The 72,089-nt window shown below is 35.6% G+C and overlaps 3 protein-coding genes across 3 annotated transcripts in view; 2 read left to right on the top strand and 1 right to left on the bottom strand.

Moving 5' to 3' along the window:
- Nucleotides 1-44,969: 44,969 nt before the first annotated feature.
- On the top strand, nucleotides 44,970-46,537 carry LOC149180645 (bidirectional sugar transporter SWEET1b-like). The gene is made up of 3 exons (XM_089418208.1): nucleotides 44,970-45,223; nucleotides 45,382-45,501; nucleotides 45,986-46,537. The coding sequence occupies exons 1-3, from the start codon at nucleotides 45,197-45,199 to the stop codon at nucleotides 46,202-46,204; spliced, it is 366 nt and encodes a 121-aa protein (XP_089274334.1). The 5' UTR covers nucleotides 44,970-45,196; the 3' UTR covers nucleotides 46,205-46,537.
- A 19,680-nt stretch (nucleotides 46,538-66,217) lies between these two features.
- LOC149180644 (bidirectional sugar transporter SWEET1b-like) lies at nucleotides 66,218-68,046 on the bottom strand. Its single transcript, XM_089418207.1, has 3 exons — nucleotides 67,532-68,046; nucleotides 67,254-67,373; nucleotides 66,218-66,769 (listed from the first exon to the last, which is right to left on the bottom strand). The coding sequence occupies exons 1-3, from the start codon at nucleotides 67,556-67,558 to the stop codon at nucleotides 66,551-66,553; spliced, it is 366 nt and encodes a 121-aa protein (XP_089274333.1). The 5' UTR covers nucleotides 67,559-68,046; the 3' UTR covers nucleotides 66,218-66,550.
- Nucleotides 68,047-71,352: 3,306 nt separating this feature from the next.
- LOC149180643 (expansin-B11-like) overlaps nucleotides 71,353-72,089 on the top strand; it is a 2,791-nt gene continuing 2,054 nt past the window's right edge. The window contains exon 1 of the mRNA XM_089413941.1: nucleotides 71,353-71,458. Within this exon, the coding sequence (XP_089270067.1) occupies nucleotides 71,353-71,458 (106 nt within the window). The remainder of the gene's footprint in view (nucleotides 71,459-72,089) is intronic.

Here is a 72,089-nt window from a genome sequence, read left to right as displayed (position 1 = left end):
TATTTGATGTTATTAACATTACTTATTGAATTGTAGAGGTTCAAACAAAGGTGATATTTCCATGTCCAAGATGTGTGAAATAATTCAAAAGGTGTTATTATAAATATCTACATAAAATTATTTATGCAAACACAACATTTTTCTACCACTAGATCGTAAGTTTAGAAATCACGAGAAGAATCAATTTGATGAAAAAGTTTAAAATAGAGGCCCTCCCCTGATTATGGGTCCAGATGATTGGCTTAAGAAGTATGAAGATGTTGAATTGAAAACTTGGGAGGATTTGTTTGATTGGGGTGATTCAATTAAAGAACCACAAGAAGTTCCAATTAATATGACAGAAGGAATGAAAAGGAAATCCATATTTTATGAGCTCCCTTACTAGAAGGATCTATTAATAGCCCAACCATTAGATCCTATGCACTTCTTCAAAAATGTCTCAGATTCTATGTTTTGGCATATATTAGGAAAAAATAAGGACACCTTGTATTCAAGGAGAAATGTTTCTCTTTTGCATACCAAATTTGATAGAACACATTTGTGGCCAAACAGGGAAAATGAAACATATGCAAAAGCTCCATGGATTTTGGAAAAAAAAAAGAGCTAGACCAACTAAAAAAATTCATTCATTCATTGAGGACACCTACTAGATATGGGTCATCATTGGAAAAATATTTTACAGTTGATGGACATTTGACAGGATTTAAAACACATCATTTTCATAATTTCATGAAGGTATTAACATCATTTAACTTTTACTAGTAACATTGATTAAGTACAAAATATGTTTTGATATTATGTTGTGTGAGAGAAATTACTAATGATCTTTGAAATATTCGATTGTCAGCATTTGCAAGGTATGTGACATGAAATTCTTGTGTATGAGAGACATAGAGATATTATATTTCTTTTTAATTTTTTACGAAAGGTTCATACTAATTTTCTATTCTTATATTAGGTGGGTGATCTCCAAGGAGATCCACGAATGTGAAGCTACAAAATCGAAGAAGGAAATGGTATAAATTGTATGTGTATTTGAGAAGGAGTTCCCTGCAAGTTTCATGGACCCACAAGTCCATTTAATTATACACCTACTCTATGAAATTAAATAAGTGGGTGTCATACCAACAAGGTGGAATTTTTTGTTTAAGAGGTATATGAAAACTCTAAGATGATATGTCCGACAAAAGGCACATCCAAAGGGTTGCATGGATGAAGGGTTTGTATTAAATGAAGCATTTTTCTTCCTATGTGAATTCCTTGGTAAGGATTTTGAATATGGGCCACACTTCTGGGATGAAGAATGAGCATAATATATTATTGATGGAGAAAAACCACAATCTAATGGTGTTGAAGTAGAAATTAGTAAGTAAATTCATGATCATTGTGGTTTTTTTCCTTGCAATCATTAATTTACTCTGTAATTTATTTGTCAAATATACAACATGACATTTGGAGTTTGAAATAAACATGTTGACATGTAATAGGTGCAAACGAAAGTGCTATATTCGACAAGTTCATTTTGTACCACATGGACTTTATGAACATACATATTGATTTATATGATAAAAAGAGAGAAGAAGTTTTATAGGCAAGGATATAATTTAAGAGATCAAACACAAGGAATACTCCACTTCCCACTTATCTGCTTGGGGAATGGGACAAATATTGCACACTACAATGGGTTACTGGACCATTTCACAATCAAATAGAATATGTTGATATAGATTCAAAAAAGAAGATGAAATCAATATGTGTAGAGGATTTGAAATAAAGGTACAATTAGAATTTTAAAAAATGTTATTTCTTTACAATTTTGACATTATTAAATATTTTAATATTCATCATTTTATTTGTTTTCACTATAACAAATGGTCTTTCACATGCAAGGAAATATCCTACAATGTGGGCATATGGTCGACATTATTGTGTAAAAAGTGTAGATGTAAAGAGATAATCCTTTGATTGTGGCATCATGGTTGATTTCAAGAAATCCAGTTGAGAAAGCTCAAAAGATAAGTGTTGAGCCTTGTATATGCCTATTTTTCCATCACAATAGTACCACTATTTCATAACCTAAATTCTAACGTTTTTAAATCATTTAATACCGTAATTCCATAACTTGCCATGAATACATATCCTACGCCTCATGGTTGATTATCATTATTTTTCTTAGATTTTCTATGATTAGGGATGATTTAGTCATGATTTACTAATGAATTTTTGCTAAGTTCATTTTCCATAGGGTTCCATTGCCAAAATTCTTCACAAGCCAATTAAACTAGTTGCTACAAGTTGAGTACGGAATAAATTCTTGTAGGTGAAAATATCAAATTTTTGAGAAAATGGAGAAGAATATTAAGATTCTGACACATGGGTTTTGTTCAAAGTACCATCATTCATGTAGCCCAAAAATGGTTTGGAAAAATTCATTACCATGAAGGAGTTACGGTCAAGGGAATATTCCAGCACAATCTTAAGTATAGAATCGGGGCCGAATTCGTGGTTTATCTATTTTTGGCCATAACCATTATTTGGATAAGCCTCTTGTGCAAAAAAGGAAACAGTTCCTCCATCCACGCCATGATCAGGATGCACTCAACCAAGATCCATTTGAAGATTATTCCAAGAGATTTTTGTGCAACTTAATTTTAGCCTTGATGTCTTTATTACTTTTTTCGGTTAATTTGTTATGCATAGCTTCCATTGACCATACTGTATAAAATCCCGATGATATCCATGTATAAAGGAGGGGTAGAGAAACTATTATTGTGTAATTTTTGTTGTAAGAGCTTCACATTCAGGAGACATTAAAGACTTCGATGTGTTTGTTGTATGAACTCATGTTTTGCTTATTCTAATACATAATCCTGATTCAGCATTTAATCTCTGTAAGTGTTGATGTATTTTGATTTTTAAAGCAGATTGAATTAACTTGAACTTGTTCTAACAATGGAAAGGGCCCACCACCGCCTGGAAATGAGTTATATAACTTACTTAGATCATGGGATTTACATTCAAAGTGTGAATTTCATCGAGAGATTTGTTGTGTGAAATATAGCATCATTCTGTACTTAGAACTTTGTGTTGTAGATTTTAAATTAAAAATTCCATAATCCATTCTTCAACCATTCAGGATTGTTATTTGAAACATGAATGATTTCCTTCAAAAATGTAGACTGTTAAATTTATTTGTAACTTGGGAATGATATCTAAACAATAGATCAATACTTCGTCCCTCTTATCTAGAATTCATAACAATTACATTGTTGTAGGGAATGTTCTAAAATGAAAAACTGAATGTATTTATATTTAATTGGGTAGCTTGTTTAAGCGTGAGACTAAGATATAGGTTTCGTGAAGGTTTAAGTATTTAGATTTTGGATTAAGTATATACTTTTGACGTGCAAAAAGGATTAGAGCATAGTTTCTTTCACAAGTTTTCGATGTGATCTTAGTTACAGGGAAACTAGAGGGTAGAGATGAAGGTAAGACATGAGTGAAGAGCCACGCACCTGATTTGGTTTGGGGTTACTCCAAAGCCTGGTTGTCCAAGTAAGCAAGAAGTTCAAGTTTGGTAAGTTTTATTGCAATTAGCAACTCATTTAGATTAAAAATTCAAGCTCAAGATAAAACATTGTAAGAATCGTGCTAATCCATGTTGCGAGCCAGGGATCATCAAACAATAGGGGAAATTCAAAGAATGATTGAGATCTTGAATAATGTCCCTCGAAGTAATTCTCAAATCCTAGCAATAGCTGAGATATCTACCTCTCAGGAAGAGTTCATCCTGAGCACATTCAGGATATTATCTACAACCAAGGAAGACTTTCATATCTACCAAGGAGATTAAGAACTCATGTACCAAATCCAATGGGGAGCAGCCAACTAAACTTGAGATCGAGAAACATTCACCATGCCTAGCAATAAGCCTTGTATGCATTCCGAAAACCAATTATCTAAGTTTTCCTGGCATGACCGAGGAAGACTTTTAGAGTGGTCCAAATGAAGAAATCGGCCAACACCAACAGGATTACATCGAGCATTAGTTCCAAATCGCAATCTAGTCAAAGTACCACTCTCATATTCAAATACTCTTTGTATCACATCTTTCAAAATTGCTGATTTTTCATGCTCATCTACCTTCTAATGTTTATATGTTAAATTTGGGCATGAATATATCTTTGTACCTGCTCCACACATGGCTTCACTGGAACTTATCTTTCACTCGAAGGAGGATATATTTTCTCCAGTATAGCGGGAAAGTTATTAAATAAATAAATGAAAATAGTAAAGAGAAAAATAAGTCCTTTTTTGAAAACCATTTTGTCTGACGCAACTAGACAGGGACTTTACTTGAAAACCATGTAACTAGCAGGCAAGGTTCCAAATAAAGTTTGTAAATTTGTATGATTTATTCAAATCATGTATCTTTCAAGCCATTGTTTTTACTCGAGTTGGTTGATATGGGATCTCTTAATGCCCACCTACCAACAAGCCTTCTCCCATCAACATCAACACATTATATGGGACCAGGGTTAGGGTTAGATAAGGTACCCGGGACCCGCATGCCTTAATGGCAAGTATCCTTGCCATCTACTATGGAAGTACATTAGTGTTTCTTGGTGGATGAATTTTGCAGTCCATTCGAATTCGAAAAATCCATTCATGGCTGGTAGAATGTACCTAATGCCTTGACTCCCATTGACATCAAAGGTGTGATATATCATATTGGTTAATGACATTCTCAATGGTCGGTAATCCAATGATTCTTTCTTAGAAATTGACACCATTTATTCACAATGCAAGATTTCACATGAGTTTGTAGCAGTTAAAGACTATATGGTTTTGAGATCTCAACACAGGTTTGGAGCAGTTTGGATTTTTGTATCAGCATTCCAATTGTCATTTGTAGTAGCAGTCACCTTTCCTCAATTGTTTGGGGACATACAACTCCTCAGGCATGGGGAAGAAGGGGACCTTTATTTCATCCTTCAACCTTCTTCAGCATATCAAATCAGCTCCATCCAGTTCATCCTCCACTTCATTTTACATCACTGAGCACATCAACGACAAAGGTAAAACTTGAGGTAAATTTGGCTTAAGATTATCTAATTCATTATAAGGTTCACGAAACTTAATGATTCACCACTTCTTATTCCATGCATTTCATCTTTCATAAACATTCTATTTTCCTTCCGTTCATTATGCATATACTCTAATTACAAGACCATGTTAAAAGAAAATCTGTATGGTGTATTCACAAAATCAGTCTTTATAGTGTCTTCTCCTTCCATGATAACAAGCATTATATTTGGAGGATGAAGTAATTACTTCCATGAAATGATAACGGATATCACCTATAAGCATTAACCTTGCGATGACAGAGTATGCGAGCACCTATTCACCATCTCCATCACCACCTCATTTTCATACATCATCTATCCCTTATCCATCTCATTCTTGTCCTCAATTTTTATTGCTATGAAATCAGTATGATATGTTAATATGAAGCAGTGCTACTCCAAAAGAGCCAACACTTCCAAATATTCAAGCAATGTTACTCCACAAGAACCAGCATCACAAAACAAGGTCAAGAATCTATAAATGAGCAAGGGATTTGTTTGCACAAGGACATGAAAATTCTCGGGCATGGGGGGGTGTTGAGCCTTGTATATGTGTATTTTTTCATCACATAGTACCACTATTTCATAACCTAAATCTCAACATTTTTAACTCATTTCATACCATAATTCCAGAACTTGCTGCCAATACATATCCTACGCTTTGTGGCTGATTATCATTAGTTTTCTTAGATTTTGTACGATTACAGATGATTTATTCATGATTTAATAATGACGTTTTTTTCTAAGTTCATTTGTCGTAGGGTTCCATTGCCAAAATTATTCACAAGCCAATTAGACTAGTTGTTACAGGTTGAGTACGGAATAAATTCATGTAGGTGAAAATATCAAATTTGTGAGAAAATGGAGAAGAATATTAATATTCTGACACGTGGGTTTTGTTCAGAGTACCCTCATTCATGTAACCCAAAAACGGTTTGGCAAAATTCATTACCATGAAGGAGTTACAGTTAGGGGAATATTCCAGCACAATCTTAAGTACAAAATCAAGGCCGAATTCGTGGTTTGTCTATTTTCGGCCACAACCACAATTTGGATAAACCTCTTGTGCTAAAAAGGAAACATTTCCTCCATCCATGCCATGATTAGGATGCAATCAACCAAGATCCATCTGAATATTATTCCAAGATATTTGTGTGCAACTTAATTTTAGACTTGATGTCTTTATTTACTTTTTTTCGGCTAATTTGTTATGCATAGCTTTCATTGACCAGACTGTATAAAATCCCGATGATCTCCATGTATAAAGGGGGGCATAGAAACAATTATTGTGTAACTTTTGTTGTAAGAGATTCACACTCAGGAGACATTGAAGACTTCGATATGTTTGTTGTATGAACTCATGTTTTGTTGATTCTAATTCATAATCCGATTCGACATTTAATCTCTATAAGTGTTGATGTATTTTGATTTTTAAAGCAGATTGAATTAACGTGAACTTGTTCCAGGAGTGGCAAGGGCCCACCACCACCTGGAAACAAGTTCTATAACTTATTTAGATCATAGGATTTACATTCAAAGTGTGAATTTCATCGAGAGATTTGTTGTGTGAAATTTAGCATCATTCTGTACTTAGAACTCTATGTTGCATATTTGAAATTAAAAATTTGAGAATCCATTCTTCAACCATTCAAGATTTTTATTTGAAACATGAATGACTTCCTTCAAAAATGCAGATTGTTAAATTTGTTTGTAACCTGGGAATGATATTGAAACAATAGATCAATACTTTGTTCCTCTTATTCAAAATTCATAACAATTACATTGTTGTAGGGAATGTTCTGAAATGAAAAACTGAATGTATTTATATTTAATTGGGTATCTTGTTTAAGCATGATACTAAGATAGAGGTTTCATGAAGGTTTAAGTATTTAGATTTTGGATTAAGTATATACTTTTGATGTTGTTTAAAGTGTGAATGGTTTCAAGTATTTATGAATTGATTGTAAAACGAAGCATTTATAACCTAGTGCTGAGCTTGGATCGCATTAGGAGAATTTTGAGGTCTAAAATGGGCCTCCTAAGAAAAATGTACAAGCAAAGTAAATTTTATAAGAATCAATAGGATTCAAGATGATGATGTCAACCATGGGGGATGATTCACCATTTTTGGAGTAAAAAGGTAAAAAGATTAAAAAATGATAAAATTATGAAACTACTTTTTCAACTCATATTTTAAACTTATCTCCCTATTTTTTTACTCAAAGTTTGAGTGGGAGTACTCGTTGGATGAAAAATTTAATTCCTTTTCCAAGGAATACCCATGTTGCATACTTTCAATGGACCCTGCTACATGAAAAATGAGAAAAAAACATGAAAAAACATGATTTCAATCATGTTTTTCATGTATTTCTCATTTTTTGTGTAACATGGTCCATCAAAAGTATGCAACATGGGTACTCCTTGGATGAGGAATCAAATTTGAGTAAACCTATAGGGAGATAAGTTGAAAATACGAGTTGAAAAATACTTTTTTCTTTTTTTCCTCTAAAATTTGATGATGTAATCAAATCTTATTTTATTATTTCCACTATTATTTTACAGTTTCCTTAGGAGCCCATTTTAGACCTCAAAACTCTCTAATGATTTTATAATCGTCATTCTGTACTTATACAGAGTCATTCCGTACTTAAACAGGTCCTGTAATATCATGTTTATATGAATGACCAGCGATAATATGACGACATGTTGATGGTTGTAGCTTAGTTCTGAGATCCATTAGAGTTGAAGTATGGTTGGATTGAGAGATAGGTTAATGTTTTTCATGGAATAGACTTTCTAAGTTTATTTTTTGCAGTTTTAAATTAGAATAAACTTTCATCCTTTAAATTTGAGTGTGTCGACATAGCTAGTGAAGGAACATCAATTTGGAGGCTTGTTACTTAGTTTCTTTTGAGTGTCCGAAGATTTGAATGCTTTTTTATTTGTTTCATCACCCAAGATTTAGCTTAGTAATTAGGTCTCTTTTCAATTATAAGCTTTCTTGTTTTCATAGCATAATCATTTCTTGTAAGAGCAAGTCCGAGTGTGAATTTGATTGCACAAGTAGAGATATCAGTGTAATGCAGATTGATTTGGCTTTCATTTACTTTTGAGATTTGATTATGAGTTTCCTAATTACAAAGAGTGATATTTCTTTCAAATGATTTATTTCATTTAGATTAGGAGTCTCGAATTGAAGGATTTTCATATATTAAGTTGCAATGAGTCTCTTTTAATAGGATCTTTCAAGTTAGAATGCTATCATAGGTGTTATTTTCGAGCAAGTGTATGGTGTGTTCTTTTAAGAATTTCTTTTACGACAAGTGAGTGGTGTTCGGTTGTAAGTAGTGATCAAAATTCTTTTATTGCAGCAAAATAGTAAATTGATTACGTATTCTAATTTAAGTTAGATGCTTTGATCCTACATTACCTGCGCTTGTGCCTCAAAACTTACGAGTTCAGGATTGATAATTTAATGTTGGAACTATAACACATAATTTCCCCAACAATAAGAATATTATTGAAGGGAATCTACAATATTTTGAGAAAATCCAACTAATTATTAAGTTGGATTATTACTCTTTTAAATGTTTTATTTTTAAGTGTAGATGGTATGAAGAATTTCAGAGGACACCGAGACATGCTACATATATTGGATTGTTTTGTAAGATTCCTCAAGGTTCCTACTAGAGGATAAGGAGCCTTATGTTCTGCCAATTCCTTGTGAACATGTATTCCTTTAACTCAAGTAAGAAGCAATAGGTCTAATATATGTATGTTTTTCATGTGTAGGAATTTTTCTATGAAGATATTTTGGACCTGAAATGGATATTTTCCATAAATTATGATCCAAGATTAAGACATGTATTTAACGATGCATTAGTGGATACTGAGCAAAAAAATGATTGCCAATAAATGAGATAGAGGAATTAAAGAACATTGAAGAAATTAACATCCATGTTGATGCTGAAGATGGTTATGTTCAGGCACAAGAAGACAGCAATCCAGAGTTAGATGATGTTATAAAAGACAACAATATTGATGGTATAGAAAATGATTATCCAAATAGATCTAGTAAAAATATAGATGGTTTGCAGTCAAATTTAAATGACGATGAAGATGATGCAGGCCAAGATGGGGATGATCATAATATTAAATACTTGAAAGAACATATGAACATTGAAATTGATACAATGGATGACATTGTTGTAGGCAATAATGTTAATGAGCAAGAATTCTAAATTTTCAGAATTATTTGTAATCCATGTTTAAAAAATGATGATTTTTGTGGGTCAAACTTTGAAATGCTTAAGTATTATTAGTGCCGATACAAATTACCTATTGCAATATCCTTATAGTGTTCAATCTTTGGTATGAATTGTTGGAAAAAAAAATAGAATTGCTTGGATAAGAGTTAGCATGGTTAGTGGTCACTTATTGGTTGATAATGGTTTAGAGGTGTTGTCAACTTATTGGTTAGACTCGCATTGAACTAGGATGAAGAGCCTATTGAATAAAAATACATTAAATATGCAATTGTTAAAAAATATAATTACATATATCGTATATGTAAAACAATGTAAATCCAAACCATTAGGCTACAATTATGCAAAGTTTGTTCATTAATTTATATTAGAAAGCAAATTGAAATATTTCACTATGTTTAAGCAAAATGATTTTCTATGGGAAACTTTAGAAATATTTAATTGTATTAATGTTCTTTATGAGTAAAAAATTTCTCGAAGTCAAATCATTCAATTTGACATTGTAATTAAGGTTGGGCGTGCATTTTTTCAAGCAAGCTGAAATTGCCTTGCTTCACTAAAATGCATGCACATGCTTCATTTCTTGCCCATTATGGTTGATTCAAATTGCACATTGCTTATTTACTAAGTAAGTAAAGACATTATGTATTTTTATTGATACTTGGAATGTTGGAGCTGGAGTTGATAATTTGTTGAGACTCGAAGCCCTTATTTTTATACTATTTTTCAGCATTAGAAGGATATTTTGTCTCGTGAGATAAGGATATGTGGATTATATTCTTGGTGATATTGATATATACAATCTTATTATGCAACTCTTTTGTTTTGATGCTACTAAATTTCTATCTCATGTAATCTTTATGCAATTTTATTATTAATAGAAAAAACCATGCACGAGAAGAACAGAGATACCTTTCCAAGAAGCTCACATCTCTACCTAATTAATTGAGGCAGTTTCAACCCCCTAAGCATAAAACAATATTTTTTTACAATTTTGGTTAAAAATTGCACCTGGAGCTCAAGCAACCCTCAGATTTCCTTTTGAGGCACACTAATGGTAACTTTTTCCACATGATGCACTAAGCATATTGTAAATCATGGAAAATTTTAGGGGCTAATGTTCGCCCAATGGGCTAATTTTCCATGATTTTTCCACAAAAAAGATCACCAATTTCCAATTTTATAAAAGATGATTCACCCAAATTTTAGAATATAAAAATATTTTGCCTTAAAAACCGCCAACACTATATAGAGACTATATATCAAACCATTGTAAATTTGAATAATTTTACAAATATACCAATAAACATTTTATAGTTTTCATATTAGGGATTAGTGAGATTCCACAATGTTTTTAAACTTCAAGAAAATTTTCCTTGTTGTAAATTTGTTCTACTATAGAAAGAAGACATTTTGTATTTCAAATAGAACTTTAGTACATTCCATAGCATCGATTTAACGATTCAGTAAGCTATCAGCTTATAAAATTCCATTACATTGTCCAAAAATAACAAAGTAACTAGATCTCATTGTGAACAAAAGCAAGTAAAAACTCCATGAAGGAGACATAAAAGTAAGTACTTAAAAAATACCAGCAATTTATTCAAAAATGCACGTTACCATAAAATATAATGACATATAATGCACATTAACCGAAAATAATGATATATATATATATGATAATACATGTTGAAATGTGTCTACATAGATACAACACCTAAAAGTTGTTATTCTGAAACTCGAGGATGCTTGGGAGGATTCCGTAATCCTTCTTCAGAAGAAGAAGAGTGTCTCTTTCCTTATATGGACAACTGTGATTCTTCAGGCACTATAAAAGACACATCCTTTGATCTTTCCTGACACTGTCAAATTTTCCTTTCATATTATTCTCTTATATTGGTTTTTTCTTGTCTTAGCATTTTCAATAAATCCATATTCTTCTTATATTTATGTTGGTTCTCTGTTACATTCGTTTCAAGATTTTCCTTTGTAGATTTCAATTGATATCTACATTTGGCCAATTCACTAGTGAGTTGTTGTACTTTATACTTAAGCTCTTTTTTCTCGATTGCTATTGATTGTTGCTGATTTGTTGATTTGTTGATTGTTGTTGTTTTTCCCTCTCTAATTTCTATTTTCCCTCTCTAATTGTTGTTGCAAATCAGAAACCTGGGATTTCAAATTTTGCATCTCCATGTCACATCCCAAATTTCGTGTTTTTCAGCGCTCATGAGATCGTTGTGTAGCTCTGTAATTATTTTATCTCTCTCAGCTACCGTATTATTTATTGATTGAACAAATGGTGGTGAGACATACAAATCACCATCATTTTTTATGGTTGAGACATCGGTGTCTAAAAAATTCACTTGTGCTTTTAGCTTGGATTTCTCCAAGTCCTTTGAACGCATTTGTTTTACTCTTGTATCCTGATTTGTACCTTTACCCTTAACCTTACCTTTATCCCCACTCTCAGTACCGCCTTCTAAAAAATTCAAATATTTTTCCATTTCAAGTTCTTTAATCTCCTACTCTTTCTAGGCAATATCAAGATATCTTTCTTTTAACTTATTAGCTTGCATATGACATGTTTTCTCCAAGTTAGTCACCATTTTCTTGTATTCTTAAACTTGTGATTTTTGCTTATGTTGGTCCTAATGTTTAGATTTATTTGCAATTTCAACCTTTAAATATTCAATACTTTTATCTTTTTTATTCAATAACTTGACTAATTTAGCCTCAAAATTATTTGAAATTTCCAATGGAGTTATATTGAGAATCTATGGTCTTCTTATCAACTCCTCTTCAAGTTCACTATGTTTTTCATCATATGTAGCCTCAACTTGTTTGAACTTTGCATGCAGTTCATATATCTACCTCATACCTTTGGCACTCATACTTCATACCTAACTACACAACTAATCAATAATTTTATCCTTGGCATTTAGGGATTTCATTGGTTTTTCTATTTGTTGCATAATTGTTGATTCCAACATTGTAATCTTCTTCATGCATTCAACAATATCCTTCTCCTTTAGTTCATACTTTTCCTTCCATCTATATATAGACGACGAATCCTCCATTGCAACTTGTTTGTAATGGATCATTCTATCATATAGTAAGAAAAAAAATCTATTCTCGAAACAATATGTTGGACTATGCACATTTTAACTTGGATATATAGATGTTGAATCACCCATAAAAGGGAAATTATACTGAGGTGCCAATTTTTTAGAAGGAATTTTGTTTATTATAGAAAATCACCATTTCATGTTTCCTTATAATGGTCCATACCTTCCTTCTCCTCATCTTCATCCACATGCACATGTAAGTCTATTATAATGCTAGAAGCTATATCCTCAGCATGGAAAATTGCATTAGCAAAATATTCCACACCTTCAACATGGGTCTATTTAGGTTCTTCCTCAATGGTTTTCTTTGGCTTTTATTTCCCAATGTAAGTTTCAAGAGGTGTTTTTTCAACACCGAGTCGATACAAATCAATAATTTTCTACAGTGTTCCTGGGAAATTGAACTTAACCTTTCTAATTTTACTTTCTTGCAGGGCATAATGTAAATTTTTAGCCAACATATGAGGGAAATATATGGTCATGCCTTCAACACAATGAATAACTAACCTCATGTAGTTATCGAAAATATCAAGCTTGTCATGATTCATAATTGTCTTAAGGAAAACTTGAATTAAGGATTTGTATATTCTTTGGGGAACTTCTTTCATTTTTAATCCATTCCTCAAAACAAATACTTTTTCCCACATATTTTATTGGTTATTTCAATCTTTTCTAACATAGGGGTTTTCTTGGAGTTAAATATTGCTCCCCATCTACATGGAATTTGTATTTCTCTTGAAACTAGATCAAGGTCCAGGTTAATCCTCTGCCCAAATATTTTTAATTCCATGGCTTTATCATCATAATTTTCTATGGCCTCATCTATCTCATTATTTTGGAAATCAAACTATCTAAATATAAATTTATAAAGCTCTACTTTTCTCAATATATCTAACATACTTGGTGGACAATTGTTTGTATCTCTCCATGTATCTGCACACTCTTTGAATTTTTTGATTGTGAACTTCTCTTGGGAACCCCGTGTGTCAATTCTTTGCAGGGAAGAGGAAGTCGTTGTCTCAATTGAGGCCATCGTTGTCTGGGGTCAAGGTACACTATATGAATGTAAAAATGCAAGCTACATAGACCATGAGGAATGCATGTTGAATGCAAGAATGCATGTTGAATAAACTGTGACAAATGCACAATGAATGAAAAAATATGCGTTGAATAAACCATGAGGAATGCATGAGAAAATGAGGTTTTTTTTTTTTAACTTATTACTTTATTTTTATACAAATCACTTTTATAAAGAAAAAAAACTATTAAGTGAATGAAATTGTTTATAAGGCGCTTTAAATTTTTTACTTTACTACTATATTTTCTCAAACACAAAATTAAAAGCTCAAATTTAATATTTAGATAGAAGATACAGTTTATTAAAAATAAAACCTTTAAAAATAAGGCTGCAAGATTTTGATGGCATGTAATATGGCCATCACTTCTTTCTCATGGGTAGAAGTGACCAAATTTCTGTCATACAACTGGTTATTCATAAATGATAGTAAAATTCATTTTTGCATTAAAATGGCACCCAAACATTTTTATAGTAAATGTATTAACTAGGTCACTTGACCTAATCTTAAACTTAAATCCCGAAACAACATGTACAATATAGAAAAACCCTAAAATAGGTCATATAAACCCTAGGTGCTAGATCTCTTTATCTGTCCCTTGGCAACATTTAAACTTAATTACTACTTAAATTATAAGGTCATCCAACCTTATAGTGTTTTAACCAAGAAACTACAAGTTTCAACTATTAAAATTCAAGTTTGATTTTTCTTAGTCCATCACCTCGTTCACAAACATTCCTAGTGTGCATTTATTTGCGGCACTGAAACCTTGCCTTTTACCATTTTAAATTCATTCAATTTGGAGCATTTTTTAACAACACAAACTTAGATGTGAAAATTTAAAAATATTTGATTGTATTAATGTTACCTATGAGTAAAAAATTACTCTCCAAGTTGAATCATTCAATTTGGCATTGAAATGAATGTTGGGTGTGCATTTTTTTGAAGCAAGCCAAAATTTCCTTGCTTCACTAAGATGCAAGCCCGTGTTTCATTTATTGGCCAATATGATTGATTCAAATTTTAGATTGTTTATATAATGATTTTACACACTTCTACATTGTTATATGTTTACTTACACTTCATTTCCAAACAAGAAATAAGAACTAGTCTTATTTTTCTCCATTCTCCTAGCTTATTTATCTTCAAACCCTAACCAGGTCACTTGATCTGACCTTAAAATTAAAACCCTAAAAAGTATGTAAAATATAGAAAAGCCATAAAATACACCCTGCAAACCCTAGGTGCTATCTCTTTATCCTATCCCTTGGCAACATTTAAACCTAATTACTACTAAAATAAGGTCATCCAGCCTTACTTATAGCATTTTAACCAAGAAACTACAAGTTTCAACTATTAAAATACAAGTTTGTTTTTCCTTAATCCATCACCTTGTTCCCAAACAATCCTAGTGTAAATTTATTTGAGGCACATAAGCCTTGCCTTTTAGCCTTTTAAATCCATGTCAACTGGATTATTGTTGAACAACATAAATATTTAATTCCATTGATGTTAATTATGAGAAAACAAATACTCTCCAAGTCAAATCATTCAATTTGGCCATGAAATGAAGGTTGGGCATGCATTTTTGTTAAGCGGGATAAAATTGCCTTGCTTCACTAAAATGAATGCCCAAGCTTCATTTATTGGTCAACCTAATTGATTCAAATTGTATATTGTTTATTTAATGATTTTAAACACTTTTGAATTGTTACAACATTCTAAGTTTTGCTTCGACTTGCCTTATGTGAAAGTTGTGTATAAGTGGGAAACATAGTTATGTAGGATATTTGTCAGACATGATGCAAGGTATATCTTAAGGTTAGGAATTTTCCAATTATGTCCCATTTCAAATTTCATTTCCAAGAGTGTAATTGGTTTGGCCTGAGAGTGCATATTTGTTCCAACTGTGATTATTGACAGATATGATCAATTGGTATTCCACTAGACTTAGATTTCAGTGTATAACATTTCCTTTATGAAAATTACTATGCCATGTTCACTAAAATGGTTTTATTTTTAGGTTGGAATGATCATTATTGCACAATCAATTAAATATAGGTCCTTGCGTGCATCTATTGGAGGCACACAAACCTTGACTTTAACCCTACAAAATTAATCCAATTTGGCACATTCTTGCACAACATAAATTTCTATGTCAAAAAGTAATGTTAATTTTGAGTAAAAAAGTACTCTCAAAGTTAATCATTCAATTTGGCCTTGAAATGAAGGTTGGGCATGCGTTTTTGTGAAATCAGCAAAAATTGCCTTACTTCACTAAAATGCATTCCCAAACTTCATTTATCAGCTAATCTGATTGATTCAAATTGTAGAGTGTTTATTTAATTATTTTACACACTTGTGAATTATTATATGTTTATTTTGACCCTTAAATAATTCTTCTTCATATTTCATACAACATTCCACTTTTTGCTTCAACTTGCATTATGTGAAATTCATGTATATGTTTTACTTCAGCTTGCTCTTGGGCAGAAAAATTGTCCTTTTAATTCAGAGCAATAGTTCCAACTCTTCACATTAATTGTCAATCCAAGTAGGTTTTGTTATTGCAAGGCTATTACGCAAAATATGTGAAAGGGAAAATCATGACTAGTGCTAACGAATCTTGAACTCAATCATTGTAATCACACTCTCAGCAACTCAACACTTTGGTTGTTACACTCTCAAAGCTTGTTCACATTCTCAAGAAATAAACACACAATGAAAAATAAAACCACTATGTTACACTGTCACTCTTATTCAGAAAAGAAGTGCACTCCTGGAAACCATTCTCTCAACAAATGATGAAACATACATTTCAAATGAAATAACGCACCATCAAACTGTAACAAAAATTAAATAAATTTCACACTATCAAAGGGATCGGTCCAGGACCTATGTTGTTATAAAACACAGTGGTTAGAATTATGCAATCATTAAAGCATGGACAAGACTAATAGTAACACTGCACAACACACAAGCTAGTCAACAGAAAGGTATGGTGCCACCAATGATTAAGATTTCATTAATGAAACATACATAATTACAATGTTGGTTCTCTCCCCCTCTATAATTGTTTATCTATTTCTATATGTCTATCTTGCACGAGTAGAGAGTACATCTCTTTATAATTTCATATTGTAATGATAAGATCATCATGAGAATCTCTTAATTCTCATGTGATCTAATTTGAGAATACATAGTAACCATTTTATAGCAATTTCCAAGGTTAGGACAAAGTTGTAACAACCTTTCCAAATTAAAGTAATTATCAATAAAAAATCCCAACTATTTCAACTACGTTGTCTAGAAACTTCTCCTTTAACAATTGAACTATCTTTTGACCAGATGCTTTCCAAATTGGTGTTCATAAGTATTTGAATGAGGTCAGAGCATCCAAAATATATCTTCATGTGTAACAATAGTTCTCAATGAGTCCTTTTCTTATCCTTAGCAAGGAAAATCTAGAAAGTGTAATACTACAATAGCATCTCAATAGACTACAAGCCCTGCAACAACCCAATTGTCATTTTTACGAGAAAAATACCCAAAAATAGTAGTTATCATACCAAATTACAAGTAGAATTGGATCATAAGGATGACATATAAAAAGAGACATACTGATCTTGATAATGGTTGTTAAAATGGCAAAGTATGTGGTGAGCTCCAGTATTGTAGCAATAATGCTACAACTCCTAGGGCTTCCTGTCTCTTAATTTTATCAACCCGGTAGTTCGTACAAACTTGGAAGCGACGGTGCTGTATGCACAAGTACTAGCTCTTGTCGCAGCTGTCACTTGGTCAGCTGGCACAAGTCCGCTAGGGCTCAAGCCAACTTCTATAGGCTCTCAGAAGAAGCTTGTTAAATGATGGACGAAAGCTAGCTCAAAGAAGACTAATCTACTTGGCAAAAATGAACTTGAAAGCAAATCAAAACATGGAAACCCTAGGAAACCCTAATTTAACTAGTCTAACCTCTATGATGCAAAGAATGTGAAGGAAACTTCTACCAATGATGCCATTACTTCTAATAAGTGAAAATGCATGAATCTAATCTACTTGCATCTTAAAAGACATGTTTTTGTATTTTTTCTTTAAGTGGATGGAGTGATTGTGATTTTGTACTTATTAGGGTTTGGTTGTGCAGATGGGATGGAGCAGGAAGGAAAGCGTGGGAAAGGTTGGGGAGGCTAAGATAGGTCCCCAGGGATCCTTAGCATCCGTCCACAGAGGTTCCTCACGTTCAGAAGCTCAGCAACCGAGTGAGTGGCCTCCTACAGGATGTCTGCAGGGGATCCTACAGGAAACTCAGAGGTTTCTACAGGAAGTCTACAAATTGCTACAGGATGACCTACCGTGGGGGTTTGAAGTGATGGAGGAGTGATGGAATGGTAGGGGGAGATATGTAAGGTAGGAATAAGGCTGGTGATGGCTCAGAAGTGGAGGAATAGGATGGGGAATGAGTGTAGGAAGTAGGTTGGAAGATAGAGGGCTATGTCAAAGAAAGGGCTAGAGAATGAAGTTACGTGAGGAGTGGAGGACTTTGGGAGTTAACAGAATGGAGCAGAGGTCAAGGATGTGGTTGCATGCGTGATCAAGACGAAGGAGGAGGTAATGGAACGAGGGAGAGCAGTGTAAAGGAAACAAATGGCTTATGACTGTCACCAAGACAAAGATTCATTAACCTAGGCTATCTGTGCTATGAATTCGATGAACAGCAATCCAAAGCGTGAAGAGAAATGTGCATGAAGCTGTGATGAAGGTGTGTAGTGCAGGTGTGAAGTACATGAAAGAATCTAACATAACCGTGACTGTGTTGCAGCAAGCACAAAGTAAAGAAATGCGTATTTTTGTGGTTGGTATAGGCTGCACTCCAATCTCCAAACAGAGATGGCAGTGGAGGCTTTCTCAACCGTTTTCCTTGGAGCTCCTGTGTGTTATCAACCTGCTAATCTAACTGATGCAACTAAAAACATTTCAACCATAAGCTAAACTCACTCAAATTCATAAAGCTAACTCAGCAAACCTGTAATTTCAAATTGCATCGTAAAGCAATGAACTAAAGCGCTGAAACAAAAAGAAATTAACACTACAAAACAGAGGAGGTCTATTGCTCTCTTAAAAACTCAGAATTGGATCAAAATCTGCCTGTCTTTATTGAATAATCATGAATCTAATGACATGCCAAAACTGGCTTACAAGGAGCAAAAACCGAGCTACAACATGACTAACCAAATTGACTAACTAGCTATCCCCAAATTGACTAACTAGCTACACAAAATGACTACCCACTAGCTAACCAAATTGACTAACTGAAATGAGGTCTTAAGCCCTCTTATTTATACAATCTGAGGACCCAACAGTCCTCCTAAAAGTTAGGGACTTGGCTGCCCAAGACTTGTAGTTAACAGCAGTCCTACTTGACTTGCTTGGCTGCCCTTGAGCTGATTGATTCGGTGTCCCTTGAACTCCGAGCTGATGGTGGAGAATTCGAGGTAAGGGCCCATAAATGAGGGGGACACCTTCCTACAAATCCTCTAGCTTGTTCTCCCACGAGTTTGGCTGCCAAGTGCTCATTAAGACCTTCATTTTTGTCTCCAAGTTGACCAAAAAGGCTACACAAAGCACCCATTAGACTTGTTGGCATAATGACTAACCAAATTCACTCTATTAACATAAAAATAATCAAAAACATGCAATAAACAAATGAGAATGGTGGACTAAGCCAAATTAGGAGGTTGAATGAGCCCAAACAATTGTACATTTTTGGGGCTCATCAGTATGGTCTTGAGAATAAAAAAGGTAAAGAAAAGGTAGGAAAATGAGTGCAAAAAGATGTCAATTTCACATCCCAATATCTCCCCCAAACTTAAGTATATGCATGTCCATATCTGCATGATTTCACATCCCAATATCTCCATCCCACTCTACTTCAACTGCTTGTTCTTGTGTAACAACAATATCTTCAACAAGTTCTTGTGGAACAACAGTTTGGAATTCTTCATCTTGCTCTCCAACTTGAATTCCAACCAAAATAGTTGTTGGCATTTCATAACTTTCTTCCTCCAACACTTCTTTACACCCATCACATAATCTAACTGACATTACTTTTGCCACTTCTGCTAGGGTGTCTAATCCACTATTTTTTCTAGACTGAAGTTTCCCTTCAACCATGGTAAGTTGTTTCCTTAATTCTCCTCCTTCAGTTTATTAATTTTCTAAATGAGGAGGTCAGTTTTAGACTTACCTAGTAAATAGACATATTATTGTCCCTTTTTTATCTCCTCCTCTTTCTACTGTTCCTCAGGTTCCTTTGATTCAAGTGTAAGAGCATGAACTTTAGGTGTTGGGGTATGTTCTTTTGCAAATTATCTTTCTTTCTCTTCATTCAAATATCCCTTAGACTCCTTTGGTTTTGTTGGATTAGTACTTTCCTCATATATTGGAGTAGTTTATGATGTAATAATTACTGCACTCTCTTCTTGGGACTCTTTCCACCCAATCGCTTCTTCAATTTCCTCTTTTTCACCACAGTATGTACATTAGTATATTGTTTAGAAGCTTTCTTAGATTCCCTAAGAATTTCTATTTCAGGGACGCCTACTTTAGATACAACCATTCTAGGTGCCCCTGTTTCAATAGTCTCTACCTCAAGCCCTTCCTCATCAATAGGGCATCCATGGTAGCTATCCTCAGTTTGTCCACTGGATATATCCACAAGTTCTTTAGTGCAAGTTATTTTTTCTTTAGCAAATGTACCAACATACATTCTTATGGAACTACAACTCTTGCTGTTTCTGCAAACGGGTATAGGAGGTGTAACAACTCTTCTATTCTTAGGAAGTGTAGCTTCTCTACTTTGTCTCAAAGGTGTAACTACCCTATCTTCTAGTGTTTTTTTATCACTTACCTCTTCTTCTTCACTTTTTGGCTTCTTCAATTTCCTTTTTTTCACCAAAGTTTGTATAGGAGTATATTTTTAAGATATTTCCTTAGATTCCCCAGGAATTTCTATTTCAAGAACCCCTACTTTAGCTAATGTTGTTCTAGGTGCCCCTGTTTCAATAGTCTCTGCCTCAGGCCCTTCTTTCTCAATAGGGCATACATGATAACTATCCTTGGATTATCCACTTGATATATCCACATGTTCTTTAGTTCATGCTCTTTTTCCTTCAACAGATGTACTAGCAAGCATTCTTATGGAACTCCATCACTTACTATTTCTGTGACGGGGTCTAGGAGGTGTAACCACTCTTCTTTGTCTAGGAAGTGTAGATGCTCTACTTTGTTTAGGAGGTGTAATTTCTCTATCTTCTGGTGTTGTTTTAGCACTTACCTCTTGTTCTTCACTTTCACTTTCCTCTGTTTTAGTGGTTGATGCATGTGACTTTACCAATAAACCAATCCATGTGCTTCCATGTTGTTGCAGTGAATGAATTATGATTAACTTTATGAGTGCATGGTTGGTTAAGAAACTATTTGGATGTTTTTCTATACACATTGCCTCTGCCATATGTTGTAAATGTTTTAGCAAATAATAGGGTAAATTTATCATTTTTCCATTACGAACATGTGCCAATAAATAAAAATGATAATTGAATATTACGCAAAACGTCTCTCACGAGTAATGATTTTTTGAATAAAGAAAGCCACATAATCCTAAGGGTGAGGAAGGGATGTTCTATAAATACCTATCCCCTTTATCCTTACTTCCTCTCCTCGTTGTAAAATATTTCCCTCACTATTGGAACCGTTATTTTCCTACAAAACCAACGAGTGCCTGTCTAAGGTAAATCTATCACTCTGGAAATTATGTCCTCTATAATAATAATTATGAATTACCTAACCTCTTAATGTTTCTCTTGTAGATGCTATGTGAACTCCATAAAATGTTTTCACTAAATCCCTGCATCTTCTCAAAGTATACTAACCACCCTACATTCCTAAATATTTGTAGTTGCAATACATCAATGGAGTCTGGTTCATGACAGATTATCGCTCCTCCCATGGTTTTTTCAGACATTACTACTGCTCATAACTGCTCAGAGAATGTTACAGGGCTTGGTCAATACAAACACATGGGTAGAGAATATCAGTCAAATGAAATTTGGTAATGAGTAGGGAATAGTTAAGGTTACCATTTTAATGAATTCAAGATTTCAATAATAAATGACAACTACCAGGAATGATTTCCAAGTAGTCACATTGATTTTCACAAATGAAAAAAGGAGTAACCGTGGAAATGGGTAATTACTGATTTAGGATATGTGTATTGTGCATCCACCAAAGGGTAATTATTGAATTTGGCTTGCCGTAAAAGCCTCCCCCAACTTAATTACAAAATCCATCCTCGACATGTGTAATAAAGGAATCTAAAAAGGGATATAAAAAGGATGATAAAAACAATGCCATAACCAAGAGAAAAATAAGATATTACAAAGGAAGTTATACATGACTAGATCAGGAGCCAAAGGAGAGGCTAAATTAGGCGCTAAAGTTGGTGCTAAATTTGGCAATAAATATACACTAACTGTGTGTGTTCGGTGTAAAAAATGCGAAAATGAGCACCATCCCTATAAATAGCGTCGATTCTTTCAAAAAGGTGGAGGAAAATACACTAAAACAATTAGTGGAAGCAAAAAAGGGAGCTAAATAGGAAGCTAGTCACTGAGATTTGTTGTAGTGATTCTAAAGCATGTGTGTAATCCTATTAGATGAAAATAAAGAAATTCATGAAGCCCCACCTTAAACTCTTAGAAAAACCCTTTCTTGTATGTAGTTATCCAACATCTTCTACAAAAAACTATTATTCGATACAATTTTTATGTTTTTTGTGTGAATGGAAGGTAAATATTTATCTATTTTTTGTTGTCAACACAATGAACATACATAATCAATAAATAAATACTTTGATGAAATTTCATACCATTAAAAATGTCAATGATGGGAAAGAAAAACTAAGTTTACATATGTAAAAGACAAAACTTTTAGTAGACGTGAATCCAAAGTCTAGCATAATAGATGTCACTATTGTTTCTCCTACATCAACACAAGTAAAGAATAACAATTTAGTACAGGTCAACCAATTCCAACATCTACTAAATTTCTAATGACTACTTAAAAATTAAGGGAATTTTGAGGTCTAAAATAGACCTTCTAAGGAAAATAATAAAATAATAGCTAAAATGATAAAATAAGAGTTATGAATTTTTAAAGGAAAAGAAAAAAAGCTACTCTTTGTTATTATAACTTTTTCTTAACTCCTTATAGGTTTACTCAAATTTCACATGCAAGCACTCTTTTAGATGCACAATTAAATATCGCATGCAACGAGTACCCACATTGAAAAAATGAAAATATATGAAAAACAAGTTTCCATATAAAACTAGTCCTTTATGAGATAAAACCAATTGTTTCTATTTCTTTAGCTAATGAATAAAGAATAACACAAATTGAAAACCTTGTCTGCAAAGTATAGCCTGATTAGACCACGAAGGTATTATCCATAGCTAGCATCAACAAAAGTACATTATCATGACTTGCTAGGTCTTCTTTCCTTGTATTTGCGAACACTGTGGGAATGACCAAGAAATACTGGTCCCATCTCCACTACACTTAAGGCCCAATCTATTTCTTCACCCTTCCCAACTATGCTAGATTGGTTACTCTTCTATCCATCTCAATGAAGGCTAAAATCAACTGATTGAGGCAATCCAAGTTAGTTCAAGAAACTCATTTTTTCATGTGTTTTCAATTGTTTAGATGTGGTTCTACTAAAACATATTCTGAGGTAATTTTTTGATGAAAACATTAATTCAATATCTAACGGGTTCTTACAATTAACATTTGAGTAAACCTATTAGAAGATAAGCCGAAAATACAATTAAAAAATGTATCTTTCTTCCTTTTCCTCCAAAGATATTTACCTCTAGGGATGATATCATCATCTTGAATCTTATTGCTTCTTTTAAGGTTGATTTTGTTAGTGCATTTATGTTTTGAGGGCCTTTTTATCATCAAAATTACCCTAATTATTAAGACAAGTTGTTGTGGATGAGAAGATGATGATGGATTTGCATGGAGATAATTATACTATGGATGAAATTAGAGGGACACCTAACCTAGTCCATAATCTTTTGCTGACAAATTTCCTATGGTGCAACTCTATGTTTAGTAGTTATACATTCTTAAAACTTCCCATGAACATGTCCACTCTCCTCTCAAACTTGACCTACAAGTTATTGAGGAGGTATAACTCCTACCTTTCTAACTCCATAATACATAAGTCAAATGTGCTAGAATATAGGTCCATTGTCCTTACCTAGACTAATAGTGTGCACCAAAGAACTTCTAAATGCATTCAACCATATGAAAGTGGTATAGGTCTAGCATCTCTTGAAGGTAAGTTATCAAGTTGAACTATTTGTTATCAATAATACAAAATTATTAAAAAATATTTTGAATAAAAATTTTAGTTTTTGTTAAAGTCTAAGAGTTTGATTATTGTTAGGAGAATTTTATGTATTAAAATAGTTAAAAGTTCATCAACATGTAATTATATTGTTAGAATCCTTTTTGATGCTTTTTATACAATTGGTAATAAAGCCCATTATCCATACCGTAATATAGTTTATGTTTATTGTTACAATCATATGTTAGCAAGATCACAAGAAAATATTGTTTTCTCAAACAAACATCTCATCAATTTACATGTAATTTTTCAAAAACCTTTCAAAAGTATTTTTCTAGACTGCCTAGATCCATCTTAACTTCAGATATACCAAGCACCGAGAGGGATAAAATCTCTTTTCACTTTAAAATATGTTTGTATCTCAAGAGATTTGATCAAAGATTGGTAGATCTCAAGTTAAAATGGATCTAGATTGGTTTAACTATTAATTATAAATATAATTATTATATTATATTTTTATTTTTATGTAATTTGACCGAGTCAAAATGTTAAACAAGACATTACATTACAACATCTCTACCATATTGGGTTAGAGAGTGGCTCTCACAATTTAAAGATGATGTAAGTACACTTCTTCATTCTATAAAAAACACTTACTGTGTTTTTTTTACTTTCAATTACATTTTATACACATGCATATAATTGATATTGTAATATAAATTTTCTTAAATATTTTGTATATAATTAATATATTTTAAATGATATGGATCAATTCCATCTTATTACACATCTCCCTACTGAAATGTAAAATCCAGACCATAATATAGTTGATGTTTATTGTTACAATCATATGTTAGCAAGATCACAAGAAAATATTGTTTGCTCAAACAAACATCTCATCAATTTACATGTAATTTTTCAAAAACCTTTCAAAAGTATTTTTTTAGACTGCCTAGATCCATCTTAACTTCGGATATACCAAGCACCGAGAGGGATAAAATCTCTTTTCACTTTAAAATATGTTTGTATCTCAAGAGATTTGATCAAAGATTGGTAGATCTCAAGTTAAAATGGATCTAGATTGGTTTAACTATTAATTATAAATATAATTATTATATTATATTTTTATTTCTATGTAATTTGACCGAGTCAAAATGTTAAACAAGACATTACATTACAACATCTCTACCATATTGGGTTAGAGAGTGGCTCTCACAATTTAAAGATGATGTAAGCACACTTCTTCATTCTATAAAAAACACTTACTGTGTGTTTTTTACTTTCAATTACATTTTATACACATGCATATAATTGATATTGTAATATAAATTTTCTTAAATATTTTGTATATAATTAATATATTTTAAATGATATGGATCAATTCCATCTTATTACACATCTCCCTACTGAAATGTAAAAAGTACATATCTTAAAAAAGGAAATTACTCTCAACTATTCTTTAATATTTTATTTATCTCAAATATTCAAATAATATCTTGTTATTAATATATTTTTCAAATTCCACCTATCAACTCTTTCTAAACCATGAAAAGAATTACAAATCTCTTTCATACAAGTACAACCATATAAATTAAATGGCTAGTAAACACAACCATATAAATTAAATTAGTGGTAAAAGTCCATAAACATCACTCCATGAAAGTATGGTTGATATTTATTTTAATTAAATTAAAAAGCAAAAAACAAATATTTATATTTTGATATAAATTTCAAACCTCAATTCTAACTACTACTAAAATTGAATCATACCAACTTTCTAACAATTATGAATAAATAAATTAAATTTCTAATTTTATTTTTAATAAACACATTTAACAAAAAAACTTCATACTTACACAATACTTGGATTCATATTCAAAACACTTCACAAATCATTTTATTAGGAATAAATGGCACAATATCAACATTTTTTAGCTATTGAAATCAATTGTTCTAACCCATCCCGATCTAAATACCTCTGGTTTGAGGCAGTGTTCTTTTCTTGCAGGCTTAGAAAACAAGTGTGTTTTTGTTGCATGCTTAGCAGGACTTCCGTCAAATGACTAGATTACTTAAATGTCTTGATTGTCCTTAAATTATTCATACGATATTCAACATTCGTCTTCCTTCATGCGTGAAGTGGGTTGGTCTAGTTCAATCATATATAATATCTTTGTAATATCTACGTGCATGACCAACCCGAAAACTCCAAATCCATATTATAAAAAAATAAAATGGATGTTGTAGCTGTCAAAAAGAAATCTAATTGATCTTCCTTGGAGTTAAAGGAAGTGTAAAGCATGAGTTGTTTGTGTTTAACACTTGAAAGAAATCTAATTGATCTTAAACAATCCTTCTTGTTAAAGGACACGTAAAGCATGAGTTGCTTGTATTTAACAATTGAATTTACTCTGGAATGAGGAGTGGTTTGATAAGTAAAATTGGTTGGGGAATTGTTGGATAAGTAGAACTATGGGAGAATTTTTTGTTTATTATATGTATGTTTAGTTAGGGCTATACTAGCACAACCACATGGGTTATGATTTGATAAGTAAAATTGGCTGGGGAATCGTTGGACAAGTAGAACTATGGGTGAATTTTTTGTTTATTATATGCATGTTTAGTTAGGGCTATACTGGCACAACCACATGGGCTATATTTTTGTCTAGGCAGATTTGAGGTATCTCATGTCAAATCCACATTTTAGCACCATGCAAAGATAGGAAGGTCTTTTGGGATCAAATGGAAGCCTGAGGGATTATGAAGATTGGTTCCTTAATTATGGTAGGTAATTTTAATGCCTTGGATTCGATGGAAGAACGTTGTGGTGCTTGGAGTTGCAAAGATCTTCTGGCTATGCACCTTCATTACCTCTTTGCGGAGAGTCATCTTGTGGACATACGCTCTTTTCCTTTGACTCCTACCTGGAGTAATGGCAGCGCGCGGGATGATCATATTGATAAACAGATTGATCGTTTTTTGGCACATGAGAATCTAGTGGAAATCTTGGGCAAACAGAGATCCTCGGTTGAAAGGACATACATATCAAATCATCTCCCAGTCGTACTTCAGTGAAGGAGAGAGGATTTTCAAAAGGGGATTCCTTTGAAATTTAATAGAACTTGGTTGGAGGATGAAGACTTTAACATAATGGTAAATACTTCATTGAAAATCGTGGCCATCACACCTAGGGCCTTGGCTATGCAACAGATTACACATAAACTCTAGCAATGTCAACCAAATTTTGAGAGTGTAACAAGGTTTGAGACTTAGTGAAGAGATATGCAAACTCGGACCATCTATGGACCTTGTGTCTCCCTCACAATTGGGCCTATTGATGTTGAAGGAATTGGAGGAAAAAAAGACAACTATTGTATCCATAAAAGAGACCTCCTGGCATCTAAAAAGTAGGGAAATATGGATCAAAGAAGGCACCCATAATACACACTTTTTTCACCAGTTTGTTAATAGCAAAAGGAACATAAATTCTATATGGGATATCGATTCAGCCTCAAGGGTCAAAGTATATACCACTTCAGAGATACAAAGGGAGGCAATCACATATTTTGGGGGTACGCTCTCGACCCGTGTAGGTGTTAATATTGAAGACCAATCACTGGGATTGAGAATTATCCCATTAAGTTTTTGAATACTTCTAATGCTTCCCTTTTTCACCCTGTCACTATGGAGGAAATACTTTTGGTTCTTAAGTCATATATGAAGGAAAAAAGTCTCGGTCCATATGGCTAAACAATGGAGTTGTTTATACATTTATTTGAGTTGAGGGGACAAGATCTCCTAGATATGGTTGACAAATCTCATACTATTGATCACATTATAGGGGTTATAAACTCCACCTTTTTAGCCCTCATTCCCAAGACCTCACATCCTCACACCTTCTCAGACTAGATGTTGATATCCACTTGTAATATTACCTATAAGTTGATATCCAAGATTATTGCTAGTCATATCAAGGACACTCATTCTAAGCATATTTCTAGAAAACAATTTGGTTTCCTCTCAAACCGGTTGATACATGATGCTATAACCACTGCCTAGGAGTGCATTCATTCAATTTATTCTAAGAAATTAAAGGTCATGGTTATGAAACTAGACCTGTAGAAGGCTTATGACTATGTTGATTGGGTATTCCTTCGTCTTGTTATTACCAAAGTTAGACTATCCGTGCAAAATGTGGAATGGATCATGGCTTGTGTTACCTCAGTAAGTTTTGTTGTTTTAATTAATGGTTTTCCATCAAATTTATTCAAGGCTAGCAGGGGATTGCATCAAGGTTTCTTCTTATCACCTCTTCTCTTCATTCTTGTTATGGATGGTTTAAGTTTGAATATTGGAGAGGCAAAAACTATGGATACTTTCAGAGGACTTAGTTTGGCACACACAATTTCTATTTCACATATGTTTTTCATTGATGATGCCCTCACCTTTGGACTAGTCTCGCGGACACGATGGGTTGTACTACACTCTATACTTATGAGATATGGGGTGGCATCTGACTTGGTTGCAAATGTTAGTAAGTAGACCCTTCTTTACTCTAATGGTGATAGGGAGGAGATTGAATTTATATCTGGGAATTTTGGTGTTGAGATCAAAAAACTGGAGGATGGGTTCACCTACTTGGGTTTTAGATTGAAGCCGAATAATAACAGAGTTGGTAACTAGTCTTGGCTTCTAGAAAAATTCCATAACGGACTAAATAGATGGAGTCATAGGTGGCTATCATTGGGAGGTAGATATACTCTTATACAATCAATCCTTCAACAATTATTTGTATATTGGACACATTGTTTTGCACTTCTAATGTTATTATAAAGAGGATTAAGTCTATTGTGGTGTTCTTCCTTTGGTCAAGTACTGGTGATGCACAAAAATTCCACTTGGTGAGTTGGGAAGCAATTAAAATTTTTTAAGGAGAATGGAGGTTGGTGTTTAATGGACCTATAGGTTTTTGGTTGGGAACTACTCATAAAATACCTCTAGTGGGCACTCTATGGAAAGGGACTATGGCAAGATATTATTAAGGAGAAATATTTGAAGTGACAAAATGTTATTGAATGGTACAACAGGGGAGGTATTGTTGTTAGAATGGGCTCTAACATTTGGCTAAGCTTCCACAAGGTTAAAAGATGGTTTTTACATATGCTCAAGTGGTCCTTTGGAAAAGGGAAGTAAATTTTGATTGACATATACCCTATGATAGGTTCTTTCTCCTCTAGCTGTCTCCCAGACAGATTAATTAATTTTCTTCATGCCAAAGGTCTCATATTTCTAGACCAGGTTATTAGACAGTGGAGAGTTCATTATCCAATATGGAAGGAGGTGATGGAAATTGGTTTGAGTGGATAATACAAAACCGCGGGGAAACAATATATTTAGAGTCTCTGACTAGTTCGTCTATATAAGATGAGAATGGGGATTCACTTACTTGGTTTAGGAAATTACAACATGGCTCTGTGGTGGTCTCAAACGTCTATAGGTATATACTATTCACATACTACTCTTTGTCTAACACTGGTTGGTTTCATAAAGTTCCCTTAAATATCATCTTAATTGTCTAGTTAGCCTAGCATAATAAGATCCTTACTTGGGACAATTTGTGCAAAAGGAGTTATCAAGGACTGGGATGGTGCCCATTTTGTAGACAATCTTTGGAAATAGCCCTACATCTTGTTTTGTAGTGCTATTTGACTTTGCAGGTATGGACACATGTTTTTCTAGTGTTAAAACTTCCTCCTCTTCGACAGATCATTTCATTGGAACTATGTCTCAAATGGTGGGTATCTGACCATGGGAGGTATAAGTCTATCCCCTTATAGGCCTTTTTGGGAAGTCTGACATGCAATAAACTTATGTATTTTTTAGGGGACTCTCGCAAATATACCGAGGATATGTTCCTACATCTTGGGATGGATGAATACACAGGTGGGACTTCATCGTATTGCCAAAGGGCTTGGTGGAAGAACGAGTCACTCACAGATACATTTTCAAGAAGGTTTGTTGGATGGAGCCACTCAGGGAGGCATTTGTGGTTATGGTGTGTGGCTCAGGATTTGCTCTTGATCTCATTATAAACTTTGTTGGAGTGGGGGGCCTGGTTCCAATGCCAAAGAAGAATATTGGCACTTTGGGGCCTATTATGGTTTTTTAGGAGGCTACAGTTGGATCACACCTTCATTTCTGGAGACTCAAATGCTCTTATAGATGGGATTTTGGGCCAGATTAATTTTGCACCCCCTAATCTAATTCGCTGGTTGGATCACATAAAACAATTACAATAGTCTTTCGAGTCTATTTCATTCCAGCATTATATCAGGAATAAAACACTGTGGCCAATGGTTTATCAAAAGAAGGTATTCATGCATCATTGGCCATCGTTCACTACAGCTATATTGTGAATGGTAATACTAAGGAGGGAGGTGTGTTGCCTCTCATCTAACATGTTTTATTTATTGTTGCATTATCATTTTAGGTTGTTTTGATTTTAGTTGAAATCCTATTATAGGAAGTTCATTATGGGTTGTTTTGATGTAATGGGACCATAAAGACAAATCTGGATTTTTTTTTAAGGGGATGGGGGTTGTTCTCGTGAGTAGTGCATATATTTTTAGATTTATGAGATTACCACCTTTTTGCCGGAAGTTTTCTTGATGTATATGGACAAATGTACTAGACTTTTATATCTAATATAAAAACCAATGTTTTTCTCCTCTAAAAAAAATGTGGTTGATATAGGCTGAAGACTTCATTTTCCATCATTTATATACTTATGAGAGTTATAATATATAGATTTAATGTTTTAGGTTTTTAAACAAAACTTCTATTTTGAAATTTAAATGATTTTAATTGATTTTAAAATAACATAAATTTATAAAAAGGAATTATATTAAAAAAAATCATTTAAAAAGTTAATTGAAATTTGAAGAATATTAAAAGAAAAACCTTATATCTTGATATCCCCACTATGTGATTAATGATATTAATATTAATAATAAAATAATATAAAATATAAAACCTAAAACTTAAATAAATTTTTAATAAATTATAACAGTAGGTATGTTTCATGCATGTAATAAAATATATTGGTATCCATAGTGGAAAATAGTGGGTAAATATCCATTTAAATATTTAATATTATCTTGTAATAGTTCTAAACATAAGTTGTAATTTACGATGTATTATTATGGGTAAATGGATAAATGGATCATCTTGTATATTCCGAGTATGACAAATATTGATTAGTTTCATGCATGACTTATCAATGTTTGTAATATTATTTTGTGAATGTTTGTATTTCGTGTTTTCTTTCACATGTACTAAGTTAGTTAAACTATTTTTGTTATTTTAGTGCTTATCTTGTTGGGAATGTGTTGTAATGGTTTTTATCATTTTCTCGTCCTTCTGGACTATTCCGCAGGACACTAGACAAACCTTTTCTTGCTTATTGGTTATAATGACCATCACATCTGTTGTGGACTATTTCGTTGGATGTTAGATGGATGTTCTCTTGTTTGTTGGTTGTAATGATTGTCACATCCATTGTGGACTATTCCGTTGGATGTTAGATAGGTCCTTTTTGTTCATGTGTGTCTCTTCCTGGGTGGTACTATTACCTCTCACTTAGAGGCTTAATTTTCACCCCCCCTTTTCAGTAAGAGAACCTAGAAACAGTTGTGTTGCACACTCACCTTGTTGGTTGAAGATACCATTGCATCTCTCTCTTGTGCTGACAGTTAGAGCCAAGGAAAACCTTTAAGGATTTGGAAACCAAGCCTTTATACTATATGGGACTCCTACACCAAATGGTGTGAGATTTGATTGGGACTTCATATTGGGGAGATCCCCTTGGTTGACAGATTTCTAGCACCGTCAACAAAATGGAACTAGAAGGAGGGCTAGATGACAAGCTGAGTCCATTGCATCTAGTTTGAATCTCTTATTTAAAATGGTTCATTTTCAAGTTATACTCCTTAGGTGTTTCTCCAATTTTTCTCTTCATCAATTTTCAGCTCCTGATGAGCCTCTCGATTACTTGTCCTAGTTAAATTTTGATGGCAAGGATGGAACATCCATAACCGAGCACATTTCCAATTTTCTTAAATTTTGCGAATCTTACGAAATTGATGATGAAGAGTTGGCTTGTGTGCTTTTCTTCCTCACCCTTGAAGGTCATGCTAATCGGTGGTACCATACGTTAACACTCGCTTCCATTCATTCTCTTCGTCACTTCCTCGGGGAGCTTCATCAAGCCTTCAAGGAGTATAATTACCGAAATGTTTGTAAAAGTATCAATCTATTAAGAATGGAGCCTAATGAAGCAGTTGATAATTTTTCTGATCGATTCCTTAACTTTTGCTATGAAATTCCGGAAGAATATTTGAAGTGGGAATTCTTGAAACAAGGGTTTGAGTGCTTGGTTCTTGTCGCTTCACGCGGTGAACATAAACCCCCTGATTTTTCTGCTTCCCCAACTCTTGTGAATCATGAGACACCTCTAATTTCATAGGAGGAATTTACTGCCCCTATTTTTATTTTTACTCCTCCTTTTCCAGTTCAAATAGGGGTGCCTCTCTGCGATGATAACAAATTTGAAAAGTCCACAAATCAAATTCCCAATCCACCTTCTCATTCTTCTCCTACCTTTCATGGCTCAGATTCAATGGAGGAAATTCCAGATTAGCTTATGAGGCATATGTAGAAGACTAACTCCTCCAATCTACAAGATGATGTCGCTTTTCATAACTCGAGTCTCTAATCTAATCTGGATTTCTGCCATCCTCTATCATCTACAGGCCATGAAGCTTTGTTCAACGATCCACTTGAGCAATTTATTCCACCAACTAGTCTTACACACTCTCTTGATTTTCTCATTCCTGTTTCAAATTGTGAGCAAGTACAAGGTAGTCACTCTACAAAAGTAGAAGAGAAGGAAGGTGAAGGTGCTTTCAATCTTTCTTGTGTTTTCCAAGATCCTTCATGTCAAGATGATGTACCTCCATTCTTAGATGATTGTCAATCTACCAATATTGGTAATAAATAAAATGCAATAAATTCTTTCAATGAACCCCTAGCCTTGGGAGTCAATCATTCTAATGATGATGATTTTATTGCTTTATGTCATGATGAATGCCCAATCCCATCATGTGATTTTTATGTTTCTCATGAAGATTTTAATTTAGATCTAGAATCTATTTTGGTCAAACAAGATGTTTATATTGAAACTTCCCCTTCACCTCACTATACCTTGTGTCCTACCATTCACAACACATCTACTTGCGATGAAGATACTCCATGTTGAGTCAGTTCCTTCATATGGTGAGTTATCCCCTCGATTGACACAAAGTGGTGAGGTTGTCCATGATGAAATTGAAAACAGTCAAATCATAGAGAACTCTTCTCACCCCTCATCATCTCTTCTCTTTCATGAGGAAAACTCTTCAAATCAACTTTCTCATAATATCTCACCGATTCATTTATCTTTGAATATGCTATGAGAAGGGCCTCTTCAATTGAGTAATTTGATTGCTGAAGTTGAAAAATCCGGTGAAACCTGTGACATAGATGGATGCCATCTGGTGAGAAGTTTTGAAATCAGCAACAATAGCTATCCTCAAACCATGCATGATCTTCTTCAAGCTGAAAAATGCAACTCTTTAATCTTCAGAAGTTCTGAGACCTGCCAGGGAATTGAGGCACTTCAACTTTTGTTAATGGTTATGTTAGGATCTTACGACTTTGGTAAGCCCCCTGAACTAAGTAAGATCTGGTTTCTCTCACACAAACCTTATTTTTGCATGGTTTCATTCAGTGTAAATCTCTTTCTCAAAGATGTTTGATATTTTGGATGTAATTTTTCAAACTCTCGATATTTTACTTCTGACCGGACTCAAGAATATTTTTCAATCCATTCACCTTCATGCAAATGTCTCATATCAAACTCGAGTTGGGAATGTGCATCCCTCATAGAGTCATGGAATTGTGAAGTTTATCATCTCAAGGACTATCTTTGCCTGAAGGAATCATACTTATCGAATTTATCCCTTAATGGTCAGCTCCTCGGTCTTCTTGTGAATTTTATATTGCAAATTTGTCCTCTCATCACACCAGAAATCTCCTTGAGTGATAATGAATGCACAAGTTGTCACATGAATCAAGTTCTTCTCCATTCACCATGTCCCAACTGGTCTCATGCATTCGTGGTGCTAGCATCCTTTTTAAACTCTTTTGATGACTACGATGCTTGTACAATTTTTCACCAGTTGCAAGAAGGTGGTCTCTCATATCTGGCTCACAAGGAACTTGGTTCAATTTTTCAGAGCACTCACAAGGTTGTTCAAATTGATTTTTTTTTTTTGTTTATTACAAACTGGGAATTTGATGCTTCAATTAGCTCATATGATCATTTCTCTATCTTTGGTGACTGTCATTCAACTTATCATTTTCCCATCAGCACATCAAATGACAATTTTTTCATACCCCTTGATCTTCATTGTTCAACATCTCTCTATTCAAATTTTTGTCAAGCAGGTGAGGTACTTTAGGCTTCGTTGGTGCTAATGGCAGGTCCTCACTATCTTGACATGATTGTCGAGTATGAGAATATTTATTTTTCCTCGCAAGATTCTCATCATGATCCCATACTTTTAATTGAAAACTCATATTTCCAAAGTTTCCAGGAAGGCCATCATGAATTTTATGATCCAATCGTTGAATGGCTGGAAAAATCTTACCTGACAAGCTTTGTAGAAAACAACAAGTTTCGATCTTTCCTCATGCTTGATAAAGAGCTCTATGTAGATGAAGACATATCTGCAAGAAGCTTCTGAGGTTTGTTGAAAAATGGTATTCATAAAAAAGGTAAGCATGTGAATTGAATAAACGTAGTGGGTCTGACACACCTTTTCGCCCACAAGAAAGACCTTCCTTTTCTTGTTCAATATTTTCAAGTTTTATATCTTTTGTTGCACATTAATTTATATATGTTTTAATTGTTCATATATTTGTGGATGCAGGTCGGGAATGGTTACAGTGGCTTCACTGGAAATTTCATTATATGTGACCTCGACCTTCTAGCTTTTAGGTTAGGAGTAGGATTATATGCATCCTAGTTTTCCCTTTCTTGCACTCATTCTACACTCGTTCCTTGTAGTATGTCCTTGTTTCTTATTCTTATTCTGCATCATCTTTTCTTTAGCCATTTTGTTCTCTTGTCTTCTCATTTTATTTCCTTGTTGTGTGTTTTCTTTCTTTTCGTCTTGTTTTCCTTTCGTGTTGAGCTTTCCTTTTTCTTTCATCATGTGAATAAGTGTTGTGTCCGGACTTGTTTTGGCTTCTTAGTATGTGTGTGGCTGAATTATAAAGAGCCTTGTGACACTTCAGCATTTGGCTAGCCATCTGTCCGTCTTCCTTGTGTTGGTTACATCTTTTGGCCGATGAAGTTCCAATGGAAAATACGATCCATCCATAAGGAGAATTTTGGTCCAACCATGAACTCAAGTCTAGTCTGAAAACCTCACACCTATACTCAATTTTTTCTACTTTGGTGTTCTCAAGCTTATCCAACTAGTAGAAAAGGAGAAATGGAAAAATATAAATGAGCAAACCAAAATCAAAGGTCTCTATATGCTTCTCTGAAGTAACAACCTCTTTTTCTCTCAATAAGTTGGGATCCATCTTCTAGTAAAAAATAAATAAGTGCCAATGCACAATTCTATTTAAATAAATAAATAAAGGCAAAAGAGTGGAAAGGCTTCCTGTGTAGAGAGGTGAAGCAAGAAACTCCATCAGGGTATTGTCTAGGCTCATCAGTAGCGAAGCAATGTGTGTGTTCCTACGTGACTCCGCCAAGGTACTGTCTAGGCCTACTGGTAGCAGAGTAACACCATAGATGAAAACTTATACTCTACAAATCTTAAGCTTGCAAGCTACACTACCCTTCCCAACTCAAAACATTGTGATTATGATGAATATTATGTTGTGTTCGACCGAGAAGGTATCTAGGGGACCCTGGATGTTCATGGGTTAAGTGATAAGGCCAAGGTAATTTGCACGATGAATCAATACTCCCTAAAGAACCAAGGCCCTGCATAGAAGGAGTTAACCAAAATAGAGAAGTTGGATTCTACGAGTGTGTCGCCGAGTGTTGTAGTGGCGGCAACACCCTCCAAAAGTTTGGCCTACAATCAAATTTTGGAGCCTATTGTGGGTCCTTTGATTAGTCATTCCTTAGTCACTTATTGGTAAGCTAATGATTTCAAGCTCTCTTCTTCATCTCAAGATTCATTCATGTTTTTATCTTTATAGAGAAAGTGTCATCTTTGGGCATGGGAGTTATTGCTTGTCATGCAAAGGGAAGTTTTGGTTTGCTTCAAGGGGAAATCTTTGTGAAAATGAGTTTTTCTCATTATATAGAAATGTGCCACTCTCATTTCCAAAGTTTCACGCACTATTACACAAGTGTCATTATCCTCACAAAGTCTATCACTAGAGCCACACTTGTCGTAAGCTACCACAAAGGTTGTTGCATTAAGTGAAGTATGTTTTCGTATGTTCTGGATTATCTATGTTGTATCATTAAGTGTCCAAGTGTGTGGTCACAATCAAGTTCTATCATTGTTCACATCAGTTCCACTAATCCCTCACTTAGCCAAATTCTGAATGATTCCCGGTAACCTAGCCTCATCCAACCTTCCTAAACTACGCACTTCGCATCTACAACCCTCAAGCTTTTTCCTTACCAATTGCAACTTCTCAATGCGCAGAAATGCCAACGTCACTTAGCATCCAAAACTACGTAGAGACTACCTCCAGTGACCTTCCCTCATCCAGAGCTCACTGTCCTCAAGAACTGCGCAGATTTTTCCTCTAGGTCTCTTTACTACCCAGTCACCCTTGCCTCTTAAAATTATGCAGATTTTTCCTCCATGGCCTGATCCCACAACAACCACTCCCTACTTGAACCACACAGTTATGTCCCTCAATGGGCACTACGCAAAATTTTACCTCAATGGGCATTGTGCAGTCTTATCCCTTAGTCCATCCTAAACACTGAGCCTTCTCCCCCTGACCTAATATCAGTTCCAGATTAGTTACTAGATTATCATGCAACATCTTAGACTAAGGGTTTATCATTCATCTTTTCATGAGTGTATTACAAATACAAAAATTATATCAGGCTATGCCAAGATTATTAAGAAGGCGATGAAGAAGGAGTACATGCTAGATGATACTTAAGGAGCTGAGGAGAAAAGATAGTTATCATATAAGAAGACCAAGGAACCAAGGGTATGACAGAAGATCGGGACTGCATGAAGGCTCCATATGATTCATAACCCTTTGGAGGGTAGGTATGAAAAACAAAGCCCATATTTCATGAAGTTGAAATACACCTCTTAGTGTAGCATGAAGGATTGATTATCATTTTCATATCATTATGTCTTCAATGACATGTATGTTTGCAAACACTCAAAGTCATTCCATGTGTTTCCTCTAAGTGTTTTTCTCCCTTTTTCTTGTTGGATCAACTATCATCTTTGGGCATGTTTTGACCGTTAGGTCATGTTTGCGGGTCTTTTTTGGTGGTTTCGAAGGTCGATCTCTGTGTATATGAGTTGTCCTAACGATGTAAACATATGTCACACTCATGCACAAAGTCTTGAACACTGTCGCACATGTGTTGTCATGGTTGTCCTAAAGTCTATATCATTAGGGGAATTTTGAGGTGTAAAATGCGCCTCCAAAGAAAAATGTACAACCAAAATAAACATTATAATATCCAATAGGATTCAAGAGTATGATGTAAATCATGGGGGGTGATTCACCATTTTTGGAGTAAAAAAGTAAAAATATTAAAAAATAATAAAATAATAAAACTACTTTTTCAACTCGTATTTTCAACATATCTACCTAAGGTTTTACTCAAACTTCAAGTGGGAGTAATTGTTTTATGAAAATTTGAATTCCTCATCCAATGAGCACCCATGTTGCATACTTTCGATGGACCCTGCTACACGAAAAATAAGAAATACATGAAAAAGCATGATCACGATCATGCTTTTCATGTATTTCTTATTTTTCATGTAGTAGGGTCCATCAAAAGTATTCAACATGGGTACTCCTTGGATGAGGAATCAAATTTTGCATCCATCAAGTGTTTCCACTCGAAATTTGAGTAAACCCATAGGGAGATAAGTTTAAAATACGAGTTGAAAAAATAGGTTTTTCTTTTTTCCCTCTAAAATTTGATGATGTAATCTAATATTATTTTATTATTTCCACTATTAATTTATAATTTCCTTAGGAGGCCCATTTTAGACCTCAAAATTCCCCTAATGTAAGTGTCACACTTGTCACTTCCTGTCATGAGATAGGAACATAGGTGGTAACACTTTGATTTTTGTTCCAATGGTCTATGTTGTCATGTCGTCGAAGTATGTTATGTGGGTGGTCAGATTTAAATTTCATCACAAGTCAATCTCCCTCGTGTACTTATCCATTTTCAGAAAATATTCCCGACTGGGCAACTCAACTTCACCAGGCCTTGTCTAAGATGCGCACTGTACAGTCTTAACCCTTATTGATGTGACCTTGTTGCTTGTAACTGTGCAATGCATTATCACTGTCCTCCAATTTTATTTCTCTGCGCAAGTCTTGAGTCCAATGACCCCCCTTGATCCCCAGAATTGTACAGTTTTACCTCCCAATCTAATTTGAACTGTGCACTTCACACTTTCAGTTCTCAATATTTTCCCTTGCATGTTGGAACCCTGCAATTCATAGAGAGCCCAACCTCCCTTGGCCTCCATAACTGTGCAGATGTGTCCTCTAGTGACCCTCCCTCAACTGGAGCTCATTGTCCTCAAGACATGCGTAGATTGGCCCTCCAAGACTCTCTACTAAATAGTCCTCCTTGCCTCTGGAAACCTCACAGATCTATCTCCAAGGTTCTCATCCTGCATTAACCATTGTCTTCCTTAACTGCACAATCCTGACTTCAAACGCCCAATGCGCAATTTTTCAACCCAGTGAGGACTATGCTGAAAAGTTCCTCAGTCAAGCCTGAGTTGTGCTCTACACAGTCTCAGTGACCAAGCTCTTTCCCTGCCAACTGGAACTACACAATGCATAGTCATTGATCCCTACCTCCCAGCATATGACTTGTCCCAAGCTCAGTTCACGGATAATAATGCACCGTCTTAGAGTAGGGAATTTCCATATTGATCTTGTACTTTCATGAGTGAATTGTAGGAACATGCACACTATCCAATCATGGCGAGATGATGAAGAAGGAGAATAAGGAGGGAAGCATTCCTAAAGACTCATTTGTAGCTGAAGGAATGAGTGGACCTACCAAGAGAAAATAAAGGGACACAAGTTTGTGACCACCTTCCAATATTGAAGATCGTTGAAGACCCCACATCATCAAGCTATGCAGAGGAGAAGAGAAATCATATCCAAGAACACATCAAGCACTCAACAACAATAGTGCCTTGACATTCTGATATCATCAAGGAATTTTATATCAACAGTGTCGTGTCAAGTCATGTCATGAGTTGTCATGTGCCACATAACTATTATGGGTATCAAATGTATTGTAAAGTGAAAGTCATAGGAGGTTGTACACTCATGAGAGTACTCAAAGAGTCACAAGGGGAAGGCATTACCCTTGGTTATATATACGCCCTCATTGTATGAGCAAAGGACATTTCACTTTGTTTCCTCCTACAAGGCATTAGAGAGACCAACTAGTTCTTTGAGGAGAAAGTAGTGGCTCCAATGTCCCACTACTAGGGCTAGTGATGTACAATGTAAATATGTGTCTTAGAAATTTTTCTTCATTACAAAATCCTTTTAAGGCCAACACATTCTTCATGCATGACTTATGAATGTGTGTAATACTATTTTGTGAACTTTTGTATTTCATGTTTAATTTCACATGTACTAAGATAGTTGAACCATTTCAATTATTTTAGTGTTTATCTCGTTGGGAATGTGTAGTAATGGTTGTTATCGTTGTCCCATCCTTGTGGACTATATTATAGGACACTAGACAAATATTTCCTTTCTTACTGGTTATAACAACCATCACATCCGTTATGGACTTTTCTGCTGGATGTTAGACAATTCTTCTCTTATTTGTTGGTTGTAATGACTGTTGCATCCATTGTGGACTATTCATGTGTGTCTCTTCATAGGTGGTACTATTACCTCTCACGTAGAGGCTCACTTTTCTGCCCCCCTTTTGTAGTAAGAGAACCTAGACACATTTGCGTTGCACACTCATCAAGCACACTCACCTTGCTGTTTGACGATACCATTGCATCACTCTCTTATGCTGAAAGATAGAGCCAAGGCAAACCTTTAAGGATTTGGCAATTGGGCCTTTATACCCTATGGGATTTCTACACGAAACAGTGTGAGGTCTGATTTGGACTTCATATCGGGGCGATCCTCTTGGTTGACGGATTTCTAACACCTTCAACAGGTTAATGATGTAGTTTTTGTTTCGAAAATGTATTGTAAAGTGGAAGTCCAAAGGACATGTATGGAATATGAAGAGTGTTGTAAAGTTGAAAAGTCATAGGAAGTCAAACAGTCATGAGGGTACATGAAGAGTCGTGAGGAAGGTGAAGCATCACCTCCTCATTGTTATATATACACCCTCATTGTAAGAGAAAAGGACTTTTCACCTTGGCTCCTCCCGCAAGGCATTAGACAGATAAGCTAGTCCTTTTGAGGAGTAAGGAGTGGCTCAAACACTCCACTATTGGAGCTAGTGATGTTCATTGTATACACGTGTCTTGGAACTTTTAGTTAATGTAAGAAGCTCTATGGGCTAGCATGTTCTTCATACATGGATTATGGATGTTTGTAAGACTATTGTGTGAATGTTTGTAATTCATTTTCACTTTCATCTGTGATAAAGTAGTTGAACTATATCGGTTATTTTGGTACTTATCATATTGAGAATGTGTTTTCATTACTATTATCGTTGTTGCATCCTCATGGACTATTCCGTTGGATATTAGATAGATATTCCTCGTTACATTGGTTGCAATGATTGTCGCACCTCTGTGGACTATTCCGCTTGTTGTTGTATTGATCTTTCTTCTTTATGTGTGTCTCTACTAGGGTGGTACTACTACTTCTCTCTTAGAGGCTCACTTCGCCTTCCCTTTGTAGGGAAATAACTTTGACACACATACAATCAAACACTCACTAGACACACCCCCTTGCTTTTCAAAGGCACATTTTCACTCGTCTCTCTTGTTGACAATTAGAGTGAAGGCATATCTTTAATATAACTGACAATCGCGCTATATTCTAGATGTGGCTCCTATCCTAAATGATGTGAGGTATAATTGGGACCCCATATCAAGGAGACCCCTTGAATGTTGGCGAGTCCAGCACCGTCAACAACTTCCAAAGTAATTCCTATTCACAAGGGTAAAAATATAAATAATTTGAAAATTAAATAAGCATCAAAGTTATTATTCTCTTTTCTAAACTATTTGGAATCATTCTCAAAAGGAAAATAAATCCTTATTGTCAGGGCTCCTCAATTGATTTTCATCCTAAACACTTAACCATTGACCACTTAATCATTCTTAGACTCATTGTTGAGAAAGGGTAAGGGAAATGTAATAGTCAAGTAGTTACCTTTGCTTTGTCAATTTAACTAAAACATTTGCTCCTTAAAACAAAACAAAAAAAATAGAAGAAAAATGAGAAATTAGGAATACAAGTTGAATGAAACAAGGCAACTTAACCATGGGCCATCCAATCACTTTTAGATTCATTGTTGAGAAAGCATAAAGGAAATGTAATAATCTAGTAGTTACCTTTGCTTGGTCAATTTAACTAAAACATTTTATCTTTAAAAAAAAGGTTAGAAAATTGAGAAATTTGAAATACAAGTAGAATGAAAAGAGACAACTTCAACCTATACAATTTATATGAAAAAGTTATTGCAAAATTGGTGATGCCCATAAATAATAAAAATAGAAAGAAATAGAGAAATTAGAAATACTAATTGAATGGAGAGAGGCAATTTCAATGTATATGAAAAAGATATTACAAAATTGGGGGTACCCTTAAATGATAAAAATAAAAGTAGGGAATCCAAATTAACATCACTCGTTAGGTTACACTTTATTATTTTTGGTTTAAAAATAGTAATATTGCTCTCTAAAGATTGTTACAAATATTTTGCATTATTTCCTAGTTTGAGGTTTAAATCTCTCAACAACAACAAAAAATTGGAGGAAAGATAAATTCTCTAAATTTAATAAAAATATACATGTTATTATAAAAATGCAAATATTAAGTTTATTTATAACATATGTCTATTAATAACCTATATAGTTAAAATAAAATATATAGATTCTAACAAATTACCGCCCAATTACTCTCCCATCAAAGAGTGCAACTCAATATAAAGATTGATACAATGACTAAATGGAATAGATTATAAGATGAAACATTAAATACTCTAGAATTGGTAGTTTTATGCATTTCTATATTTAGTTAAAAAAAAGTTTTATACATTTTATATTTAGTTAAAAAAAGAACACAGAAGTTATAACAAACTTTTGATGAAAAAGAATTTTTTCCTATTTAAAATTATATATATATATATATATTAAAAAATTATAAATTTTATATATAAAAAAATAAAAAATAAATTATTAATCGAAATTTTTATGTATATATATATATTAAAAAATTATAAATTTTATATATAAAAAAATAAAAAATAAATTATTAATCGAAATTTTTATGTGTATGGAAATAGGAAGAAAAAAAAATATAAATATTTATTTCACAAACATGACCTGTTTAAGAATGTATTCGTTAGCCTATCTAAACTGAATGCAAGTGTACTGGCTGAAATAAGTAAACAAACTGTAATCCCGTCGATGATTTGGGTCATGCCCACACATATCTCAAAGTAATTTGCAGGCTTCGAAGAACAGTACGGTATCCTAAGCAATTTGTCTCCCTCATTACGGATTTTTTTTTCCCTGCGGAACAGACGATGGAGAACAATATGCCGAAGGAATAGACATGGCAGGATAGCCACGTTTCATAAATTAAAGAGAATATCATTTAGAAAAATAAAGAGGGGATGATTTAGAAATTGAAAAATTAATGGCAGATTTTTCATATTGTTTATTATAGGAAGAATATTCTTTTCACTTGCAATATCAACTAATCATTTTATTGAAAATATATATATTCTTAATCCCATTCTAATTCTAATATAAACCACACTTTCAGTTTAATAAATTAAAATAAATAATTTTATATTAATTATATTTTTTCTCATGTTTTTATACATACATATTTTTTTATTATATACTTATAGCAGGCATGGTATTACTTATTCTGTTTATTATTACTTATTTCGTTTATTATCCATGGTTTAATAACTTCCATTTATATTAGTTACTAATTTTTTGTTTTATTTTTTTAATTTAACTTTTTTGTTTATTTAGTTATTTATTTATTTTTTCTATTATTTTTTCATTTTCATGGATTATTGTTTTTTTGTTATTTTCAATTTAACATAACTTCTTATTATTATATTAAAAATATATTTTAATAAATTTAATTGTAAAATATTATATATATTAATAAAAAACACACACATATAAATATATATAAAATAAACATATATATTAAAGTGTATATATGTTTTTTTTGTGGTTCAAAATAATTTTCATTAGATTTAGAGGTGGTCTTTAGTGTGTCGTTGACTCTATCGAAGGTTATCCAAGTGAATGGCATTTTGACTATATTGAATATCAATAAGATAGACTACAATCTCATTGTGGTCTTCATACGTGTGATTCCTTAGAATGTCAATGCCAATTTGTATGTGTCGCAACTATTGGACAATAGATTCCATGGAGGCGGGAGCCACTAGGGTACCTAGCGAATTAGCTAGAGAAATAGCCTCTATGTCCTCTGTTTCTTCGCTGGTCCCATTAGCATAGGACGAGTGGTGGTCGCGTTGGCATAGGACGAGTGGTGGCCTCGCTCGGGAAGCCCGGGCTAGGCATGTTGCCCTCGCTGGCAACGAGAATGACCCTGTTGTCATGGCATCTTGTTGGTCATGGTGGTTGACAACAAGGGAGCTCGCAAAGAGATTTTGAGTGTACCCGAAATAGTCCAAACTCATGTACCCACTAACCCATAAATTGTATATAAGTTAATATAAACCATATTAATCAATCATATTTTTTTAAATTTAATAATAACATTTAACAATACAATATTTTATTAGTTGTTTTATTTTTCTAATAAAATCTTATTTTTATTATTTTTTAGATTAATTAAACTATATTTAAACTAAATAACCATATAACTTTTATTTTAACATTATAACTTAATAATTTTGTATTTTTATTTACACTAAAATTAAATTAATTCAACTCCCCATAAAAACAACCTCATCGTTTTTAAGTATTCAACAACATCATTACTTACCCTGTACTTATGAAGTAGCAATAAATATTATCCCCTAAACTGTGAAGAACAAAGAAACATTTTCATTAACGGCCGGTGCATTATGGCATGCGTTGGATGGCCAACTCGATTGAAAGGTAACGAGATAAGCATTCTGCCATTTGTCAAAGGCAAATCCTATTTCCACCTCTATAGCAAAGTTAATGCTATAGAGGTACAGCCGCAGACAGCATCATAAACCATAAACCATGCATCCTCGACCATATGTTACATACATGGCATGGATGTATTTCGGCAACCTCGCTAAACTCATAATTTCATTTTCCGGCCATTGTACCACTCTTCTGATTTGCAATCAATTCTTCCCTGATCTCCGCGGGCTAATTTGAATTTTAAATTTGCTGCCCCCGCGCTTCGAGTTGAATCGACTGCAAGTACAACCTCCAAACGCATTAATGATGGTTCATTTGAATTTTGAAAACTCGCCCCGCCTAAACACTGAAATTTGGATTTCAAATTTGGGGATCGCTAAATCAGTTTAATTTCTGCAAGGCGTAAGGAGCCGCGTTCCCTTATCAAGATGTGCTCAAGCGGAGATTGAAGAATATAGCTCCCATCCCACAGGAAGAAGTCGCGTCCTAGCTCTTCTGGAGCCAAAGCTGGGCTCTTTTGCGGCTTCGTTTGTGCCATCTTCTCCATCTGCATGTACGGATCTCCTCTGTCAGTAATGGTAAATCTCTCTACTTCCTCTTTAGCAAAACCAATTTTCAGTGAGCATTGTTGAAGTCAGCATAACGGTCAAGAGAATGCGGTTTTTTTCAACAATTTACATTTATGCCTTATTATGATATGTGAAGTGACCTGAAGCGCGATTTCGATGATGTGCAGAGGTTGGTGATTAAGACGAAGAGCGTAAAGTATATGCCGTTCTTCCGGTCTCTCTTTGTATTCCTATGCGGCACCTCCTGGTTCATATTCGGCCTCTTGGGAAACGATCCATTCGTTTATGTACGTTTAACAATACTTACCATAGATGATAAATATATTTGCACGACAATTATAAACATTCACCTTTGGGTAACTTAGATAAAAAAAAATCTGTTTCATGATTGAATAACCTTCATCATAAAGATCTTTTACAGAAGTAAAAATTGTATAACAAAATAAAATAGGTAAGTATTCAAATTACTTGTCCGAGAACATCATTAAACATGACTGCATAGCATGATCGAAATCAAAGCTGTAGATATAGTACTTTTAATTCAGTGTATTATCCTTTAAAATCTACAAGTAACAAAGAATAAAGTAAATATTTTTAAGCATTACACGTTCAGTTCTCTATTATATGCCTTTACCTGCAATCTTTACCGTTGCAACCTAAAATCCTTATAAAACCCGAATTTGGGTAACTCTATTCTAGTGTAACTCTATGTTAGCGCTGTATTTATGAGATGGAGGTGTTAAATTTTTCAATGGTTTTATGGATCCACAGGTACCAAATGGGTCTGGAAGTTTCCTCGGAGCATTGCAGTTGATTCTGTATGTTATTTACAAAGACTGGAAGAATACGAACAACGACAGTGCTACATCGTCTCCTCCTCCAGAAAAAGAGGCAAAGCTACAGGACGTTTATCAAATGAGCCAAGTGGAAAAGGAACAAGGCCGCGTTGATCAAATGAGCCAAGTTGAAAAGGGATATGTTTTTAAATGAGCGAAGTGGAAAAGGGATTTTATGGGCAGGCAAAAGCTTATAGTATGGAATGGACATTAAACGTGAATGGAATGGAAATTAAAGTGTAGTATTAAGCAACGAAGAGAATGGAATGGAAATTAAAGTGCAGTAATAAGAAATGATGTTCAACAACATAATTTGTTGTGAAATAATTTTTACATCTATGTTATAGATGTGTGTAACATAGGTGTGTATTACGAGTTGGTTGTTAATGGTGGAGAGTTTTTATTGGATTTACTCTGTCATCTACTTTTATTTATGTAACTATGCTTTTATCAATAAACCAATAAAGTATAGTGTGATTGGTCTCTGGTGTGTAACTATGTTTGTTTTTGGTAGTGTTTCCAAATTGGTATCAGAGTTAGTTCCACCATGAGAGGCTATAATTATGCAAATTCTACAAATTTAAATCATTATATATGAGATAGTGCAGGAAGGTGATTGTGTATTTTTCATGTGTTTATATTTTTGTGTGCATGTGTGTTGTTCTACTATTTAATTGAAGAAGCAATCATTGCCTTATTGTGATTTGATGTGGATATAGTCAAGTTGCCACTAGTGACGAATCCATTAGTGGAATTGTTGAACCCATACCAGATCAGATGTGATATCCAGAGCTAAATAGGGAACATCATCGTTATTATTTTGAAGGGTTGAGATCTTACATTTTGAGTGGGATCTCGTGTATGTATATGAAGTTGTATGAAATCCTCGTAAAACTTTGTGGTGTGGGTTCCAGTTTTCCTATGTTGCAATATGTCATTATTATTATTGAAGTGTGTAATGATGAACTGAAAGTTATTATTGAATAAAGTAACATAGTTTGTATTGAATAAAGTAACATAGTTTGAGTTAGTGGTTATGTTATTTTGTTCCAATAAAACATATCACTAATTTGGTTATGTTTATATTCCATTATATGTGGGTGGTCAAATTGTTTTTTAAATGCTTCAAGATTAACAATTATCATTTATCTTTGTGTGTATGTTAAAAATAGTCAAGTTGTATGATTGACTTCTCAATATACAAAATACCAAAACCATTTAACTATATAACTATCAAAATTGTAATTATCTTTTTGTGTATGTTAAAAATTGTCAAGTTGTATGATTGACTTCTCAATATACACACTACCCAAACTATTTAATTATATAACTATGAAAATTGCAATTCAATGCATTTTGATAGATAGAAGTAAGTCCATACAGTGATTCAATAACAAATTATTTTTCTTTGTAGTCAAGAGCCTTTGGTCATACAAGTATGTCAATGATGGTCACAAGCTGTTAAATTAGTCAAGTGATATGCTTGAAGTTTTGGCGGAGAGAGAGGGTAGTATGTGAGGCTCCACTGTGGGTGTGGGTGTTAATGAAGATGAACAAAACAAAGATCAATATTGCTATTGTAATTTGTGATTTTAATATTTGACATGTAAACATTAAGGGAAGGGCTTGGAAGTAATAGTTCCATGTGTATTACACGTGTGTTACACATTGTTAATTGTTGTGAGCTTTTAGGTTAGCTATTTTTAGTAATTATGATCAGTGATCTATTTTGATATATGTAACTATTGATTAATTAATAAAATATAGTGTGACTTTTGTTTGGTGTATAACTATGTCTTCTTTGTTCTTTTTTAAATGTTCTTCAATTATTATTCCATTGGAGGTTAGTGAGTGCAAAATTTCCTAATAGAAGATATGTGTGAATCTTTGTTTGGGTTCTAACACCTTTGCTCTTCAAGGTGGATAAAATATCATTCTTGTAATGCAATGCAATTCATCATCGTTAAATAAGTTTTACGGAGTTGTATGAGTCCAATTAATGTGAAGAGGGCTTATTAGAAAGTTTTTCCCCATTGATAAAAGTGGTATATATAGAGATACAAAAATTGTAAAAGATATCTTTTGGAATAAATTTTAAACTAAATTTTGTACAGTCATAGAGGCAGTTGTGCACAATGATTCCATATTAATGGAAGCATATTGTTCTCGCTCATATGGCCATTGTATTCCCTACACTAATTACTTTAGAAGAACACCAAGATAACAATTGTTTTCTCACTCCCAATATTTCTATTGGGTATCATACAAGTGATACAAGTGGTACCAAATTAAATTTTTATACCGGTAGTACAAATGGTATGAGAGCAAGTGGTACAAGTGGTGCGTAGTACAAATGGTATGAGAGCAAGTGGTACAAGTGGTGCGTGTAGATCTGAAGGGGTTAGTCCCTCTTGTGAGTAGGTCCTTATAAACATTGATGTAATCAAAGCTGGGGCTTTTGATTTACATCATAATAAAAATAAGCTTTGTCTTTTTCTCTAGGATTCGTTTCCAAGTAAAATCACTATGTACATTTGTCATGTGAATAAGGTCTTGCTATTTGCCAATTTTATTAGATTGAATGATTTGTTAAAGGAGTGTACAATTTGTAAAATAATGATTCATGCCCCCACCTCCCTTGGTATATCCTAATTCCCAATAATTTTCTAGTATTCTCGTTCTTAGATCCATTCACAATGATCAAGCTTTGGACTTGCTAGAAATAGAACCAAATCCAATTTGTGGTTCAAAATGAACAAATTGTATTCCTCATTCATTGTTGCTTCCAAGTTGGGATTTCTTTTATCCTCTTCATAAAATTGAGGATCAAAAGATAATATGACATAATAATACAAGGGCATGCATGGTTCCGTTGCTATAAGTGCATGTTGAATTTCTTCCACTTAATATATTTTGGAAAGATAATCTAACAAATTACTGTGATGCACCCGTTCTATGTCAATGGTGGTGGTGAATCTGAATCTTCTACTACTTGCTCAATAGGTTTGGAATTTTCATTTCAAGTGTAAGAAGAATCATAATCTTGAATACTGGCATATGGAAGTGGTGGAGGTTATGGAGCAGGTTCCTATGGAGTTGCATGTAGAGGATCTTCTTCAAACTTTATAGTTTTTTGTGGACATATCTAACAACCTACCTCGTTTGAATCCTTCTGAATATCCAACGAACATGCACTCCTTACTCTGTGGCTCTAAATAGTTTCACCTATCCAATGATATTTAATCCCATTCTCATGATCCAAGGATATGGAGATGGGTGACTTCCGATCTCTTAGTGCAGCATGACTCATAAGGAGTTTTGTGTTTCGTGGATTCATGTGGTACTTTGTTCTAGATGTAAGAAACATAGTTGATTATTTTAGACCATAACTTTGAAGGTAATGAGTTTGCATGCATCATGCAGTTGGTAATTTCTTTTAGTCTCCTATTCTTCCTTTATACCACATCATATTGATTGTATGACACTATGTGTTGTAACTAGATAACTCCATCTAAACAAAGCCTTTCCATGCCTTTGTTCACATACTCCCCCCTATTCTCTATGTGCAACATTTTGATGCCTTTCCTATTTTTTCTACATGTGGTTTAATGTCCTGGAAAAGTTCAAAGACCTCTAACTTGGATTTAATAAAATAGACCCAAATTTAACGTTACTAGTTGTCTATGAACGTAAGAGACTACCTCACCTTTTATCATAGATGGTTTAGGAAAATATCTAGTGATATCATTTTGCATGAGATTAAGGGTTGATGATGGCCTTCTTGCATTTCCTTTCTTCAAATATACTCTAGATGTTTTCCCATAATATAGCCATGGAAAAATCCTTCAAAAGATTGAATGTTGGGAATCCTTGTAACCATTCCTTCTCTATTAATTTGTTGTAGGTACTTGTAGTTCAAGTGTCGAAAAACTGTGTGTCCCAATGGACTCTCTTTGTTTGCATGTGTTACTAACATAATCTAAGAAGATTCAGAATCAAAATGAAAAGGAATAAAACCTTGCGGAAAGGTCTACTTTACCTAGAATAACTATAGAGCCATTTGTCATCTTACAAATGCTAACAGTCTCAGGTGTAAATTCTACTGGCTTTCCTCTACAAAAATTCATTGTCTGGTAGACTCATAGTATGAGTATGGATTAAATAGGTCATCAAAGAAACCATTATCCCTATCTACTCTTCTTTTTCCACGTACTTTGATAAGGGTATTATCTCCCATAAGTATGGGAGGACGAGAAATGTTTCCATGGTCAAAAAGGAATCTCTTAAGGTATCCATATGGTGTGGTTCCACACTGTGAATAATTTAAGAATAATTGATCTAAACTTAAACATGAACACAAAAACTTACACATATAATCATAAACAGAGAGATGCAATAGAAAAAACCTTCATTTCATTAATAGAAGAATACTCAATTATGCTTATAAACATAATGGAAATAAGATAGTGTTGGCTATGTGGGGCTTGACCTAGGTTCAGATGTGATTTTAGCCAAGCAAATCCCTGTACCACTAGCCTTTTCTGCAACAGTCTATGGAACGCGGACTGAGGTCTCACTCGAAGCAGTATGGGAGGGTGCTAGAACAAAGTTTCGGCACCGTGGGGATGTCTGGTAGGTGGCGATAGGGATGCAATCAAACCTCCATGCTTATTGGACACGAGCATGTTGCTTCCTGTGTTATTACCTTCATGCAGCTCTAGCCGCAGCACGACCCGTGTTAGTTACGCAAGTCTTCCTTAATTAAGTTCTAATTGCTAATTAATTAGAATTTTGTCATACATAAGCATTCATACCAGTGTTTATCAAGTGTAGACATATAAATAACTAGATAACAATAATGCATAACATCAAAATATAGATCCATGAACAGATGAAATGTACTTTGAATCAAGCTTATCTTTATTAATAATATTTTTCATGTTCAATTCAGTTACAGACCCAACTACGCCCTACGCACTTAGCTATAGGGGTCTGCGCACTGAGCTGCAGACTCTACTAGGCCTCTGTGCACTGAGCTGCAGAGCCTCTTCCTACTGCTGCGACCCAATACGCTTCAACTTCCCTTCATTCTATAACCATGCCTTCGCATCTATCTATTAGTTGCTTGCCAAAAAACTATCTTTACACTTAGAGCTTCTCTCTATTTATAAAATCCCATGGTCCTCGGACCATGGGTAGGTCGACACAACTTTACATTATTTTACAATTCTTAGGACGGACAACCCTATGACTCATCCTAGACTTTTGCACTCCGCGCCCACACTTTACGGAGTCTTATATTATAATTGACCAAAACTCAGGCTTTAAGCCCCAAAACCTACTGTGGGGGATCCCATGCCCAACAGGGCCCCAACACAATCATCGTGACTCATCCCTAGTCACTTTGTTGGTGCATCAATCTTTCCGTGAAGTCCATCCAACAGGTCTCGCACAACATGTGTGTCCATGGTAGACTATTCTGCTATCTGTTGTACTTGTTTCACATGTATCTCTAAACCTTTGTGAGTAGGGTCACATTCCTATCTAACCGCATAGAGTTCCTGCATTTGTTCTAGCATGTCTTCAATGGTAGCTGTAATTGTAAAAGCTTCATCAATCCATGGTTGTATGCATGCTTTAAGCAGGGCTTCTTTTTGTTGCCCGACGTCTAATTGGTCCTTCAGTGCCCTTGCCTACAGTAGTTTGGTGAGTCGTTGAGTAAGGACAACCGTCTGCATGGTCTGGCAGATACTGTCGTACTCCTGTTGCAACTCACTCACCTCTGTCTTTAGGCGTTGTAGTTTTGGATCTTCCTGCAGTTATGTAAGCATGGTTAGTGCTTGATCCAACATACCGGTGCAATCCTGTGTCGCCTGGCCAATTTGATCCAACCCCGTCTAGATAGCATAGGCATGTTGCTCTCTGACTTTTGGGGGCGTGGAGGGCTGTGCCTTCAATCGCAGCTCGACGATCTGTAGGTTCAGCTCCAACTAAACCTTCGTCATTTCCTCCCTGGCCTTGTGGACTCTGGTCACCAATCTATGGTCCCGCTCTGCTGCCAGTAGCTCTGTAGGCACGACCATCTTTGGGACACTCCTACACGCATCCTCTACAATGTGCTCCCGTCTAGGAGCCTGTGCAATCAACTCTTCACACTGGAGGCTGAGCTAATCCATGTTTAGTTTCTGCTCATTCAAGACCTGGATCGCGCGGCCTTCCCTAGCGCAGAGCTTTGTGATGACCCCATCCTATAACTAGTACAAGGTTTCATACGGCAGGGCTACCAAGTTTAAGCCGACGCCTTTCATGCTACTCATCGCAGCCCGGTCAACCTCGCTTGCTGCTGCTAGGGCACCATCAGGCGAAACGAAAGGGTTGTCCATATAGGCGCGCAACGTCTGTCCGGCTTCTATGATTCCTGCTATGACGTACAAAGCCATTGTACCTATTTGGGAGGGCTATACATGTAAGCCTTATAGCTGCGCGCTGAGCGCCCCCAACACAGTGTTCTGATCCATCCTCAGTTCCTTGAGTGCATCCTTTGTGAACTCACGAGTCGTTTCGCCGATGTCAAACAGATCAGCTTCTGTGAGCATGATTAGGTCAAAAGACGTCTTTGGCACCTTTACCTTCTTCCTACAAGTTGTTTTCTTAGGGCCGCGTGGCCGCTTGAGTTGGGTTGATGCTGAACCGGGGTCTGTGCACTCTTATGTCTTGTCCACTTCCCTGGTTTGTTTCCCTGTGGACATCTCCTAGCCCTCCTTGGGGTCTTTTGTGGGCGTTGTTGTGATTTCTGCCATCTGCGCTGCTGCTCCTACATCGGTTGTCTTCCACCGTGCAGCTACTTCTTGTTCGTAGTGCCTCTTTTCAGCTAGTTGTGTGATGCATAGCTTGGTGTCCTTCTTTCTTTGCTGGGATGTGGCCTTCTCCATTTCTACCAAGTCCAAGGTATGCCACTCTAGAGGCCATGACTCCATTACTGCGAAGATCGCATCATCTGTTGTTATGAACGGAAGCTTCACCCGTTTTTGTGCTAGATCCTTGCATGCCCAAATATACAGGTTATGTATATCTACTTTGAACTCTGTCGAGCTCTACAAGTTGTTATAAACTGTATGGAACAGGCACGGCCTTCGATTGATCCACATTCGGATGCTCGTCTCCATGAACACCCAGAACACCTTCATCTTGCGAATTCTCTTCGCATCTTTGTAGCCCAGAGCAAGGTGTACCTCACGGCTTCAGGAAAATCATCCTCAATATTGGGAAACTGGCTATCCTTGGGTAGTTCCCCTACAACCAACAAGATGGATAAGAGAAACCACGCATAGTGGAAGGTCTTACCCTACTCCTAGGCCTCCTTGCATTTTGTCAGAAACTCCTTGTAGAGGAACTGCACCCAGTTGAACTGTACCCCCTCTGTGCACTTCTCTTCCAACGCAATCACATACATTAGTACTTCGTCGGTGCGACATTTCCTCATCAACTTGTCGGCTAGCGGTTGGGTGGCTATGCACACCCCTTTGCCCTTAATTCTTGCTATTGTGTACCCTCTCTTTTTCTTCTCTAGTTTATACTTCACCTTCATGGCTTCTGCGAGGGCCAAGTCACTACTTTTTCCTGCTATGGTCGCGGTGTGTGTCCTTTGAAGGGAAGTTAAGAAATTATGTGAATTAGGTTGGCCATGATGGGAATAGGCTCCTCCAGCCAAATATACCCGTCATGCATTAGGAACAACAAATGCTTGATGACGAAAATGTTGATTGGCGTGTGGTGGTAGTGGGGTATCCATCATAGATGGAGTAAACCAACCTTCTGCACATCGTGCAACCATTTCTGCTTCATTAACCTCTCTGTGGCCAAGTGTGGGAACTTCTCGCTACCCATGAGGTCCTAGTCCTCGAAATTCATGGTAGGTATTCGTCCCAAAGGTAGACCTTCAAAAGTTATACTTTTAGGGAGGAGTAGGGTCTAGAGCGCACTCCTTGTGGCCTCCAGGCCTTTTAGTATCTTGGCTTTCCCTTTCCATGGGGGGACATATGTAGGTAACTTTGTTTCGAAAGGCATTGGTGAGACATGATTTGCCTCATTGTCTTGCACCTAAATTTGAGCAATTAGAGCTTGCAAGTCTTTCTCCTCCTCATCTGATTCAATAGTGATGGATTTTCCCTTTTCTACCATTGAGAATTTGCCAAACCGTGGTTTTCTTGGGGATACAAGGACTCGGCCCATAATCTTCTTATCTTTCTATGGTCGTGGCGTTCGTGGTGATTTTGGAACTTCTAGTGAAACTGCTGCCTCTCTAGGCTCCTCATGGGCCATATGGGGCTCCACGATATCTTCGACGAATCGCACTCTTGTTCTAGCAACGGTCATCGTGTCTATAGTCAAAGGTGGTAAGAGTACGCGATGCTTATTCTTTGTAACTGGTCAATTCTCACACAACCAAGTGTTGCCTCAAGGCTAGCCCTGGGGATTTTATAGCATCTTTTGAATTTTAATTTGACCATTCCCCCCACTTTTGAGTCATTAATGCCTTCTTGGCGGCAGATCATCCAAAATCTAGCTCTTAATTCGTATCTTAATTTCCCGCCACCTGCTCCTTTTTGCCTTAAATTGGATATATTTCATGAACAGTGACACCAATGGTCACCTCCCAGCCTACCCGAGCGGCAGCACAGCCCCCTATGCGCAGGCACGGCCCCTGTGACATATTGATTCTGCGCACAACCTCCTTATCGTGCAACTCCCATACAAACTCTTTTATAGTCCTGCACTTTCTTTCAACTGCTTGGATTATTGAGACTATGCTCTCAATGGATAGTCAGGTGGTCACACCATGTATGCGAGGCTTCAATTCACCTTCCAGCCTAGTCCGTGGGGACTCCTCAATTACCCTCATGACAGTCAGTGTTGTGAATTCTTCCTTATGCGGTCTGCTCCCCTCGTTACTTTGTCTGGTAAGGTGCAGTCATAGCCATGGTAGCAGAGACACAAATTATCAGCAAAAATCTTCTAATGCAGTAGTATGGCTGGCCATACCTTGTCCTGTCATTCTTAGTTTATTGACGCGGCATGCTTACATGATTTGGATTTCTAATTTGTTGATTTCTATGTCCACTAACATTCTTTTCTACCTTAGTCGTACTCGATCTTCTTCGAGTTAGCAAAGCTTAAGTTTCCCTCGTCGAATGGCTTTATGAATCTGCATATGTTCGTCCTCGCGCAGTTGTATAATTCCTTCATCCTAGTCCTCATGTACTGTCCCAACTGTGGGAGCTACTGCGTGAAGATTCCTTTCTTCCAAAACTATGGTCTCGACACTGCTTGTCACACGGAATGAGTCGATCTTGTGGACAAGATAAACCTTCCTAGAATCTAACGATATCTACTGACAAGCAAGCCAATAAAAAACTATCTTTCTCTAAATATGCATTTATAAACAAAGGCAAACAAGTTTTTAGGCCTACCTTAGGTCCAATGCAAGTTATGCGCACATCTTCCGTATATGCCCAGTTTCCGTATATGCACACATCTTCCGTATATGCCCAGTTTCCGTATATGCACATATCTTCCGTATATGCCCAGTTTCCGTATATGCACACATCTTCCGTATATGCCCAGTTTCCGTATATGCGCACATCTTCCGTATATGCACACATCTTCCGTATATGCCCAGTTTCCGTATATGCACACATCTTCCGTATATGCACACATCTTCCGTATATGCCCAGTTTCCATATATGCACACATCTTCCGTATATGCCTAGTTTCCGTATATGCGCATATCTTCCGTATATGCTCAGTTTCCGTATATGCACACATCTTCCATATATGCCCAGTTTCCGTATATGCACACATCTTCCGTATATGCACAGTTTTCGTATATGCGCACATCTTCCGTATATGCCCAGTTTCCATATATGCACACATCTTTCGTATATGCACAGTTTCCGTATATGCGCACATCTTCCGTATATGCCCAGTTTCCGTATATGCGCACATCTTCCGTATATGCCCAGTTTCCGTATCTGCGCACATCTTCCGTATATGCCCAGTTTCCGTATATGCACACATCTTCCGTATATGCCCAGTTTCTGTATATGCGCACATCTTCCGTATATGCCCAGTTTCCGTATATGCACACATCTTCCATATATGCACACATCTTCCGTATATGCCCAGTTTCCGTATATGCGCACATCTTCCGTATATGCCCAGTTTCCGTATATGCCCACATCTTTCGTATATGCACACATCTTCCGTATATGCCCAGTTTCTGTATATGCGCACATCTTCCGTATATTCCCAGTTTCCGTATATGTGCACATCTTCCGTATATGCACACATCTTCCGTATATGCCCAGTTTCCGTATATGCGCACATCTTCCGTATATGTGCACATTTTCCGTATCTGCCCAGTTTCCGTATATGCCCACATATTCCGTATATGCGCACATCTTCCATATATGCCCAGTTTCCGTATATGCGCACATCTTCCGTATATGCCCAGTTTCCGTATATGCACACATCTTCCGTATATGCCCAGTTTCCGTATATGCGCACATCTTCCGTATATGCCCAGTTTCTGTATATGCACACATCTTCCGTATATGCCCAGTTTCCGTATATGCACACATCTTCCGTATATGCCCAGTTTCCGTATATGCACACATCTTCCGTATATGCCCAGTTTCCGTATATGCGCACATCTTCCGTATATGCCCAGTTTCCGTATATGCGCACATCTTCCGTATATGCGCAGTTTCCGTATATGCACACATCTTCCGTATATGCACACATCTTCCGTATATGCCCAGTTTCTGTATATGCACGCATCTTTCGTATATGCCCAGTTTCCGTATATGCGCACATCTTCCGTATATGCTCAGTTTCCGTATATGCACACATCTTCCGTATGTGCACACATCTTCCGTATATGCCCAGTTCCGGTATATGCGCGCCCAGTTTCCGTATATGCACACATCTTCCGTATATGCCCAGTTTTCGTATATGCACACATCTTCTGTATATGCCCAGTTTCCATATATGCACACATCTTCTGTATATGCCCAGTTTCCGTATATGCACACATCTTCTGTATATGCACACATCTTCCGTATATGCCCAGTTTCCGTATATGTGCACATCTTCCGTATATGCCCAGTTTCCGTATATGCGCACATCTTCCGTATATGCCCAGTTTCCGTATATGTACACATCTTCCGTATATGCACACATCTTCCGTATATGCCCAGTTTCCGTATATGTGCGCCCAGTTTCCGTATATGCACACATCTTCCGTATATGCCCAGTTTCCGTATATGCACAAATCTTCTGTATATGCCCAGTTTCCGTATATGCACACATCTTCCGTATATGGCCAGTTTCCGTATATGCACACATCTTCTGTATATGCACACATCTTCCGTATATGCCTAGTTTCCGTATATGCGCACATCTTCCGTATATGCCCAATTTCCGTATATGCGAACATCTTCTGTATATGCCTAGTTTCCGTATATGCGCACATCTTCCGTATATGCCCAATTTCCGTATATGCACACATCTTCCGTATATGCGCACATCTTCCGTATATGCCCAGTTTCCGTATATGCGCACATCTTCTGTATATGCCCAGTTTCCATATATGCGCACATCTTCCGTATATGCCCAATTTCCGTATATGCACACATCTTCCGTATATGCCTAGTCTCCGTATATGCGCACATCCTCCGTATATGCCCAGTTTCCATAGAATGCATGATAATGCTCTAGACGAAATTTAAGAGATGGATAAGGTGAAGGAGGGTCACATAAGGGTGAACCAGTATTTTCCAAGCCCATTTACCCTTTACTGGATTAGTTCATGCAACAAATAGGAAAATCTGGAGTTTCCTATATCTTGTCGAGATAGAAATTCATGCACTAGTATATTATAGAAATGTATAATAGTATGTAAGGAGATAATAATCTAAGTAAGCTAAGTGCACAACAAGAGTACTAACTATATACAATAATTTTTTTCTAAATCAAGAGCTACTATCTAAGATTAAATCAAAATACATAAGTGGATTGATAAACTAACTAATTGTAGAAAACAATATTAGCAACATAAAGGATGAATTGAAATTTTGACTGAAAAGAGTATTATTGAATGAAATAAATTATTACTAAATTCATGAAATAAAGTTGCATAAATAAACTTGGAAGCAAGGCTATTCACTAACACTACAAATATTTTCAAAGATAGGTTTTTCGAAAAATGTATGACTAAACTAATGCATGAAGAATAAGAATAGAAGGGGGCTTGAGCACCTTGGTTGGGCCCTATGGAAGATGTGTGCATATACGGAAGATGTGTGCATATACGGAAACTGGGCATATACGGAAGATGTGCGCATATACGGAAACTAGGCATATACGGAAGATGTGTGCATATACGGAAATTGGGCATGTACGGAAGACGTGCGCATATACGGAAACTGGGCATATACAGAAGATGTGCGCATATACGGAAACTGGGCATATACGGAAGATGTGCGCATATACGGAAGATATGTGCATATACGGAAACTGGGCATATACGGAAGATGTGGGCATATACGGAAACTGGGCATATACGGAAGATTTGCGCATATACGGAAACTGGGCATATACGAAAGATGTGTGCATATACGGAAACTGGGCATATACGGAAGATGTGCGCATATACGGAAACTGGGCATATACGGAAGATGTGCGCATATACAGAAACTGGGCATATACGGAAGATGTGCGCATATACGGAAACTGGGCATATACGGAAGATGTGTGCATATACGGAAGATGTGTGCATATACGGAAACTGGGCATATACAGAATATGTGCGCATATACGGAAACTAGGCATATACGGAAGATGTGCGCATATACGGAAACTGGGCATATACGGAAGATGTGCGCATATACGGAAGATGTGTGCATATACAGAAGATGTGTGCATATACGGAAACTGGACATATATGGAAGATGTGTGCATATACGGAAACTGGGCATATACAGAAGATGTGTGCATATACGAAAACTGGGCATATACGGAAGATGTGTGCATATACGGAAACTGGGCGCGCATATACGGAAACTGGGCATATACGGAAGATGTGTGCATATACGGAAGATGTGTACATATACGGAAACTGGGCATATACGGAAGATGCGCATATACAGTAACTGGGCATATACGGAAGATGTGCGCATATACGGAAACTGGGCATATACGGAAGATGCGCATATACAGTAACTGGGCATATACGGAAGATGTGCGCATATACGGAAACTGGGCATATACGGAAGATGTGCGCATATACGGAAACTAGGCATATACGGAAGATGTGTGCATATACAGAAGATGTGTGCAGATACGGAAACTGGGCATATACGGAAGATGTGTGCATATACGGAAACTGGGCATATACAGAAGATGTGTGCATATACGGAAACTGGGCATATACGGAAGATGTGTGCATATACGGAAACTGTGCATATACGGAAGATGTGCGCATATACGGAAACTGGGCATATACGGAAGATGTGCGCATATACGGAAACTGGGCATATACGGAAGATGTGTGCATATACGAAAACTGGGCATATACGGAAGATGTGTGCATATACGGAAGATGTGTGCATATACAGAAACTGGGCATATACGGAAGATGTGCGCATATACGGAAACTGGGCATATACGGAAGATGTGCGCATATACGGAAGATGTGTGCATATACGGAAACTAAGCATATACGGAAGATGTGGGCGTATACGGAAATTGGGCATATACGGAAGATGTGCGCATATACAGAAACTAGGCATATACAGAAGATGTGCGCATATACGGAAGATGTGGGCATATACGGAAACTGGGCATATACGGAAGATGTGCGCATATACGGAAGATGTGCGCATATACGGAAACTGGGCATATACAGAAGATGTGTGCATATACGGAAGATGTGCGCATATACGGAAACTAGGAATATACGGAAGATGTGCGCATATACGGAAACTGGACATATACGGAAGATGTGTGCATATACGGAAGATGTGGGCATATACGGAAACTGGGCATATACGGAAGGATGCACTCAAGGAACTGAGGATGGATCAGAACACTGTGTTGGGGGCGCTCAGCGCGCAGCTATAAGGCTTACATGTATAGCCCTCCCAAATAGGTACAATGGCTTTGTACGTCATAGCAGGAATCATAGAAGCCGGACAGACGTTGCGCGCCTATATGGACAACCCTTTCGTTTCGCCTGATGGTGCCCTAGCAGCAGCAAGCGAGGTTGACCGGGCTGCGATGAGTAGCATGAAAGGCGTCGGCTTAAACTTGGTAGCCCTGCCGTATGAAACCTTGTACTAGTTATAGGATGGGGTCATCACAAAGCTCTGCGCTAGGGAAGGCCGCGCGATCCAGGTCTTGAATGAGCAGAAACTAAACATGGATTAGCTCAGCCTCCAGTGTGAAGAGTTGATTGCACAGGCTCCTAGACGGGAGCACATTGTAGAGGATGCGTGTAGGAGTGTCCCAAAGATGGTCGTGCCTACAGAGCTACTGGCAGCAGAGCGGGACCATAGATTGGTGACCAGAGTCCACAAGGCCAGGGAGGAAATGACGAAGGTTTAGTTGGAGCTGAACCTACAGATCGTCGAGCTGCGATTGAAGGCACAGCCCTCCACGCCCCCAAAAGTCAGAGAGCAACATGCCTATGCTATCTAGACGGGGTTGGATCAAATTGGCCAGGCGACACAGGATTGCACCGGTATGTTGGATCAAGCACTAACCATGCTTACATAACTGCAGGAAGATCCAAAACTACAACGCCTAAAGACAGAGGTGAGTGAGTTGCAACAGGAGTACGACAGTATCTGCCAGACCATGCAGACGGTTGTCCTTACTCAACGACTCGCCAAACTACTGTAGGCAAGGGCACTGAAGGACCAATTAGACGTCGGGCAACAAAAAGAAGCCCTGCTTAAAGCATGCATACAACCATGGATTGATGAAGCTTTTACAATTACAGCTACCATTGAAGACATGCTAGAACAAATGCAGGAACTCTATGCGGTTAGATAGGAATGTGACCCTACTCACAAAGGTTTAGAGATACATGTGAAACAAGTACAACAGATAGCAGAATAGTCTACCATGGACACACATGTTGTGCGAGACCTGTTGGATGGACTTCACGGAAAGATTGATGCACCAACAAAGTGACTAGGGATGAGTCACGATGATTGTGTTGGGGCCCTGTTGGGCATGGGATCCCCCACAGTAGGTTTTGGGGCTTAAAGCCTGAGTTTTGGTCAATTATAATATAAGACTCCGTAAAGTGTGGGCGCGGAGTGCAAAAGTCTAGGATGAGTCATAGGGTTGTCCGTCCTAAGAATTGTAAAATAATGTAAAGTTGTGTCGACCTACCCATGGTCCGAGGACCATGGGATTTTATAAATAGAGAGAAGCTCTAAGTGTAAAGATAGTTTTTTGGCAAGCAACTAATAGATAGATGCGAAGGCATGGTTATAGAATGAAGGGAAGTTGAAGCGTATTGGGTCGCAGCAGTAGGAAGAGGCTCTGCAGCTCAGTGCACAGAGGCCTAGTAGAGTCTGCAGCTCAGTGCGCAGACCCCTATAGCTAAGTGCGTAGGGCGTAGTTGGGTCTGTAACTGAATTGAACATGAAAAATATTATTAATAAAGATAAGCTTGATTCAAAGTACATTTCATCTGTTCATGGATCTATATTTTGATGTTATGCATTATTGTTATCTAGTTATTTATATGTCTACACTTGATAAACACTGGTATGAATGCTTATGTATGACAAAATTCTAATTAATTAGCAATTAGAACTTAATTAAGGAAGACTTGCGTAACTAACACGGGTCGTGCTGCGGCTAGAGCTGCATGAAGGTAATAACACAGGAAGCAACATGCTCGTGTCCAATAAGCATGGAGGTTTGATTGCATCCCTATCGCCACCTACCAGACATCCCCACGGTGCCGAAACTTTGTTCTAGCACCCTCCCATACTGCTTCGAGTGAGACCTCAGTCCGCGTTCCATAGACTGTTGCAGAAAAGGCTAGTGGTACAGGGATTTGCTTGGCTAAAATCACATCTGAACCTAGGTCAAGCCCCACATAGCCAACACTATCTTATTTCCATTATGTTTATAAGCATAATTGAGTATTCTTCTATTAATGAAATGAAGGTTTTTTCTATTGCATCTCTCTGTTTATGATTATATGTGTAAGTTTTTGTGTTCATGTTTAAGTTTAGATCAATTATTCTTAAATTATTCACAGTGTGGAACCACACCATATGGATACCTTAAGAGATTCCTTTTTGACCATGGAAACATTTCTCGTCCTCCCATACTTATGGGAGATAATACCCTTATCAAAGTACGTGGAAAAAGAAGAGTAGATAGGGATAATGGTTTCTTTGATGACCTATTTAATCCATACTCATACTATGAGTCTACCAGACAATGAATTTTTGTAGAGGAAAGCCAGTAGAATTTACACCTGAGACTGTTAGCATTTGTAAGATGACAAATGGCTCTATAGTTATTCTAGGTAAAGTAGACCTTTCCGCAAGGTTTTATTCCTTTTCATTTTGATTCTGAATCTTCTTAGATTATGTTAGTAACACATGCAAACAAAGAGAGTCCATTGGGACACGCAGTTTTTCGACACTTGAACTACAAGTACCTACAACAAATTAATAGAGAAGGAATGGTTACAAGGATTCCCAACATTCAATCTTTTGAAGGATTTTTCCATGGCTATATTATGGGAAAACATCTAGAGTATATTTGAAGAAAGGAAATGCAAGAAGGCCATCATCAACCCTTAATCTCATGCAAAATGATATCACTAGATATTTTCCTAAACCATCTATGATAAAAGGTGAGGTAGTCTCTTACGTTCATAGACAACTAGTAACGTTAAATTTGGGTCTATTTTATTAAATCCAAGTTAGAGGTCTTTGAACTTTTCCAGGACATTAAACCACATGTAGAAAAAATAGGAAAGGCATCAAAATGTTGCACATAGAGAATAGGGGGGAGTATGTGAACAAAGGCATGGAAAGGCTTTGTTTAGATGGAGTTATCTAGTTACAACACATAGTGTCATACAATCAATATGATGTGGTATAAAGGAAGAATAGGAGACTAAAAGAAATTACCAACTGCATGATGCATGCAAACTCATTACCTTCAAAGTTATGGTCTAAAATAATCAACTATGTTTCTTACATCTAGAACAAAGTACCACATGAATCCACGAAACACAAAACTCCTTATGAGTCATGCTGCACTAAGAGATCGGAAGTCACCCATCTCCATATCCTTGGATCATGAGAATGGGATTAAATATCATTGGATAGGTGAAACTATTTAGAGCCACAGAGTAAGGAGTGCATGTTCGTTGGATATTCAGAAGGATTCAAACGAGGTAGGTTGTTAGATATGTCCACAAAAAACTATAAAGTTTGAAGAAGATCCTCTACATGCAACTCCATAGGAACCTGCTCCATAACCTCCACCACTTCCATATGCCAGTATTCAAGATTATGATTCTTCTTACACTTGAAATGAAAATTCCAAACCTATTGAGCAAGTAGTAGAAGATTCAGATTCACCACCACCATTGACATAGAACGGGTGCATCACAGTAATTTGTTAGATTATCTTTCCAAAATATATTAAGTGGAAGAAATTCAACATGCACTTATAGCAACGGAACCATGCATGCCCTTGTATTATTATGTCATATTATCTTTTGATCCTCAATTTTATGAAGAGGATAAAAGAAATCCCAACTTGGAAGCAACAATGAATGAGGAATACAATTTGTTCATTTTGAACCACAAATTGGATTTGGTTCTATTTCTAGCAAGTCCAAAGCTTGATCATTGTGAATGGATCTAAGAACGAGAATACTAGAAAATTATTGGGAATTAGGATATACCAAGGGAGGTGGGGGCATGAATCATTATTTTACAAATTGTACACTCCTTTAACAAATCATTCAATCTAATAAAATTGGCAAATAGCAAGACCTTATTCACATGACAAATGTACATAGTGATTTTACTTGGAAACGAATCCTAGAGAAAAAGACAAAGCTTATTTTTATTATGATGTAAATCAAAAGCCCCAGCTTTGATTACATCAATGTTTATAAGGACCTACTCACAAGAGGGACTAACCCCTTCAGATCTACACGCACCACTTGTACCACTTGCTCTCATACCATTTGTACTACGCACCACTTGTACCACTTGCTCTCATACCATTTGTACTACCGGTATAAAAATTTAATTTGGTACCACTTGTATCACTTGTATGATACCCAATAGAAATATTGGGAGTGAGAAAACAATTGTTATCTTGGTGTTCTTCTAAAGTAATTAGTGTAGGGAATACAATGGCCATATGAGCGAGAACAATATGCTTCCATTAATATGGAATCATTGTGCACAACTGCCTCTATGACTGTACAAAATTTAGTTTAAAATTTATTCCAAAAGATATCTTTTACAATTTTTGTATCTCTATATATACCACTTTTATCAATGGGGAAAAACTTTCTAATAAGCCCTCTTCACATTAATTGGACTCATACAACTCCGTAAAACTTATTTAACGATGATGAATTGCATTGCATTACAAGAATGATATTTTATCCACCTTGAAGAGCAAAGGTGTTAGAACCCAAACAAAGATTCACACATATCTTCTATTAGGAAATTTTGCACTCACTAACCTCCAATGGAATAATAATTGAAGAACATTTAAAAAAGAACAAAGAAGACATAGTTATACACCAAACAAAAGTCACACTATATTTTATTAATTAATCAATAGTTACATATATCAAAATAGATCACTGATCATAATTACTAAAAATAGCTAACCTAAAAGCTCACAACAATTAACAATGTGTAACACACGTGTAATACACATGGAACTATTACTTCCAAGCCCTTCCCTTAATGTTTACATGTCAAATATTAAAATCACAAATTACAATAGCAATATTGATCTTTGTTTTGTTCATCTTCATTAACACCCACACCCACAGTGGAGCCTCACATACTACCCTCTCTCTCCGCCAAAACTTCAAGCATATCACTTGACTAATTTAACAGCTTGTGACCATCATTGACATACTTGTATGACCAAAGGCTCTTGACTACAAAGAAAAATAATTTGTTATTGAATCACTGTATGGACTTACTTCTATCTATCAAAATGCATTGAATTGCAATTTTCATAGTTATATAATTAAATAGTTTGGGTAGTGTGTATATTGAGAAGTCAATCATACAACTTGACAATTTTTAACATACACAAAAAGATAATTACAATTTTGATAGTTATATAGTTAAATGGTTTTGGTATTTTGTATATTGAGAAGTCAATCATACAACTTGACTATTTTTAACATACACACAAAGATAAATGATAATTGTTAATCTTGAAGCATTTAAAAAACAATTTGACCACCCACATATAATGGAATATAAACATAACCAAATTAGTGATATGTTTTATTGGAACAAAATAACATAACCACTAACTCAAACTATGTTACTTTATTCAATACAAACTATGTTACTTTATTCAATAATAACTTTCAGTTCATCATTACACACTTCAATAATAATAATGACATATTGCAACATAGGAAAACTGGAACCCACACCACAAAGTTTTACGAGGATTTCATACAACTTCATATACATACACGAGATCCCACTCAAAATGTAAGATCTCAACCCTTCAAAATAATAACGATGATGTTCCCTATTTAGCTCTGGATATCACATCTGATCTGGTATGGGTTCAACAATTCCACTAATGGATTCGTCACTAGTGGCAACTTGACTATATCCACATCAAATCACAATAAGGCAATGATTGCTTCTTCAATTAAATAGTAGAACAACACACATGCACACAAAAATATAAACACATGAAAAATACACAATCACCTTCCTGCACTATCTCATATATAATGATTTAAATTTGTAGAATTTGCATAATTATAGCCTCTCATGGTGGAACTAACTCTGATACCAATTTGGAAACACTACCAAAAACAAACATAGTTACACACCAGAGACCAATCACACTATACTTTATTGGTTTATTGATAAAAGCATAGTTACATAAATAAAAGTAGATGACAGAGTAAATCCAATAAAAACTCTCCACCATTAACAACCAACTCGTAATACACACCTATGTTACACACATCTATAACATAGATGTAAAAATTATTTCACAACAAATTATGTTGTTGAACATCATTTCTTATTACTGCACTTTAATTTCCATTCCATTCTCTTCGTTGCTTAATACTACACTTTAATTTCCATTCCATTCACGTTTAATGTCCATTCCATACTATAAGCTTTTGCCTGCCCATAAAATCCCTTTTCCACTTCGCTCATTTAAAAACATATCCCTTTTCAACTTGGCTCATTTGATCAACGCGGCCTTGTTCCTTTTCCACTTGGCTCATTTGATAAACGTCCTGTAGCTTTGCCTCTTTTTCTGGAGGAGGAGACGATGTAGCACTGTCGTTGTTCGTATTCTTCCAGTCTTTGTAAATAACATACAGAATCAACTGCAATGCTCCGAGGAAACTTCCAGACCCATTTGGTACCTGTGGATCCATAAAACCATTGAAAAATTTAACACCTCCATCTCATAAATACAGCGCTAACATAGAGTTACACTAGAATAGAGTTACCCAAATTCGGGTTTTATAAGGATTTTAGGTTGCAACGGTAAAGATTGCAGGTAAAGGCATATAATAGAGAACTGAACGTGTAATGCTTAAAAATATTTACTTTATTCTTTGTTACTTGTAGATTTTAAAGGATAATACACTGAATTAAAAGTACTATATCTACAGCTTTGATTTCGATCATGCTATGCAGTCATGTTTAATGATGTTCTCGGACAAGTAATTTGAATACTTACCTATTTTATTTTGTTATACAATTTTTACTTCTGTAAAAGATCTTTATGATGAAGGTTATTCAATCATGAAACAGATTTTTTTTTATCTAAGTTACCCAAAGGTGAATGTTTATAATTGTCGTGCAAATATATTTATCATCTATGGTAAGTATTGTTAAACGTACATAAACGAATGGATCGTTTCCCAAGAGGCCGAATATGAACCAGGAGGTGCCGCATAGGAATACAAAGAGAGACCGGAAGAACGGCATATACTTTACGCTCTTCGTCTTAATCACCAACCTCTGCACATCATCGAAATCGCGCTTCAGGTCACTTCACATATCATAATAAGGCATAAATGTAAATTGTTGAAAAAAACCGCATTCTCTTGACCGTTATGCTGACTTCAACAATGCTCACTGAAAATTGGTTTTGCTAAAGAGGAAGTAGAGAGATTTACCATTACTGACAGAGGAGATCCGTACATGCAGATGGAGAAGATGGCACAAACGAAGCCGCAAAAGAGCCCAGCTTTGGCTCCAGAAGAGCTAGGACGCGACTTCTTCCTGTGGGATGGGAGCTATATTCTTCAATCTCCGCTTGAGCACATCTTGATAAGGGAACGCGGCTCCTTACGCCTTGCAGAAATTAAACTGATTTAGCGATCCCCAAATTTGAAATCCAAATTTCAGTGTTTAGGCGGGGCGAGTTTTCAAAATTCAAATGAACAATCATTAATGCGTTTGGAGGTTGTACTTGCAGTCGATTCAACTCGAAGCGCGGGGGCAGCAAATTTAAAATTCAAATTAGCCCGCGGAGATCAGGGAAGAATTGATTGCAAATCAGAAGAGTGGTACAATGGCCGGAAAATGAAATTATGAGTTTAGCGAGGTTGCCGAAATACATCCATGCCATGTATGTAACATATGGTCGAGGATGCATGGTTTATGGTTTATGATGCTGTCTGCGGCTGTACCTCTATAGCATTAACTTTGCTATAGAGGTGGAAATAGGATTTGCCTTTGTCAAATAGACAACTCAGTTCGTCTTCGATGTATTTAAGGTACTAAGATTTAAAAAAAAAAACCAAAACCATATTCCACCTTTCTCCATATCCATTGAACCACTATTTAGATGGTGATTGTGCAGAGCGATTAACTCACCATTCATCGTACAGGGAATGGCAACGCCATGTATCTTATCATCTCAACCCATAATTTGACGGTGCCGCTGGCGTCATCATATGCCTCGTGGTAAATCGCCCACACAGAATCTCATATATATATGTATATATTGACCCAATACAACGAGCATGTTCCATCAAATGGTAAGTGAATGACTGTGCATTGAGCGAGTGGGTCACATGGACTCATTGAGAGTCATCCGATGAAACATGGAAATGGAAAAAGAGAAAAGGTGGTATCAAAAATGGTTGTGATGTGATGGAATACCGTACTATCAAATGTTTGATACCACACCACGTGCTTGTGACGTAACAGGTTTTAAAGGTCACAGGATTTACCAAAAACCGATGTGCAGAGCGAGTAACTCACCATTCATCGTATAGGGGATGGCAACTTCATGTATCTTATCATCTCAACGCATAATTTGATGTCGATTCCTATTTCCGCCACAGTTTTTTAATTAAGGCCTCCTGACATGGGGCGCGATAGGGAAATATAACGCGAGACAGTTTTTTTTCTCTTCCAGTTTTTTTTCTCGCGTTAGCGCCCCATGTCAGGGGCATTAATTAAAAAATTGTGACGGAAATAGGAATTGCCTAATTTGACATTGGCGTCATCATATGCCTCGTGGTAAATCACTCCAGAGAATCTATCATATATATGAGTAGTTTTTAAGAGTGGCAACTTTTGGAATTGCAGCTGGATTTTTGGTCAGAATTAGATGCAAAAATTTGAGTTCAATTTAAATCTGTAAAAATTTACAAGGTATGTGAAAAAATTTACTGTACTTAATTCTAAACGAATTAAATCTGAAAATAAACCAAAAAAAAACTTTAAAATAACAAACTATATATAATTTCAAATAAATATTATTGACCCAATACAATGAACCCGGATTCTCAAATGGTAAGTGATCGCTATGAGGTGGTAAGTGAATGACTGTGCATTGAGCGAATGAGTCATTGAATAGAACATGGAAATGGAAAAAGTAAAAGGTGGTATCAAACGATGGAATACCGTACTATCAAATGTTTGATACCGCACCACATGTGTGTGACGTGAACGAATTTCGTAGAACGCAATTGTATATGCCATCATGCATACACATATAATGATTGATTTTTGAAGTACATGCATGAATCCACAGAAATTATGATAAAAGACATCGTGTATTTCTCGGAAGCTTCATTGTGGGCACAGCACATTTGTGAATATATGTATCCTTCATGTAAATTAAAAATGTTAAAATTAACGTCATGTCTCTGTATAAATAGTTTAATCTATTTATATTTTAAAACCATATTTTATTATTTTTTAATTAAATTATTTAGTTTGTGATATATATGGTAAATGTATTTCTCCTTAAGTTTCATTGTGAAATGAAAGACGCTGAAAATGAATAATACACTGAACCTTTATCATCAAACGTTAACTGATGGCTATGACGTGGTACTGAATGACTCGAGTCATTTGAAAACGACAAGGTGCCATCAAATGGTTGTGACGTGATGGAATACCGTATGATGCAGCTGATATTAAATGATAACACGTGGTCGTGACGTGATAAACTAGCTTACGATCCGTATGCCAATTGGAAGTTGAGTACTCTAAAGACGCTACAATTTTGTCCATGAAGTCATGGAAATTTTTCCTCCAGACATTTTTCGAAATTTGGGTTATAGTTGTCAAATAGTGAAATAATTTAATCACTTTTATAGTATGCTTTTTACGAGGAAAACAAATAATTTAGGTAAGATTTTGAGAAAACATGACAGAAATTTTTGGAAATATGGTTTAACCTTGATAAGCTTAAGGATTTTGGATGCACAAGAGGTTTTTGATAGTGTTGAATCTATTTTTATGTTTAACAAAAAATTCAAACTCTCAATCTGTTCTTTGAAATCAAAATTGAAATGTTCACCTAGCTAAATTGTTGCCTCATTAGACCAGCCATAAAAATAATTATAATTTTAAAATAACAATTTTTGTTAAATGAATAATTACATTTGATAATGAAAAATTATATATTTTTAAAATTTAAACTGTTTTTTTGTTAAAAGTTTTTATTAAAGGTAGTAACAAAGCAGATTAATAGCTCAAGATTCAAAGGCATCATGAAAATTTATCTCTTTAAACATCACTAGTAAGTAATTTTAAAGAACTTGATATTTTTTAATAACAAATGATAAGTCAGCCTCCATTCTTCACTCACAAATAGCGAAATTATGATAGATTTTTCTAATATATATAATTCATCATACTTTTCATCTTTCAACAATCTTATCACCTTTTTATGTACTTGTTTCTTATTTCTTACCAAGTTCATTTTAGCGTAGGAACATGCCATTGACCAATACAATCAAATTGTTTGTCGTGTCTTATATGAAATAGCTTTCCAATGATTCTAACATTTTCATAAATGAGCACTTCTGACATTAGAAGACCTCAAAAGCAAAAGAATCGAACATTTTCATAAGTGAGCACTTATGGAATTAGATTACCTTAAAAGCAAGAGATACTGAGTAGGTGGCATGATGGCATGTGTTATATGGACAAGCGTTATGGAATTAGATTACCTTAAAAGCAAGAGATACTGAGTAGGTGGCATTATGGCATGTGTTATATGGACAAGCCTCGTTCACTGGAATGAAAAATGTTAGATGACCTTAAAAGCAAGAGATTCTGAGTCGGTGGCATTATGGCATGTGTTATATGGACAAGTCTCGTTCACTGGAATGAAAAATGACTAGACGACATGCCATATATCACATGCATAACTCTTTATTGTATTGAAAAGTGACGAGACGCCATGACTCTACTCTGGTTGGATTCAAAAGTAGCGAGATCAAAAGAGCCTGCCTAATGAATGGCACCTCACTGTTCGTAGTTTTGACTTCTTCTTTTTTTTTTCCATATACTTCAGGGGGAGTCGTTATCTTTCAATTCTCTTCATTCTTTGGCGCTCAATTTTCTTAGTTTCGACTTCTTTTCCATATACTTCATGGGGGAGTAGTTATCTTTTAATTCTTTTGTACATATGCGAAAAAGTACCCAGCAAAAATAGAGCCTTCCAAACGAAAAGTACCTAAAAAGTTGCATGGCAAAAAGAGCTTTCCCAATAAACGGTACCTCATTTTTCCTGGTTTTGGTTATATTTCCATTCTTTTGCCGATACACAATCAACCACCATTTACATGACGAGGGTATGTTTATGGTAGTAACAAATAACCAATTTGTTCATGGGTTAAATCCATGGAGCTTGCCAAAATCTAATGATAAAAATATATAACCCCGTGCATTTATGGCCTATTGGCCAGGATATTTGGCATGTGAATGGATTATGATGGTTGTAATCTTGCAACATTTTCAATTCTTATACAAAGATTATTATATCGCGTGCTTCTGAGGAATGAGAGAAGCTGAAAATGACTAATACAATGAACCTGTCCCGAATGGAGAAGTTGAAAATGAATAACAGAATGAACCTGGTTGTGTGGTGGTGCTAAATAACTCTACATTGAGTGTCATTCAATACCACAGAATTAGCTGCTCTGAAATGATCGCACATGGAAATAAAGAAGATTGTGACATGCTCGAACACCATATGATGCAATTGCGGCCATACTGGTCTCCTTTATATTTATCTGGACATCCCATCATTCATACATATTATGATAAAACATATGTTTCATTTTGTATTTGTTATGACACATGTGTGAGTATGCTTTTAGGGATATTAAAGTTAACATTATCGTGGTTTAATCATTTAAGAAGGATAAAATATTTATTAAATTTAGATATAAAATATATATTTTTATTATAAAAATTATTAAA

The sequence above is a fragment of the Pinus tabuliformis genome, chromosome 3_2, assembly GCF_031772625.1.
Source record: "Pinus tabuliformis cultivar Carrire ecotype Pingquan chromosome 3_2, CPIR1, whole genome shotgun sequence".
Taxonomy (NCBI): Eukaryota; Viridiplantae; Streptophyta; class Pinopsida; order Pinales; family Pinaceae; genus Pinus; species Pinus tabuliformis.
The sequence above is the reverse complement of the archived record's forward strand: the minus strand, read 5'-3'. Positions and strand labels throughout refer to the sequence as shown.

Coding starts and splice junctions, on each gene's coding strand:
- LOC149180644 (XM_089418207.1), bottom strand. CDS start 67,558: ATGTACGGATCTCCTCTGTCAGTAATG. Junction 67,374..67,531: donor GATCTCCTCTGTCAGTAATG/GTAAATCTCTCT, acceptor GATGATGTGCAG/AGGTTGGTGATTAAGACGAA. Junction 66,770..67,253: donor GAAACGATCCATTCGTTTAT/GTACGTTTAACA, acceptor ATGGATCCACAG/GTACCAAATGGGTCTGGAAG.
- LOC149180645 (XM_089418208.1), top strand. CDS start 45,197: ATGTACGGATCTCCTCTGTCAGTAATG. Junction 45,224..45,381: donor GATCTCCTCTGTCAGTAATG/GTAAATCTCTCT, acceptor GATGATGTGCAG/AGGTTGGTGATTAAGACGAA. Junction 45,502..45,985: donor GAAACGATCCATTCGTTTAT/GTACGTTTAACA, acceptor ATGGATCCACAG/GTACCAAATGGGTCTGGAAG.